At 43.0% G+C, this 72,089-nt stretch overlaps 1 pseudogene; it reads right to left on the bottom strand.

The window, feature by feature from the left end:
• Positions 1–6,640: 6,640 nt before the first annotated feature.
• Positions 6,641–57,790, bottom strand: LOC102270602 (solute carrier family 25 member 16 pseudogene; annotated as a pseudogene).
• Positions 57,791–72,089: the final 14,299 nt, after the last annotated feature.

A 72,089-nucleotide genomic window follows, 5' to 3' on the forward strand; every position in this document is an offset into this window, starting at 1 on the left:
AAGGAATCTAGAAAAATGATACTGATGAACCTATTTACAGGGAAGGACTGGAGATGCAGACATAGGAAACAGACTTGTGGGCACAGTCCACAAACATACATATGCATTCATCTTCAGTCGTGTCCAACTCTTTGTGACAGTGTAGACTGTAGCCCGCCAAGCTTCTCTTTCCATGGGGTTTTCCAGGCAAGAACACTGGAGGAGGCTGCTATTTCCTCCTCCAGGGGATCTTTCCCAACCCAGGGATTGAACTTGTGTTTCCTGCATTGGCAGATGGATTCTTTACACTGAGCCATCAGGAAAACCCAGGGGAAGGGGAGAGGGTGGGACAAATTGAGAGAATAGCACTGGCATACATACATTGTGGTGGTTTGGTGGTTTAGTCGCTAAGTCATGTCCAACTCTTGCGACCCTGTAGGTTACAGCCTGCCAGGCTCCTCTGTCCATGGGATTCTCCAGGCAAGAATACTGGAGTGGGTTGTCATGCCTTTCTCCAGGGGATCTTTCCTACCCAGGAATTGAACCCAGGTCTCCTGCATTGCAGGCAGATTCTTTACTGACTGAGCTACAAGGGAAGATATATATACACGACCATGTCTAAAATAGATAACTAGTGGGAAGCTGCTATATATCATAGGGAGCCCAACCTGGTGCTCTGTGATGACCAGGTTGGGTGGGGTGCGGGAGAGGTTGGAGGGAGGCTCAAGAGGCAGGGGATATATATATTATGATTGATTCAAGTTGTTGTATGGCAGAAACCAACACTCATGGTAAAGAAATTATCTTCCAGTTAAAGAGATCCATGCAGAATCAAAATATTGAAGAAAACTTCACTAAACGATATGGAATGAGTACTGACCATCAGTACTTCAAGTGCTCAGTTTCTAACATGACCAATGAATTTCCTTAATTTACTGAATCTATGTTGGATTGACAGCAACACTACTCACAAGGGATAATGTAACTAAACTACATTTTAATAACTCATAATAGGAAGACTAGTCTCTTATAGGCATGTTGATCAGAATGGAGGATTTTAAAACCATCACAGCAGGCCTGGGATGTTTAATTTGGCCAAAATAATCAAGAAATGTACTAAATACATCTTCAGTCCTTCATCACTAGCCAATTACAAACATATCCTTTAAAGTGATGGTTATCTTCAGGATAAATTGATTCCAGATCTGAATTTGCCTGCATGGATCTCTTGATAAAAAGCCCTGGGTAAAAAATACACAATACAGAAAAATTTAGACTTCCATATGCCAGAACGGATTTATCTAAGCATTGGTTAATTAAAGACTGAATATTTAAGATTCTTTTAAAAAAGAAAATTAACATTTTAGTAAGGTATACTTTATGACATCTTACACTTTCATAATGTTTAATACTCATAGGTATATGGAATGTTTGATCTTAACAAAAACCAAATGGCTGTACATTAATTTGGGGGCAGAAGTAAAGCTAAAACATTCTGAACTTCTCTTCCCTTGATTTATCTTCTTGTCAACTTTAAGGTTTAATTTACTACTATGGAAACTATAATTTTGGAGTCTGAAGTGGCTGAGAGAGGACTAAAATATATGGAATGGACTTTTTAAAACTGGAGAACTGAAGTTGCTGAGATTTCACTATGGAAAGATTTCAAAGTGGCTAAATCCTAGAGATGGCTACACTCTGGATGCCAGGTCTCCAAAGTTCCTTAAGTGATTATGCCAAAGATTGGCTTGAAGAATCCTGCCACCCCACTCCCATGATACCCCGCCCTCTGGTCATTGCTTAATATGGTTCTATGTACACTTGGTTTCAAGCCATGAGTGCACTTCCATGCAGACCAGACTACCACTACCTAAACCCATCCTACATAGGAATTCTTGAGATGCTGCTTTTCCAGAGGAATAGTCTGAGCCGTGCTGGGAGATGACATAACCTAGTGAGGAGAAAAGACTTGGCACCCTGGGCTGAGCTGGAATTCCAGGTTTTCCATCTTCTGCCTGTGTAACTTATTGGCAGATCAGTTATCCTCCCCAAGCCTCAGTTGTCTGGTTAGAAATAGATGCTAGAGTTGTCAGGATTAGTATATAGAGGTTACTTTGCAGAGGATGACCAACATTGCTCATTTCAGAAGGTGAGGAAGTTTTTGGCCTGTGACAGGACTTAATGTCTTACAGCTATAGCTGTCTAAGATAAGGTTTTTTAATAGCAAAGGGGAGAGGACAGAATGGCTAAAATCCAGAGCCTACACAGGAGATATTTATAACATGCTACTCAAAAAACCGAGTCCCATAGAATATTTCTAGTACCACACTTTCCAAACATTTGCCATTAAGGCCCACATGGACCTTTTACCGAACCAGGTTGATCTTGCAAGATTTGCAGGCAGTAAGCCAAAACGTTGAATTCTCTAGGCCAGAATACTGGAGTGGGTAGCCTTCCCCTTCTCCAGGGGATCTTCCCAACTCAGGGATCAAACCCAGGTCTCCTGCATTACAGGCAGATTTTTTACCAGCTGAGCCACAAGGGAAGTCCTGAAAAGAGAGTTCTCACAATCCTTCACTTTCTCAAATCTCACATTCCTTCCTGAAGGCAAGGGCTCAGGGTATTGATGGGATAAAGAATGAAGAAGCAGGACCATCTGAGGCTTGGAGCTTAATGAGTGTTGGGGGAGGTGCTTGGGGAAAGGCGTGGTAATTGTAGTTCTGAGCAGGAGTAATTGAGCTACAAGCCTCTGCATGAGGCCACTAGAATGGCCTGAGGGTTGAGTTTTTGGTTCCCTGACATCAAAAATTTAGGAATTGGACACTTGCGCATGCCCAGTTGGAAGGTTGTCGGTCCCATCCAATCTTAGCCGCTTGCACTAGACACAGCTGACTCTAAATTCCTGGAGAAAAAAACTCAGGCAAACATCTCATTTAGGCCTTTTCTGACTTGGAACACATGCAAGTCTTTTTTTTGTGGCAACAGTTAAAACAAACTTGATGGGTGAAGGCAGGTTCCAGGTGCAATGGATCTATCTACTGATTCCGTTCACTTGTAGCACCCCACTGGAGGGGATTGGAAAGGAGATGAAGCTGCTCATGGCTGAAGGCCCAGTGCTCTTGAGGAATGAGAGAGCTGTATAGTGTACCTAGGAACATTACCTGCTATCCTGTGGCTAACTAGGTAGGAAGCACTGCCCAAGGTGCTCTACTGATTGGAGAAGATCTCTATGAACATGGAGAGAACTTGCTAGAAAAGTTCATACTACGTTCTGCGTGCTAGAGAAATTTGGAGGTCAGTCATTCTTAAACATGCTTACTGCTAGTGGTTGGAGATGGGGCGTTGGCAGGAAAGATGACCTGCTTGGCTTTGTTTCCTCAGCATCTTCACAGATAAAAGCTTCTTAGCTCTAACTCGGGATCTAGTGTTAGAGCAATTTTTTTTCTGGTGTAACAGGCCAGTAATGGTCACTTAGCTTTAAGTGAGATTTGTTATTTGTCTTCTGCTGAATGCTGTCAAATTTTAGTGATGGATCCTCTCATTTCTGCCATTTTCAGGAAGTTCTTTTGGCTGCCTTGGGTCTTCATTGCTGTTTGCAGGCTTTCTAATTGCAGTGAGCAGGCTTCTGACTGCAGTGGCTTCACTGTGAGTGATGTCAGCGTTGCTTTCCCAGGACCCACTGAGATGTGCACCCAGAGTACCTTAAAGCGGTCCCATGAACTGGCCAGTGGGGTTGGGCATGTGAGTTGGGAGACTGGGAGAAAATGTGGCTCACAGGGTGGCTTTGCTGTCCCTGTGAAGTAGAATTCCTTTTCTCTTTGAAATATGGGGGAGTTCTTGCTTAGTTGCTCACCTCCGTGTCTCCTCTGTCTGATCCAAGGGAAGAAGAGAAACTGGGTTAATGAGATGGAGAACAACTCACAGGACATATGTAGCTGTTTGGTTTTCAGCTTTGGTTTTCAGAGTAGTGCCCTCTCCAGTTTGTGTGGGATAAGCTCACCAACTCCAGCTGATGGCAGAAGCTTCCCTCAGCCTGGTTCAGGGGTACCACTTCTCCCAAGCTTGGTTCTGATTCAGGTCACCAAGGTAGTCTGACTCATGGTCCAGTTTTCAGTTGTTTCAGAACCAACTGGCAGAAGGGAGACAAAGGGCACACCAAACTCTGAGCTGGCATCTGAATTGCTGTTGTGTCATGACCTGTCAGCCTACTAGGATCTGACTCAAATCCCCTTGGAGAACAGACTTAATTGCCAAGTCTGGTCTGTTCAGAAGGTCTTAGGGTGTTGAACAGCTTCCTGTGCCAGTGTGTGGGTTGAAGATGGTGTTCACAGTTCAACTGCCCATGCTATATTCAGTTTTCAACTCTCCTGTCAGAATAAATCCATAAGAGAAGAGTCTATCTGAGGGGTTGTTTCAAGGAAACACTCTTGCTAAGGTCTTACAGACTTGGGTTTCTGCTGTAAGGGAGAAAGTAAGATTGGTGGGTTAAATTGAGGACAGTAATGCTATGGTTTTTCCAGTAGTCATGTATGGATGTGAGAGTTGGACTGTGAAGACAGCTGAGCGCCGAAGAATTGATGCTTTTGAACTGTGGTGTTGGAGAAGACTCTTGAGAGTCCCTTGGACTGCAAGGAGATCCAACCAGTCCATTCTAAAGGAGATCAGCCCTGGGTGTTCTTTGGAAGGAATGATGCTAAAGCTGAAACTCCAATACTTTGGCCACCTCATGCGAAGAGTTGACTCACTGGAAAAGCCTCTGATGGTGGGAGGGATTGGGGGCAGGAGGAGAAGGGGACGACAGAGGATGAGATGGCTGGATGGCATCACTGACTCGATGGATGTAAGTCTGAGTGAACTCTGGGAGATGGTAATGGACAGAGAGGCCTGGTGTGCTGCGATTCAAGGGGTTGCAAAGAGTCAGACACGACTGAGCGACTGAACTGAATGAAGTACTTGGAAGAATACTTTTGCTGTGGCCAAGTCTAGGCAGGAGGGATCACAGTGGCAAGATATCTGAAATACTCTTGGAAAGACTGCCCTGTTGTGGAAGAAGCAGGAAGGGCTGAGGGTCAAGAGGGACTTCCAAAATTTCTTCACATCTTGTATAATCAGGCGTTTTGTCTCCTCCTATTCACCCATTTTCTGATCTCACCCAAAGGTGCTTTGTCTTCAGGTCCAATTAGTCACAGTTATAGTCTGAATGTGCCCGGGAAGCCCCATGGCAGCTCCAACAGGGAGCTTGGTGCAGATTCAACATGCCAATACAATTTGTACCAATGTGTAGTAGATGTGTACCCAATCTACAATCACTTTGGTCATGACACATCTGACCAGACATGACATACCTGACCAGACAATGCCCAAGAATTCGATGGACAATCCAGGCCCTTGGATTTTTGTGGCATTCACAGCTCACCCACATGATTCCAAATGCTTTATAGGCTCTGGTGCCCACTGTTCTAAATCCATAAGAGGGTCAGAGGTTAGTAGCACATCATCAATATAATGGAGCAGTTTCACTGAAATTGGCTGCTTCCATTTTATTAAGTCTTCTGCAACCAGCCTGTGACATACAGTTGGGCTATGCAAGTACCCTTGGGGGAAGTATCTGGACCATCCATTGGTGTCCCTCCCAAGTGAATGCAAATGGATCTTCGCTCTCATCAGCTTTAGCTATAGAGAAAAAGACATTAGCTAAGTCTACCATGTAGTGATAAGTGCTCAATGCTGTGGTCAATAGGTCCATCAGGTCGTGAATCAATGGCACAGCAGCATGCATAGATGACACCACCTTATTCAGTTCTCTATAGTCTACAGTCGTTTACCACGAAACATCAGGCTTCCCAACAGGTCACACAGCAGGGTTAAGCGAACTATAAGTGGGTCGTACAATGCCCACTTTCACCAGCTCAGCAATGATGGCACCTATTTCTTCAGGGCCACTTGTAAATGATACTGACCCTCTGAGTGCCAGCAGTAACTGTGGTGGATGCTTGGCATATTTCCTCACAATGGCCTTCACCACACGCAGAGACAAAATTCCCCCACAGTGGTTTGCAACATTAGGCCTTGTAAAACATCTATTCCCCACAGTACGTTCTGGGATCGGGGACACAAACACAGCATACAACCACACAGGGAGTCATCCAATTTCCAAAGGCCAGGTCATAGCCTTTACCTTAACTGTGTGGTTACCATAGCCATCACTTCGTGCAGTAGGACTGGGAAACTCTTCTGGCTTGCCATAAATAAGGCTGCATATGGCAACAGTGTCAATGAGAGCCATTACTCTTTGTACATTAGCCGATGACCAGTGACTTGCAAGCTGTACGTGGGGCCTCTGGTCACTGCTCTGGCTCTTTGGGCAGGTACCTTTGCCTGAGCCCTACTCAGAGTGGAAAAGGGCATCTGGAGGAACATTCTTGGGTGCCATGTAATCTTCTGACTGAACCGCCTGTGTCTCTTGTGTGGGTGCTTCCCACTTTGGTACGTTGCTGTTCCTGTTTCTAGGAGCATAGCATTGGGCTGTTTATCAATTTTATTTGTCAACTCTGATGCCAGCAAACAGGCCCACATTTGCATTTGCATGGACCCAGATGGGGCCATTACCAGCTTGGCCCCTATTCGGGGTCTTCACACTTCTAATGCCCTTTGTCTGCCACTATCCTTCTACTTCTCCCAAGCTTGCAACGATCAAGGTCACCTCGTAGATGGTGTGGCCCACATAGGGCATAAGAATATGGTAAGGACCTGAAAAATGTGGATGGGCATTGTTGAAAATGGCGTCTCAATGCTGCCTGTAAAACGCTCGTCATTTGGGCCTTGAGTATTTAGGTTAACCATAGACTGTTTCATGCCCAGATCTCTCACAACTTGGGTTAACTTGGAAAAGTTATGCCACTTACTCAGTGTCTGGGAGTTCTCCTGCATTCGACCACAGAGTGCAGATGGCAGTGTAATCCATTCCACCAAGGTATGTGTGTGGTTAGGTGGCCCCTGCATGAATTGCCTAAGGTTCTGTAATCTTTGTCTCAGTGAGGGGTGAGTGATTACAAATGCCAACTGTTCTATCTCATCTCTGGAACAAACAATACCATCTACTCTTCTGTCCTAGAGTCACAATAGGCAAATTGCTAGGGGTCCTCCTTGCTTCTGCCAAAATTTATTACCCAAGTTGACTTGGGTAATCCTGGGTACTTGGTCAATATATTGTGTACTCAGTCACATTGGAGGCCCCTTGGGGCTGCCCACCCTGGGTCAAAGGCTGTTCATGTTTCACCTGCTGCTGCATGATTGTCTTTGCAAACAAGCAGGAACCCACAGTCTCATAACATTCATTGTTACCACCCCTTATTACCTCATTGTCTGAGGCACTGGTTTCATCCAGGTCACACATCTCTTGCTTCAGAGTATGTATACAATATTCTAGTTCTTCCTCCTGTCTCTGTAATTCACACACTTGCACAACATCACGGAGGACACTATCCGTATTAGCCTCCAGGGCAGACAGGGAAATCCACCCCATTGTGCCAGCAGCAGTATATATGCCAGTTTGTCTGGCAAATGGGAACTCACTGCATGTAATGCCTTTTCAAGGCTATCTGGTGACCCATCCACCACCTCCCAGTCTTCCACTGGGGCCACCGGGTACCACATATAATGTGGTGGGCACTGGCTTCCTCCATCCAATCATTGGAGCCTTAGGCTCCTCTATCTGCTGGGAATCTTGTCAGTTACACAAACTGTCTTGCTGATTGCTGAACTCAGGGTAGGCAAGGTTCAAGTGGGGAAGCTGAAAGGAAATACAAGGATTCATAGAAACTGCAGACATGCTTTATTCTTTAGTGGCTGATGTAGCTGCCAGGGATGTTTCAGGTGGTGCTTATATTGGTATACATGACCAAAAGTAGCAATTTGCCAAGCCATTACATCATGATGTGTATGTGCATTGCTATAGAAGGTCTCAGCTGTTACATAACCATGTTAAGTCATTGTTTACTGTGAGGCATGAACGAGATAACATGGGGCGAGAGAGCCTGACCATTGCCATCTGAGCCAACCATTATTTTTCTACAGAGGAGCAGGCTGAGAACACCTTCACATTTCATTATAACACCGGAGAAAGAAGAAGGACAAGGTGTGAGACAGCAGCATGGCTCTGCAGTAGAGTCTCAGCCATTCTAAGAGGGAGATGGGTGCAGGGATAGCCAGGAGAGGAAACTTGGGTTGGGTAGAAATGGTGACGCCCCAGTACTGCCCTGTGTTCAGTCTTTGGTTAATTGCTCCCCAGAAAGAATAACTCAGGCTTGATTTGCTACAGCAGATCCTGAAACATTGCAGCTGATTCCAATGTTCAAAGCAGGTTCTGCATTGAGGGGGGAGTTGAGTGGCATGTTCTCTTAACTGTAGAAGTTCATCCTTTGTTCTGTACACATACACTTCTCCATACTTATCTGGGAAGAAATTCCACAGTGTGTGGGCCCCTCTTCCTGAGAGGAGTGTGACAGGTGGGGTGATGAGCGGGCAGAACTCATCACAGCATAACAGCTTTATTGTTGGAACTACTCTCTAGGGTAACTGATACTTACCTCCTCCTCCACTGGCCATTCTCATTCCTCCCCCTCTGTTATCACCCCTACAGGTCATGGTGGTAAAGACTGAATCCCTCATGCCTGGAGGATCTGTTGTAATAGAAACCATTCTCTTTTCAGGCCAGGGTTTCCATAATTACCTACTTGGTTACAACTGGGCCTAGGGTATACAGAGAAATGTCCAATTAGATCACCTAAGTTAAATAGACATTATTCTTTGTCATCACTGTAATAGCAGCCTTACATCCTTATGATCAAAGTTGATGGCTCTTGTTGCCAAAATGGTGACTCTTTGTAGGCTGGCTCCTGGGAACAAAAGTACTCAGATTGCAGGTTATAGCTTGTATTTCAATGAATCCCATCCTGGGTCTCTTGGTAAGACTACATACCTTTTGTGATCAGTGATCTATAACCCTGCAGTTCTAGGAGTTGGAGGGATGAGAATTGAAGTCCCTCTGTGGGTCACTGGGAGTGATGGTAGGTCAGGTACTCCCTGGTTCTAGGACCCACTTAGTTGTCTTCTTGGAGACAAAGCACCATCTAGGCCTCTGATTTAGTGTCTGCACTGCTTCCTGGAGGAAGCACACACATCTATGTCACATCTATAGCACCACATCTATGCAGAGATGTGCTTTCGAGGTGGTAGACTTTGCTTTTTGTGCTTTATTCCAGTAGGATGTATTAACACTGAGGCCAGCAGCCTCTAAATGGTTCAATATGTGAAGTGACCAGTGGATCTCAGGAACTATCCCATGCTGTCTTTGCTTTGAATTGGGTCCTCTGGTTGTTAGCTGTGACATGTGCAGTTCTTTGATTCCATAAACACCAAGATGGGGTGCTGATGGAGCCTTCCTGGCTGAAAGGCAACCTCTTGCCTGGAACAGATGTTTATTACTGTGAGAGGCAACTTCTGGCCCTCTCTACATTGAAAGGTACTCAATGAAGTTGACTTGCCGCAGAGTGGCATTTTGGTACTCAAGGGATTAAGGAATGCTGACAATCTAGGGTTTCAGTATTGATGTCTATTGCTGGCAGGTTGGACGACCATAGGCAGTAGCGAGCCTGGCTCTAGTAAGAGAAGTGTGTAAACATATTCAGAGTGTGTCTCTGCTACTGTGACCACTTAATTCAAGCATGTGGTTCAACTCAAAGGCTGGCCAATGTCAGGTAGTAGCTACTGTACATTTTTGGCTATTTAGGACCTGTGGAACTTTTCTGGTGTTATTAACATGAGATAAAAGTATCTTCATTCTGCATGCTCTCTCCCACATGAATCCATATTCCTCTACCAATACCTGCTTGTCTCTGATCCTTCAGTTTTCCTTCTAAACTGGTAACCAGGCTGGTAGGCTATTGCCCATGTGTTATGTACATTCTCACCTCAGCCCCTTCATATGAAATAGGCCAAATGCACTGCTGGAAACCTTACCATTTGGGAGCCAGGACTAATACTTAACTGAACTTGTTGAAGTTGTCTAGTCATTCTCCAGTATTGATTTAGTTTATTCATGGGCCAGAGGGTAGAAGCGAACTGAGATATAAAGGCCACCAACACTTTTGCTTGATCCCTAAGCATAGCACTAATTTTGGCCATTTGTTGTTTAATCGCCAAGTCATGTCTGATTCTTTGTGACTTCATGGACTGTAGCATGACAAGCTCCCCTGTCCATCACCAACTCCCGGAGTTTGCTCAAACTCATGTCCATCGAGTCAGTGATGCCATCCAACCATCTCATCCTCTGTCACCTTCTTCTTCTGCCTTCAATCTTTCCCAGCATCAGGGTCTTTTCCAGTGAGTCGGCTGTTTGCATCGAGTGGCCCAAGTATTGTAGCTTCAACATCAGTCCTTCCAATGAATATTCAGGGTTGAGTTTCTTTAGGATTGACTGGTATGATTTCCTTGATGTCCAAAAGAGTCTCAAGAGTCTTCAGCACCACAGTTTGAAAACATCAGTTCTTTGGTAGTCTGCCTTCTTTATCGTCCACATATGGTCACATCCATACATGACTACTGGAAAGACTATATGGACCTTTGTTGGTAAAGTGATGTCTTTGCTTTCTAAAATGCTTAGTTTTGCATAGCTTTCTTGCCAAGAAGCAAGTATCTTCTAATTTCATGGCTGCAGTCACCATCTGCAGTGATTTAGAGCCCAAGAAGAGGAAATCTGTTACTGCTTCCACCTTTTTCCCATCTATTTGCCACGAAGTGATGGGACTGGATGCCATGATCTTAGTTTTTTTTTTTTGAAAATTGAGTTTTAAGCCAGATTTTTCACTCTCTTCTTTCACCTTCATCAAGAGGCTCTTTAATTTCTCTTTGCTTTCTGCTGTTAGAGTAGTAGTATCTGCATATCTGAGGTTGTTTATTTATCCCAGCAATCTTGATTCCAGCTGGTGATTCATCCAGATTAGCATTTTGAAAGATGTACTCTGCATATAAGTTAAATAAGCAGGGTGACAATAAACAGTCTTGTCATACTCCTTTCCCAATTTGGAACCAGTCAGTTGTCCCACGTACGGTTCTAACTGTTGCTTCTTGACCCGCATACAGGTTTCTCAGAAGACAAGTAAGGTGGTCTGGTATTCCCATATCTTTAAGAATTTTCCAGTTTGTTGTTATCCACAGAGTCAAAGGAAGTACCAGGAAGTGATATGCCAGGTAATCATAGAGCTGGTCATATTCACTGTTTTCAGACCCCAGCCTTCATAGATCTGGCAGTGTTAGGTTCAGATGTTTGTCCATTTAAATGTGATGTGACCTCATTCATTCTGGGAAGAGGGTGCAGCTGATGGACTCACTTAGCAACTTCAACACATTTTCAGTTCTCAATATATTCACAACTTTCTTCTGCCAGGTATCAAAGAAAATGGCTCATGCTTTCTACTGCAACATCATTGTGCACAAAACAGAAGCCCATAGAGGGTGCTGAGATGCAAAGGGACCAGGTGGTTGGCAGCACCATCTGCTTAGATGGAACTGCTGTGGAATATGTGGAAGCTTGTGAGAGGCAGGTGCTGTGTGTGTAAAACTTAGAGAAAGTACTGGCCAAAGTTAGGAGTGTGCGTTAGTTTGGGTTTTCTAGAAGCAGACCCTAGAGGGAGAATTCATGAAGGTTCAGGACACATAATGAGGCAAAACCCCATAAAGTGGTGAAGTAGAATGGGCAAGAGGAGGGAAAACGTGCTGTGATATCAAGCAGAGTCCCATAGATGGCAAACAGGCATATAGCAGAGGACCTCTGGAGACAGTACTGGTCATACCTCAGTTATTCCAATCAAGGGAAAGAACAAAGTATTGATACTGTCTCACTTGTACCTTTTGAACTAAAGCTTGTCACCAGGGTGACAGAAATCCCCAGGCCCTTGGGTTGTCTTTAGACAACCCATCTCTCCCATCCCCTCACAACAAAGACACAAGTCCTGGCTGCTGGCAGTCAAATCATCAGGCACTGTTAGGCCTGAATTTGGGATGAGGTATGGAAGGGAGGTATGGGCTGAGTGTTGACAGCTTCTGAAAGCATTTCTCTGAAGCCCGAAGCTAGAAAGGGAAACTCCTAGTCTGTTCATTCTCTAAATGACTAAATAAAGAAGTAGAGCTCCCAAACTAGAAGTGCCATGAGTGTTATGAATTTTAAATGAGATGAAATGTCATTTAGTTTGGACTCCTCAGAAAAAGATCTTGAAAGATTTGCACAGAAGTAATTATGGAAGTATTCCCAGGAGAAATCATCGAAGGAACAGGAGGCAAGGTAGGGGTTGGAATGTAAGCCAAGGACAGCTGATCTCAGGCAAAATCCTGTTCTCTGTGTTATCCACCTGGATCCCACGGGGGAGCGCTAGACTACAAGCTACATCAGTTGTGAGTTGGACCTTCAAAGTCATATTTCTGACAGTGATTAGTTTATATGCCCTTTATTTGGAGACTGGAAAGTGTAAATCCTCAGGGAGAGCTGGATCTTAGGGTGTATAGGCCAGGCAGGTGCAATAATCTAAGGCCAGTGTTCAGGAAGAAACATGGGCGCTGGCCTTGAAAGTCACATAAAAAGCAGAGCTGAGGGGATACAGAGAAATGATAGACAGGAACTTAGAGAGGTGTGGCCTTAACATGGTTCCCTTATAAGCCCGTGGTTAGAGGAGAAAAAAGACTAATAAGTGGGAGGTAAGATTCCTTGCCTCTGCTCCTTCACACAATGCCTTCCTACATGCCTGTCTTAGAAACCTGACCCCTCATGGTGCAGAGGCTTGCCTTTAGGTTTAATCATAAGCAATGCTTTCCAGGTAAACTCCTGAAGTCCCTTGCTCTGGTCTGAAGAGAACTAATTCACCATCTTCTTGAATGCTCTGAAATTTCAATCAGTTGCAGGCTGAGAATTTTCCAGAGAATCTCGTGTCAGGGCCACTGACACTAGAAAGTGGAAGCTGAGGCAGGTCATCATGGGAGAGAGGGAGACAACAGGCCAATATGGAAGCACTTCCTGTTGTTCAGTGCCCATCCTGGCACTGCTCCCTGGAGGGGACCAGAGTCTCAATACTGGCCTCTCACCTGTCGCTTCTGTTCTGAGGAGTCTAAGGAAGGCTTGTTAAAGCAGCATTCTAAACCTTGTGTTTTTTTTGGCCATACCAAGCAGCCTAGGGGATCTTAGTTCCCTGACCAAAGATCAATCCCACACCCTGTGTGGTGAAAGCACCCTGTCTTAGTCACCGGACTGCCAGGGAAGTCCCTAAGCCTTGCATGTTAATGATAGTTTGTGGACTTATTTGTGGAAGTCAGTTCTTTGTTCTACAAAACCTTTGGGTAATACTTTCTTTAAATTTCTGTACTATCTTCTGGCTTAGTGTTCCTGTTGAAGTGAAGTGACTTGGCTTTGTTGCTGAAGCGCCCAGAGGATTTTGTTCTACTTTGAAATGCACTACTCCCATGCGTTGCCATTATGAGTAAGTTTTCTTGAGATTTTTTTTTTTTTCCAACTGAGGGTAGGTGTCATGATGGTTTTGTCTAAGTGGTTGAAGTCATACCAAGCGGGGGAATAAAATGGGAGACCATGTAAAAATTTGTGCTTTTTCTTCTGATTTAACTTTTGTATGCCTTGCAGTGATAGACTGATATGCCAGATTAAAGGAATTACCGTACGACTTTGGTAATGTGGTAGTGAGGTGAGGAGAAGTGGTTCAGAGTCACATGACTAGGTATCAGGGTTTTGATAAATCCGTGTCTTGGGACTATGCTCTTCACAAGTGTGTCAGTGGTTTTTCTCCCCTGTAGGTGGGACATGATGGCTTGAGTGGGTTGGAGTTGGGTATTTTCCTTTTGGGTCAGTAAGTAAGGCTCTGATGTACTTGTTTCCATGAGGGCAGGCCTTGTTAAGAACAGTGTGCTCTGGCATGTTTTAAATGAATCTTCTGCCTCTCCCCCTGCCAGAAACAGGAAGGGGCGTGTCTTAGTTCCTAACTGTGGGGACCGCGTTGATCTCTGGGTAGTAAACCTCATGATACTGCAGGGCTTCCTACAGCTAGGTCCCCCTGTTTTTAACTCTCAGACTGGGTGCATTAAACTTCCAGAAACTGTCAACACCAGTGTAGATTATCCTCCCCACTGTGGTTTCCCCTTAACTCTCCTCTTACAACCTAGGATTCCCTGATTACCTGTTGTCTCCTCAGTCTAGGGGGCTGCAGTTTTCTCTGTCTTCCCTTCTCATGTGAATCCCAGAAGAACAAGGTGTTCTTTTGTTTGTTTTGATCTCCAACTTGTTAGGATAGAGTTGTGATGACCAAGCAAATATCTTTAGAAGTGGGAAGCGGAATCTCTTCTACCATTTCGAATACCACCTGGTTGCCCTTTACAACCAAAACAGTCAGATCTGCATCCACTGAAGAAGTTAAACCTTGGTATAGAAGGAATGTAAGAATGAAAAATGCTGTCTATTAAAACATCCGATTTTAAAAGTCAGAAGCTAATCTGGGCAGAACACTGTCTCTTATGAGGACTAAATGTTCTCTAGGACTAAATGTTCCTGTTCTCTCTGTTTGGGGACCTGAGAAGACTAGATCTGGGGAGCTCTGCTTTGAAGGCGTGTCCACACTGCGTGTAAAATTTGTGGCAGTACTGGTGAGATGAAGCATGTTAGAGCACTTTGTATCACAGCATGGTGGTGCAGGTTTTTGATTGCCTAGTGGTCAGGGAGAAGTTCTTCCCTAGTGGACAACAGGGCCCAAGGCCTTTGTGCAACTCTAGGCTCTGCCTTGACCAAGTACAGAGATTCCCTGGTACTAACACAGGGAGTGAGGGGCTGGAGTTGTCCTTGGCTATGAGCAGGATCTGTGTTATGGTTCTCTTCACTTGTGCCTGAGCTGTTTCCACTTACCAGCCCTTGAATGTAGTCCACACATTTATTTCTACTACTAGGACTCTTGGTATGGACATGGATCCACAGACACTAGAGCAGAACATGAAATGCATTTGTTGGCCTCTCCATAACTTTGATCTCATCTTCTCAATGCTTTAGAATCACCCCCATCATCTATGTATTTCTTTATCTCCAGATGTGAGCTACTGGAATAGGTCAGCATGGGTTGTATTTGGTATAAGTCAGAGACTTAGTGAGAATTTAGGACCACAGTCTCTGTCAGAGCCAGGTACCTAAAGCTGTAGGTTTGAGGGATGTATAAGGGACTTGTTTCTAGGGTCTTGAGCTAAGGTTAGGGGAAAACTGGAGATATCCTAGAAGTAAAATCCTAGGAGAAAATGGATGGGCAAAACCTCAGTGAAGGAAACTCCTATGAAGGAAGAAAGGAGCCTCAGAAGGCAGTAGAGCTCTCATCATGCAAGGAAGGAGGGAAGCTAGGTGGAGATAAAGCCTCAGACTTAATAAAGTTGTACAACAGGTTTGGGTAGGCTGATAGGGAATCTTTCAAAGTTGCCTGAGACTGGGGTCCTGTGTCTTGTAGAGATGGGCTTGCCTTAGTTTCCCTACCACAGGGCATGGACTGGACCCATCAATTACCCTGCCCATTGTAGGAGATCTGAGCGGTCTCCAGAGTTTTCTGTGGTCTCCAGAGCTGTTCCCTGTTTCTACCATGGAGGCCCTTTCAGTGTGGACATGAATCTAGGCAATGGAGCATGACATGAAGTGCAAGAAGCCTAGAAAATGGGCTGGCGATATTTGGGTCCCCAAAAGAGGGTATAAAAACCACTTATGTCTGAGGAAGGGTATGTATGAATCCTGAAGTTGCTATCTCTAGATTCCATGGATGAATGTAATCAGCTGGTTCAACAGTTCTTGGTCCCCGCTGCACTTGGACTTGACAAACGTTACTAATGGCCTATATGCCTGAGTTCAATGTGTCATAGATTTCAACTCACAAGTCTTTAGAATCTTGCCAAATGGAAACTTACTAAACATATGATACAATTGCTGTTTTGCCCTGGAGGTATTACTGCAGAATCAGTTGGTGGTCATTTAGCAGGGTTGGTGTCAAGTAGGAGAGCACCTCCAGTAACTATTGGAATACATTAATACTCACAATTTCCTTAGCTGTCTAGGAAGTTGTCTTCAGTATAATAGCTTCATCCCAAATCATTTCAGAAATAGTTCATAAAGCTGGACATCATGTTTCTGAGTAGGCATATGAACACCAAATGGCTAGCTAGCATTTTGTTGTTGTTGTTCCCTTGCCCTTAATCAGGGAGGTAAACTGGACAGTTCTTAAGGAATAATAACTAATGTCAGACCTGGAATTCTCAGAGTAAGAACTCAAGAAAAAGGAGTCATGACCTTGGAGGGCTAGTTATCCTATTCTGGATTTGAGTCTTAAAGGAAACTTGTCAGATCCTTCCTCAACATCTATTTCCACCTTTTCAGACATGCATACCCGTGATTTTCTTTTAGGAAATGATTTCCCCAGTTTCCCTCTAACCTTAGTCATTCTCAGGCATAGGTCTGTCTTCAGCTTATTCCATTTTCCTACCCATATACCCATGATTATAGTGACTAGTTCAGAAATGGGTATGCTATCTATTCACTAGTTATAAACCCAAGGAAATACTGCTGACGATGAACAACTCACTTTCAAGAGGAGCATTTGGAAAAAATACATCAATGATAACAAGGTAGAATACTTGTTATCATCAAGGAGGAAATTCAAACCTCCCAGAAGTTGGAGCCACTTGAACCAGTCATATGTGGAGACAACTCTAAATTTAGACTTTTCAATTCATGCCAATGTATTCCTATCTTAAGATAATTAGTTTGGGTTTTCTGGCACTAGCTACCAAAAATATCCCAACAGTTAGAGTCCAGTAGAATATCCCTGAGATGTGGGTATCAGAATAAGCCAATTTTTCATCACTTGCAATGTCAAAGCCAACTTGCTTATTAATATATTTGGGTAGTTAGGCAGTAGCATAATACAAAAAACTTTCAGACTATGTATTAGTAGTTCTAAATGGGGTGGGGAGGAGAAGAGAAGAGAGGATTCCCTAGAGGGAGCTGGAAAGGCTATGCCAAGGCCAACAAAAAGGAAATGATCCTATAGCCAAAGGACTGTCCTTTTTAATTATCGTCTTGACCAGTGTATTTGCCACTTTTTATAAAGGTTGGCTCAATAAAGGACAGAAATGGTATGGAAGCAGAAGATATTAAGAAGAGATGGCAAGAATACACAGAAGAACTGTACAAAAAAGATCTTCACGACCCAGATAATCATGATGGTGTGATCACTGACCTAGAGCCAGACATCCTGGAATGTGAAGTCAAGTGGGCCTCAGAAAGCATCACTACGAACAAAGCTGGTGGAGGTGATAGAATTCCAGTTGAGCTATTTCAAATCCTGAAAGATGATGCTGTGAAAGTGCTGCACTCAATATGCCAGCAAATTTGGAAAACTCAGCAGTGGCCACAGGACTGGAAAAGGTCAGTTTTCATTCCAATCCCCCAAAAAGGCAATGCCAAAGATTGCTCAAACTACCACACAATTGCACTCATCTCACACGCTAGTAAAGTAATGCTCAAAATTCTCCAAGCCAGGCTTCAGCAATATGTGAACCGTGAACTTCCAGATGTTCAAGCTGGTTTTAGAAAAGGCAGAGGAACCAGAGATCAAATTGCCAACATCCTCTGGATCATGGAAAAAGCAAGAGAGTTCCAGAAAAACATCTATTTCTGCTTTATTGACTATGCCAAAGCCTTTGACTGTGTGGATCACAATAAACTGTGGAAAATTCTGAAAGAGATGGGAATACCAGACCACCTGATCTGCCTCTTGAGAAACCTGTATGCAGGTCAGGAAGCAACAGTTAGAACTGGACATGGAACAACAGACTGGTTCCAAATAGGAAAGGAGTACGTCAAGGTTGTATATTGTCACCCTGCTTATTTAACTTCTATGCAGAGTACATCATGAGAAACGCTGGGCTGGAAGAAACACAAGCTGGAATCAAGATTGCTGGGAGAAATATCAATAACCTCAGATATGCAGATGACACCACCCTTATGGCAGAAAGTGAAGAGGAACTAAAAAGCCTCTTGATGAAAGTGAAAGAGGAGAGTGAAAAAGTTGGCTTAAAGCTCAACATTCAGAAAACAAAGATCATGGCATCTGGTCCCATCACTTCATGGCAAATAGATGGGGAAACAGTGTCAGACTTTATTTTTCTGGGCTCCAAAATCACTGCAGACGGTAACTGCAGCCATTAAATTAAAAGACGCTTACTCCTTGGAAGAAAAGTTATGACCAACCTAGATAGCATGTTCAAAAGCAGAGACATTACTTTGCCAACAAAGGTTCGTCTAATCAAGGCTATGGTTTTTCCTGTAGTCAGGTATTGATGTGAGAGCTGGACTGTGAAGAAAGCTGAGTGCCGAAGAATTGATGCTTTTGAAGTGTGGTGTTGGAGAAGACTCTTGAGAGTCCCTTGGACTGCAAGGAAATCCAACCAGTCCATTCTGAAGGAGATCAGCCCTGGGATTTCTTTGGAAGGAATGATGCTGAAGCTGAAACTCCAATACTTTGGCCACCTCAGGCGAAGAGTTGACTCATTGGAAAAGACTCTGATGCTGGGAGGGACTGGGGGCAGGAGGAGAAGGGGACGACAGAGGATGAGATGGCTGGATGGCATCACTGACTCGATGGACGTGAGTCTGGGTGAACTCCGGGAGTTGGTGATGGACAGGGAGGCCTGGCGTGCTGCGATTCATGGGGTCGCAAAGAGTCGGACACGACTGAGCAACTGATCTGATCTGATAAAGATGATGCTTTCAAAGAGTGCCATGAGGGATATGATTCAAAAGTTAGGAGGTTACCACCGCTTCTGGTGGTATTTCTGTCCAGAAGTTTTCAAGGAAGGAAAAAGCTTGAAATGGAAACATCCAACAAAAATGAAGGATTAACTGAGTGACATCATGGCTAATAATACTGGTCCTTGTGCTTGCATTGAAGGTATACAGTTGCCTAGGGCCCCATCAGCCTGGATCCAGTAAGCTTCCAACCTGAGTGTGTAGATCTGAGTCCTGGCTTCCCTGGTCAGTCTGAGTTCCTCTAGCCCCTTTTTTGGATACTTAGTGATTAGCTTCTTGTAGCTGGATGTAGACACTGAGGGGGATGGCCACAAGTAGATAATTGCACCCAGGAAAGGCATGAGTTGATCAGGTCAATGGCAGAGAGAAATGGCAGATGATAGAATGAGCAGACTAGAACAGAAGAATCCAGGATAATTGGTCATGTGCAAATGTGAAGTGGTAATGTGGCCAATAGCACAATATTAGGATTGGAAGGGGTAGAGAATAACTTTTACAAAGGAGGACCCACATACCTCAAATAACACAGCAGTATGGGGTAAAGTTAATAGCCGTAGTGTCAAGGTAACTTGGGAACTGTGCCTGGCCTCCTCTTCTGCCTTAGATAGATGATCTTCTTCACTCTGAATGAAATAGCCTTCTAAACAACTACAGGGACACAGAAACTTGTCGTCACAGCTGAACATGTTGAACAGATTTAGTCTTTCATTGAGATCCCAAAATTGTATACTGTTTTTGTTATCTGAGGAGCAGGTGTCAAAATGAGATTCATTAAGGAAAATTTTCAGAAAAGAATAAAGGAAACTGAGGAGAAGGAGTTGGAGGACTCTAGTAGAGATGTTAGAACAATGCAGGTATGACTTTATGAAGGAAAGAAGGGAGAAACGGTGGAGAGTGCCTTGGCAGCTAAGAGACCAGACATGACCCCTCAGGAGATCCAGGTCTCCCAAGGATGGGCCTTCCCCAGGCCCCTGCTACACTTAGTCATTGGTTGGAAACAGGCGTGGTCTTTAATGGCCACCTTGGTGTTCACAGATCTACCTCTCTATCAGGTCCACAGAACAGCCCATTATGGTTCCCAAGGCCTCCCTTGCAGAGGATGAAATACAGTTCCCCTTGGGGGGTTTGTTCTTGAGTCCCAACTGATATTTGTCTTCTTCCTTCTCCAGCCTAAACTCTTGTCACTCCTGGCTATCACCTCATCTAAAGTCTGGTGTGACCAGAATCAGCATCATAAGGGGCCTGAATCCTTGCTATTCACACCCTTTCAAGTCCGGGCTACTGAGCGTGTCAAGTATGATGGGGCAAGAAGTGTAAGGACATACCCAAGTGGATCACAGCTTTAGTATCTCATTGAGATCCCAAACTTGTGTGTTTCCACACACATTCTTCCCTATTCCTATCATGTAAAAGAAGCCCAGCCTCCTGCTGCTCAGAATTGGTTATTCCAAATTTCCTGAGAGATGAGGTTTCTAAGGCTGGGTAGATTTCTATAAGAGGTATAAGCAGACTTGTGTGGTCTTGGAAGAAATACAACATACCTGCCTATCTAGTCTCTTGAATTAGTGTGCTATAAACCATCTTGAGAACTTCTAGGTCCCTGGAAGAATCCTAGATCACAGGTATGCCTATGAGTCTAGTTGGAGGAGCCTGGGCTCATTCATTTACAATGGACGCTTGGATATACATGGGGGTGCTGCCATTAAGCCACTTTTGTCCAATGATGGCATGGCAAATTCCTGATGTTACTGATGCGGTGCAAAAAATTTTTTTTAAAGTCCTTTGTACCTACATTTCAAACTGAACTTATATGTAGTGGGCTGTTAAAGACTCAGCCTTGGTTAAGATAGATACCTGGTAGAAGATCCTCTGATCCTAGGTAGTAATGAAATGCTGCCTTTCATTGTCTTTGGAGGAAGCAGAAGTCACCTATGCAGTCAGATCCATAAGAGATGCTCTGTATTTGTATCAGATTTTACATCAAAGTATCTGTTTTCCATATGTTATCATTCAGGAATCAACTTTACCTTCAAAGGACCGTGAATGTAGCTTGTACTCTAGGTGAAGGAAAAAGTGTCAGTTGCTTAGTTGTATCCAACTGTTTGGGACCCCATGGACGATACCCTACCAGAGTCCTCTGTCCATGGGATTCTCTAGGCAAGAATACTTGAATGGATAGTTATTCCTCATTCCAGGGGATCTTCCTGACCCAGAGATTGAACCTGGTTTTCCAGCATTATAGGTAGATTCTTTACCATCTGAGCCACCAGGGAAGTCCCTGTTAGCAAGGCCACACCTCAAAGCCAGAGAGCACTTCTCTTGACCCCTTCACTTGGCTCCTCTGACCAGGGGATCAATATATAACGCTCATCTTCCTCAGTGAGGGAAATGACTTAAGAATAAAAAAAAAAATGAGGTTTCTGGGTTCAAGCTGCTATTAATTTACTGTAAGATGTTCTATGCCTCATGGGATGTGGGTGGACCTGAGTTCCTCTCCCCTGCTAGCTGGCAGAGCAGACTGGGGAATCCCGGGAAGCCCAAAGGTCAAGTGTGGAATTAACATCCTAGGACTGAGTTCAGTGTTTTGGCCAGGAGATGGCAGCACTGGATCACACAGCAGAGCTGTGTTCCTTGAGCAGCTGAGTTGAAAGTCTCAGCTGGGCCCCTTTCTGGAGGTTTTCCGGGGTGTGGTTGACTATGATGGCCTAAGGCAGTGGTCCCTGACCTTTTTGACACCAGGGCCCAGTTTCATGAAAGACAATTTTTCCATTAATGGAGGGAAAGGCAGGGGGTGGTTTCGGGGTGATTCAAGCACACTGTATTTATTTATTTATTTTAAAGCACATTGTATTTATTGGGCACTTTATTTCTATTATTACACCAGCTCCACCTCAGATCATCAGGCATTAGATCCCAGAGGCTGGGAATCCTCAACCCTAAAGGATATCCTGGTTATACAACCATGGATGGAGGTGGTTTTGGAGGGGAAAAAAATGAAGCATAAGCTAAAAGGAAACTGACTCTCAGGGTACTAATGCAAAGCTGAAGTTCTTTAACAGAAAGAACACTTCAGTGTGGGCATAGCCTCTGAAGCCTAGAGCAGAGCCAAGGATTTGAGGAGGAGGAGCGAGCTCTTAGGTAACAATGGGATGCACCTAGACGAGTGGCTATAGTGTCACCGTAGCAGAGGATGTCACATTTTCGAAAGCACCCATGCTTGAGAAGTCTGATTCCTTTTCAAAAAACCAACTCTTTCACCTTTTCAAAAATTTTTTATTTATTTTAATTGGAGGCTAATTACTTTACAATATTGTAGTGGCTTTTGCCATACATCGACATGAATCAGCCACAGGTGTACACATGTCCCCCATCCTGAACCCCCTTCCCACCTCCTTCCCCATCCCATCCCTCAGGGTTGTCCCAGTGCACCGGCTCTGAGCGCCCTGCCTCATGCATTGAACCTAGACTGGTGATCTGTTTCACATACGGTAATATACATGTTTCAATGCTATTCTCTCAAATCATCCCACCCTCACCGTCTCCCACAGAGTCCAACGCTCTTTCATCACTCAACTTTTCCTCTTAAACATAGAAAAAAATGTGGCATCAGAAGGAATTCAGTGTGTGGCTAAATGTCTTTTATACATCTACCTTTCAGATATTTACTAAATATAACACTTCCACAGACATGGGAGTTTTCTTATCCTCTAGAGCTCATTCGGAGAAGGCAGTGGCACCCCACTCCAGTACTCTTGCCTGGAAAATCCCATGGACGGAGGAGCCTGGTGGGCTGCAGTCCGTGGGGTCGCTGAGGTCGGACATGACTGAGCGACTTCACTGTCACTTTTCACTTTCATGCATTGGAGAAGGAAATGGCAACCCAATCCAGTGTTCTTGCCTGGAGAATCCCAGGGATGGGGGAGCCTGGTGGGCTGCTGTCTATGGGGTTGCACAGAGTCGGACATGACTAAAGCGACTTAGCAGCAGCAGCAGCAGCAGAGCTCATTCAATTCTCTCACGTGGGGAAAATTGTGGATAAAGTACAGCAAATTAAGCCACGGGAGCATGAGGTGGGGCCCGTGATGGGAAACAGAAGACTGCAGCTCAGCGCCACCCAGTGCTGGGAAACTGAACTCAGGGTCCCTGCATCCCAGGCTCCTGCTCCACGCCACCCAGTGCTGTGCTGTGTACAGCTGAACTCACTGGGGCCCACCCCCGCATCCCAGGCTCCTGCTCCACGCCACCCAGTGCTGTGCTGTGTACAGCTGAACTCACTGGGACCCACCCCCGCATCCCAGGCTCCTGCTCCACGCCACCCAGTGCTGTGCTGTGTACAGCTGAACTCACGGGTCCCACCCCCACATCCCAGGCTCCTCCAGGTGCATTTTGTTTGCACAGTGACTCTTCATTAGAATGGTATGCTAATCATTAAAACAAAACATGCATGGTGAATTCAGATTGTTAGCAGTATCTCTGTGGAAGAGATGTCTCTATTGATTCAGAATAAATTTTTTAGCTCTTCCCAAGAGGGTGGAAAATTAAGAATGCTAGTACAGTGCTCTATATGAGTTAGAGTAGTTTTTATACTGTAAAATCCTCGTGGTTTTTTTTTTTTTTTTTTTTTTGACAGCCTAGGAGGTTAGAATCTAAATGTTACTAAGTCTGGAAGTGAGAGGTAAATATCTTAAGTTAATTGAGCTCGGGTGTTGGTCTAAGTGTACAGCCCAGTTCTGACTTGTTGAGAGTGGTTTTATAGACACCATGAAGTTTACATGGGCAGAAAGCGCATCTACATTATTTCAGGTCTCATGGAAGAGAGAGGTATAGAGTTTCCATTACTGAATATTCTAGTTGTAGGAATGTGGTGATCTGGACACTCAACTCCCGCTACTCACACTGGCTGTGTTGGTCCTCACTGACACTGGACCCAGAGGGGCATCAACATGTATATGACCCATTAGAGTTGCCCCACAGTGGCCTGAAATGGCTGTCATTTGGGCTCTGCAGTCAGGGATTGGATGTGGGCTGTCAGGGGGACGGCACATCCTTGGGGTGAAGCAAACCCTGAGGGAGATGAGAACTGGAGGCAGCTGCCATCCAGCTCAGCAGCTGGAAGACCCCTTCTTTGAAGAAGAACTGGGGGTGCATTTCCAAGTCCTCCATATCTAGCGACTCTGTGAACAGGAGCATTCTCCATAGTCTCTGGCCTGCTCTTCACAGGGGTGTGCTCAGCTCAGGTGTCTTCCCCAGAGCCCCTGCCTTTCCTACAGAGCCCCCACTATGGAATCGGAGCGCTCATTACTGGATGCTGGCAGGGCAGAAAGGAGCTACGTGGGAACTAGAGTCAATCCTATTCCCAGTAGGACTTGGAGACTCGCAGGGGAGCAGGTTGCAACTGCCATGTACTTAACCCACTTCATGTTAGGGAATCAAGAAACTATTGCAGAAGAACTACATCTGTAGGATTCCAATTTGGGGGACCATTTTAGAGAACACTTCAACAGTGGTATGCGTTCCTCTCAAATGTCACTTCTGGAGCTTGTACAGAATGACTAAGATCAATATGTTCTTCTTAGAGCCAGGAAGTCGGGACTAACATGGAAGATGTTTTTTCTCTGCCTTTGGCCAAAAGTAGGTCCAGGCTCTATTATAGAACCATCTGCCTTAAGCTCTCTTATATTCTTTACAGAGTGCTATGACCTCCTTTAGTTGGTTCCACTTCTCCTATCCCTGCCAGACACAAGAGCTGATTTTTTTTTTGCAGGCAGTTGCTGTGGGAACTTAGTGTCCTGCAAGGAAACCTCATGAGATTGTGGGGCTCCCTGCAGCTGGGTATTTCAGTGCCTGGGGTTCTCCCTGTGGCTTCTCAGTACAAGGGCAGTGCCTGCACGTGTCTGCTCAGTCGCTTCAGTCACATCCAACTCTTTACAACTGCATGGACTATAGCCCGCCAGGCTCCCCTGTCCATGGGATTCTCCAGACAAGAATACTGGAGTGGGTGGCCATGCCCTCCTCCAGGGGATCTTCCCCATCCAGAGACTGAACCCGCATCTCTTACATCTACTGCATTGACCGGTGGGTTCTTAACCATGATCACCACCTAGAAAGCCCAAGTGTAGCAACTCCCAATATTCACCTGGGTGTCTCTCCAACCTAGGGGTCAGCAGTCTGCCCTGGACCTTCCCCTCTTGTGAGCATCCAGGAAGGACTGTCTTTTTCTTTTCCTTCTCAGTATCTTACTGGTTGTTAGGACTGAGTGGCCACCTCTAGTCTCCATGCATGTGGCCCTGGAATGTGGGAATCTCTTTTTCCACCATCTTCAATATACTAACTGCTTGTGTTCCATGATCAAAAGTCTTGAGATCCGTGTTCCTCAGCAAAAAATAAACCTTGAAATAAAAGAAATGTGAAGAACAAAAGAAGGAATAGTTGGCCAATAGTTTGCCTGCAACAGGGACTCATGAAATGCCCCTTTGTGTCATTTGGAGTGATGGGTAGTAGACAGGTCAAAGAGATGACTTTCTTTGAAAATATTTGTGCATATCAGCAGGGTTCCTCCCAGAATAGCTTCTGTTACAGCCTGGTGGCACTGTGTGCTCTCGTTCTCTCTGGGCAGGGACTGAGACAAAGACCAGCTTTTGTGGGAGACGCAAAGGTGCCCTGCTCTGAAGGTACAGCCGTGTCGGGTGTAACATGTGATGACCTTACAGGACATGAGGCAGCTCATTCCCTGAAGGAGCTTAGGGAAACTTGGACAGCATCCCCATGTGATGGGTACATGTGGGACATGACCCTGCCTCGTGGTTAGGGAGAAGTCCTTGTTCCTATTCATGGTGGACAAGAGGGTCTGAGGCCTGAGTGCAAGTTGAGGCTCTGCCCTCAGGGGTGCGGAGGAGATTCTTTGGGACCAGTGCAGGTTGGGAGTACAGAGGAAGCAACTTTGGCTGTGAGCTGTATCTGTTTCAAGTTATCTTTACTACTGTCTGAGATATTCTATACGCCAGGCCTTGTCTGGGCCCTTATGCCTGTTACTGGGATCCTCTTGAGCTGGACTTGGATCTGCAGACTTTGGAACTGGGCATGGAACTTAAGTCTCCTAGACCACCACTGAGTTCCCAAAAGACAGTTGAAAGCCTTAGTTCTGAGGGAGGGTTTGAAACTTCACATGGCCTCCATCCCATGGGGTCAAGCTGTTTTAATGGTTCTAGCTGTAGTTGGAACTGAGAAATTTTATGTTACCTTTATGCCTGAGTTCCTTGTCTCATAGGTTTCAACTCAAGTCTTTTCTGAAATTGGTCAAGCGGCTGAATGTCACTGTTCTGCCTTAGATGTATTGCAGATTTCATTACTGGGTCATCTTTGGGGCTGTATGAATGAGCAAACCGACAGTAACTACTGTAGTTTATCTACAATTTCCTTAGGAGGTATTGCTGCAGTATGATAACCCCATCCAAAATCATCTTAGACATTGATCACAAAATGGAACCTCATGGCTTTGAGTAGGTAAACCAACACCGAAAGGTAGTTAAGATTTTTTGTGTCCTTGTCCTTGATCATGAAGGTTAACAGGTCTCAAAGGATGATAGTTAATGTCAAAGCTAGACCTGGGATTTTCAGAGGGGAATCTCCTCAGGGAGATAGCAGGTGTGAATTCAGAAGGCTAGCTATCCTATTGTGAGCTAGTTTTAGAGAGGAGACATGCTAGATCCTTCTTCCACATTATTGCCACATTATGTCACACACCCCCGACTTTGTTTTAGGAAACCATCTGTTCCCTGGTTTCCTTCCAGTCCCAGTGAGTCTCAGTCATGGGTCTGACTGGCTTCAACTCTTAGAGTGTCCCATTTCCCTCCTACAGATGATGTCCTCAGTGACTAACTCAGGGAGGGATATGCTGTCTAATCAGCCCCTACAACCCAGAGAGATTGCTGGAAAGGTGCACTTTGTTTTCTGAGAAGGTCTTTTGGAAAATATATTTGAATGAAAATGAAAAAGAGCATTTGCTGTTAGGAAGGGAGAGGCTTCCCAGAAGGTGGGAGCTGGAGCCTTGTATGGGTCCCCCATGTTGACACTGAGGAGTAAATATGAAAAACCACTGAGAGCTGAGAAGTGATGAGGAAAGAAAGTTGTCTGGTTCTTGGAAAAACTGATGTCTTGATCCAGCCTCAGTGGACAAAACACCTAGACTCTTCATTTTGTGAGCCAGTATGTTCCTGACTCAAAGAAACTATAGTTGGGGTTTTCTATCACTTGCAAACAAAATAATCCTAAGTGACAGAGTTCAGTGGACCATCACAAAGATGTTGGTATTAGAATAAACTGGATTATTCCATTGTTTACAATATGAAAGCCGACTTGCAACTTAAGAAACTTGGGATATGTAGTAGAAATGTATGTTAAAGGCTTTTCAGAGTAAGTTCACAGTGGGGCAGGGGGAAAATGAAAAGGCCCTCAAGTGGAGGCTGGCAAGTCTTGTCCAAGACCAGTGTTAAAAAGCCTATATCCATAGGGCTATCCTACTTATAACTGAGTTTACAAATAATGGTGCTATTTTTATAAAGACAGCGTGTCTTGAATAATACAAGTCTAGCAAACTTGGGAAGTCATCCCTGATTCTGGGACTTCTGTCTAGAAATTATGAAACTTGAGGCAAGGAAGAAAAAAATCTTAAAATAGAAAGTGAGTTGCCGTGTCCTCCTCCAGAGGATCTTCCCGACCAATCCAGGGATCGAACTCACATGTCTCAAGTCTCTCAAATTGGCAGGAGGGTTCTTTACCACTAGACCACCTGGGAAGCCCCCAAATAGAAACAACAGATGCCTAATAGAGGATGAGCTGAGTGATGTCATGGTTACTAACACCAGGGTTTGTGCTAGCTGTGGTCTTATAGAGTTGCCTAGCTATCAGTCAGTCTGGATCCAGTGAGCCTCCATCTAAAGGAACAGCTCTGATCCAGTCTCCCTGGTCAGGCTGGGTCCCTCTAGCCACTTAAATTTCAGATGTCCACGGTCTGCCTCTTTTTGAGGCACAATGAGGATGTTGATGGCTGTCACGTGTTGACAGCTACATCTGGGGTGGTTGCGAGTTAACGTGGGTCAATAGGAAAATGAAGTGGCACCTGGTGAAAACTGAAGACAAGCACAGAATAACCCAAAAGGACTGGACCCAAGCACAGTGAGGTGGAAACTTGGCCAATTGTTCCCCTGTCTCCTAATCCTTATCCTCGAGGAACTTTGGGAAAGGAGTATCCTTATCTCAGGCATCCCATCAATACGGGATAAATGAATATCCACAGTGATGAGGTCATTCAGGAGTTACACCTGCACCCCCCTGCTCTGGGTGGTCACTGTCCCAGTGACTGGGTATCTTCAGGTACAATATATTCAGATATAGCTTTGTCCTGTATATGCTGCTTAAGATTTTGGTGAGGTTTGAAGAATTCTACTGTGGGTTTGCATTCTCTGAGAGGCAAATGCCAAGATGGGATGAGAAATTTTTTTGTGTTGAGGGACAGGTTTGCAGTGGGAATTTAAAGGGAACTGGAATATTAGTAGACCAGCATAACCTTAATGCTGGTCTAATGCTGTGAAGGTAAGAAGGAAGGGATGTTGGATAGGAAGTCAGCTAGACTGTGCTGCAATACTGAGTGCCTTGGCATCATCGATGGCAACTGGGAGATCAGAAATGAGCCCTCAGGAGACCCTGGTCTCCACGGGATGGACCTTCCCCAGGTCCCTGTTGCACTCGGTCATTGGTTGGAAACAGCCCATGGGGTGTGGCTCCAATGGTCACCAGAGGCCCCCTTGTGCTCACCCTTCTCTACCAGGGCCGCAGAGCAGCCCATCATGGTTCCCAAGGCCTCCCTTTCAGAGGGTATGAGTGGGGTGAAATACAGCTCCCCCTGGGGACTTGGTCTTGGGTCACGACTGATAGGCCTCTTCTCCCTTTTCTCCTCAAAACTCTCTGCTGAAGAGAGTTCTGGCTCTCACCTCATCTGAAGATTGGTGTGGTGTGGCCCTAAGTATCATCTGTAGGGCATGAATCCTCACTGCTAAGCTGCTAAGTCACTTCAGTCGTGGCTGACTCTGTGTGACCCCATCCCTGGGACTCTCCAGGCAAGAACACTGGAGTGGTTGCCATTTCCTCCTCCAATACATGAAAGTGAAAAGTGAAAGTGAAGTCGCTCAGTCGTGTCCGACAGTTAGTGACCCCATGGACTGCAGCCCACCAAGCTCCTCCGTCCATGGAATTTTCCAGCAAGAGTACTGGAGTGGGGTGCCATTGCCTTCTCCAGAATCCTCACTAGTAGACCCTTTTCAAGCCTGAACAGCTGACTGCATCTGAGCTACAGTGACACAAGGAAAGGAAGTCTGATCACTTGAAAAGTGGATCACTCTTGTTCAATACACATTACTCACTGCTCCCATCATGTAAATGTAACCCAGCCTCTTGATCAGTCAGTTTTGCCAACAACAATGACTCATGAAATGCCCCTTCATGTCATTTGAAGTGAGGGGTAGTAGACAGGTCAAGGTTTTACCTCCTGATTACTGGACCCTAAAGGCCTTTCTAGTAGGGATACAAGAGCACATAAATGCTCTTTACTGTAAAGGCTGCTTCCTAAAGGACAATCCTAAACTTACAACTTAGGTTACCTAAGTTAGTGCATCTACCAAGCTTTCTGAAGTTTTTTCAACTTTCTACTTAAAGGGTAGTCTCTTCCGAGTGCTCTTTTGTGATAGGGCCATGAACTCCATGATCAGGGGCCCATTCTGTACTTTCTTTTTTCTGAACTGATAACTGGTAAGGTGTGTTCTTTAATAGGGTATGTGCCTGTGGCTGGAGCATTGCAGAAGCCCCCAGAGACTGGTACTGCTTGAGGCTCTACAGGTAGGAAATACTAACCCACATCAAGATTAGGAATCCATTCGTGGGTGGCTTCATATATGGCTTTTCTCTAATGGAAAGGCCTCCATGTAGTTGAAGTAGTTAGCTTGCTACCAAGTTACAGGCTGGCAGTCTTTACAAATCCTGCCACGTTGAGAGCTCAAACATTGCCTGACCAGTTTGACTTTCAGAGGGAATGGCAGAATGTTCTAGAGAAAGTCTAGCTCTGTTGTTTAGTGCTAAAGTACCCCCATGTCTGCAATCATGACCACTGCATTCATTTGCCCATTGAAGGCTTGCTGATGTCAACAGGCAGAGACATTTTCTCTGTCTGGTCATAGTATGCCTCTTCTGTGATGGTACTTTGTAGTGGATATGAAAATCTGCATACTTTGAATGTCCACATGCCCTTCCCTGCATCTTGTTTAATCTTCCGTCCTTCTCCACCCAGATCCTGATTAGATGGCTGGGCCTTTGCCCACCGCCCAGAAATCAGTATATATTCACCGTATCTTTTACATGAAGCTGGTTTATAGAGCGGCAGCTGGAGCTATGGCTCAACTACTCTCCCTTAAGTAGGAAGACCCAGAGATGCATTGTCAAGGCTGCTGCACGTGTAGTGTGGATCAAAGATGCTTTGGTATTAGAGTTAGTATTCACCTACCAAGTGTAACATAACTCTCTTCACCAAACCACTACTAGTGATGCTAACAGAGGTTTCTCTTTTTTCAGTTAAAAAAAAAAAAAGGAACTTACCTTTCAACTTTTGCCAACAGAAAACCATGATTTGGTCCTTAGATATTGTACTTCAGTTCAGTTCATTTTTTTTTTTTTTTTCAGTTCAGTTCAGTCGCTCAGTCGTGTCTGACTCTGTGACCCCATGAATCGCAGCACGCCAGGCCTCCCTGTCTATCAACAACTCCCGGAGTTCACTCAGACTCATGCCCATCAAATCAGTGATGCCATCCAGCCATCTCATCCTCTGTTGTCCCCTTCTCCTCTGCCCCCAATCCCTCCCAGCATCAGAGTCTTTTCCAGAGTCAACTCTTCACATGAGGTGGCCAAAGTGCTGGAGTTTCAGCTTCAGCATCATTCCTTCCAAAGAAATCCCAGGGCTAATCTCCTTCAGAATGGACTGGTTGGATCTCCTTGCAGTCCAAGGGACTGTCAAGAGTCTTCTCCAACATCACAGTTCAAAAGCATCAATTCTTTGGTGCTCAGCCTTCTTCACAGTCCAACTCTCACATCCGTACATGACCACAGGAAAAACCATAGCCTTGACTATACGGACCTTTGTTGGCAAAGTAATGTCTCTGCTTTTGAACATGCTATCTAGGTTGGTCATAACTTTCCTTCCAAGGAGTAAGCGTCTTTTAATTTCATGGCTGAAGTCAACATCTGCAGTGATTTTGGAGCCCAGAAAAATAAAGTCTGACACTGTTTCCCCATCTATTTGCCATGAAGTGATGGGACCGGATGCCATGATCTTCGTTTTCTGAATGTTGAGCTTTAAGCCAACTTTTTCACTCTCCACTTTCACTTTCATCAAGAGGCTTTTGAGTTCCTCTTCACTTTCTGCCATAAGGGTGGTGTCATCTGCATATCTGAGGTTATTGATATTTCTCCCGGCAATCTTTTTTTTTTAAACTTTACAATATTGTATTGGTTTTGCCAAATATCGAAATGAATCCGCCACAGGTATACATGTGTTCCCCATCCTGAACTCTCCTCCCTCCTCCCTCCCCATACCATCCCTCTGGGTTGTCCCAGTGCACCAGCCCCAAGCATCCAGTATCGTGCATCAAACCTGGACTGGCGACTCGTTTCATACATGATAGTATACATGTTTCAATGCCATTCTCCCAAATCTTCCCACCCTCTCCCTCTCCCACAGAGTCCATAAGACTGTTCTATACATCAGTGTCTCTTTTGCTGTCTCGTATACAGGGTTATTGTTACCATCTTTCTAAATTCCATATATATGTGTTATTATACTGTATTGATGGTTTTCTTTCTGGCTTACTTCACTCTGTATAATAGGCTCCAGTTTCATCCATCTCATTAGAACTGATTCAAATGAATTCTTTTTAATGGCTGAGTAATACCCCGCAATCTTGATTCTAGCTTGTGCTTCATCCAGCCCAGCGTTTCTCATGATGTACTCTGCATATATGTTAGATAAGCATGGTGACAATATACAGCCTTGACATACTCCTTGTCCTATTTGGAACCAGTCTGTTGTTCCATGTCCAGTTCTAACTATTGCTTCCTGACCTGCATACAGTGAAAGTGAAAAGTGAAAGTGAAGTTGCTCAGTCGTGTCAGACTCTTTGCAACCCCATGGACTTTAGCCTATCAGGCTCCTCTGTCCATGGGATTTTCCAGGCAAGAGTGCTAGAGTGGATTGCCATTTCCTTCTCCAGGGGATCTTCCTGACCCAGGAATCGAACTCAGGTCTCCTGCATTGCAGGCAGACGCTTTACTGTCTGAGCCACCAGGGAAGCCCTAATACAGGAAAACCTGCATACAGTATGAAATGGCAAAAAGATAGGACACTGAAAGAAGAACTCCCCAGGTCAGTTGGTGCCCAATATACTACTAGAGATCAGTGGAGAAATAATTACAGAAAGAATGAAGAGACTGAGCCAAAGCAAAAACAACACCCAGTTGTGGATGTGACTGGTGATGGAAGTAAAGTCTGATGCTGTGAAGAACAATTTGCATAGGAACCTGGAATGTTAGGTCCATGAATCAAGGCAAATTGGAAATTGTCAAACAGGAGATGGCAAGAGTGAACATCAACGTTTTAGGAATCAGTGAACTAAAATGAACTGGAATGGGTGAATTTAACTTAGATGACCATTATATCTACTACTGTGGGCAAGAATCCCTTAGAAGAAATGGAGTAGCCCTTATAGTCAACAAAAGAGTCCAAAGTGCTGTACTTGGGTGGAATCTCAAAAACGACAGAATGATCTCTGTTAGTTTCCAAGGCAAACCATTCAATATCATAGTAATCTGAGTCTGTGTCCCAGCTAGTAATGCCAAAGAAGCTGAAATTGAATGGTTTTATGAAGACCTACAAGACCTTCCAGAACTAACACCCAAAAAAGAAGTCCTTTTCATTATAGGGGACTGGAATGCTAAAGTAGGAAGTCAAGAAGAGATGCCAGAATAACTGGTAAGTTGGGCCTTGGAGTACAAAATGAAGCAGGGCAAAGGCTAACACAAGTTTGTCTAGAGAACAAACACCATTTCCCAACAACCAAAGAGATGACTCTACACATGAACATCACCAGATGGTCAATACCAACATCAGATTGATTATATTCTTTGCCACCAAAGATGGAAAAGCTCTATACAATCAGTATAAGTAAGACCTGGAGCTGACTGTGACTCAGATCATGTGCTTCTTATTACAAAATTCAGGCTTAATCTGAAGAAAGTAGGGAAAACCACTAAACCATTCAGGTATGACCTAAATGAAATTCCTCATGATTATACAATGGAGGTGACAAATAGATTCAAGGGACTGGAGCTGGTAGAGTGCCTGAAAAACTATGGATAGAAACTCATAATACTGTACAGGAGGCAGTGACCAAAACCATCTCAAAGAAAAAGAAATGCAAGAAAGCAAAGTGGTTGTCTGAAGAAACTTTACAAACAGCTAAGGAAAGAAGAGAAGCAAAAGACAAAGGAGAAAAGGGACGATATACCCGATTGAATGCAGAGTTCCAGAGAATAGCAAGGAGGGATAAGAAGGCTTTCTTAAATGAAGAATGCAAAAAAAAAAAAAAATAGAGGAAAACAGTAGGGGAAAGACTAGAGATCTCTTCAAGAAAATTGGAGATATCAAGGGAACACTTCATGCAAGAATGGGCATGATAAAGGACAGAAACAGTAAGGACCTAACAAGCAGAAAAGATTAAGAAGAGATGCAGTGCCCACATAGGGACCACAGCAGAACATTAGCAGCACCCGCAGAAGTGATGGCCCACTGAGTAGGAGGTGTAATCAGCAGAATTTGGTCGTGGGTGTAGCCACTGTGGGAAAACTCATTGATTGAACTCCTGGGTTTCCTAGCAGGGAATATTGGGGAGTGATGGTTTTCTCTACCAAGGGAAGATATGGAGAGGAGATCTGATCTCTGTGCAGAGACAACTATTTTCAAAAGTAGAAGCACTTGATGGAGACTCCTATAGGGAGAATGATCCACTGTGCAGTGAATGAGCTGTAAACTGCACTGCTCTTGGTTACTTAGCCATTTCTAGATTCTTATCCTCAGGGAAGCCACTCCGACTCCTCAAGAACACTAGGTCCTCATCTTTGCTGGAAGTGTTCTCTGAGAAAGCTGTTTTACTACCATAGCAGTGTAGTGTCTGGTATGATTGTGGAAACTTTGAGTGTCCTTGTGTTTTTCTCTGAGAGACTGTACCTGATCTCTAGTATATCTGGGTGAGTATTTGAAGGAATTTGAGTGGAATGTTGAAAATGTAGGTGCACTTTCCAATTCTTTAGTAACTTCTCATGCATTCCTATTACCAGGGCATTTAAGAATTCCTGAAAGCAAGTCAGTACTCTGCATCATTCTCTAATCTTTTCTGTCCTTCAATTTGAAATGAGACTATTCTGCTACAAGGAAATTGAGTGCTTTTAAAGTGCTTAATAGGTACTTAAAAATGACCTATGCCAGGCCTTTGACATTTTACGTTAAACATTTTATTTGTAATATTTTTTTATATTAGGACTACTAGACATGAGTGTATCACATTTCTCTCAATTCACTTGCTTTGGTCTATTTAGCTGCCTACCTTCTTGTATTTTTTTCACTTATCCTGTGTGGGATGGAAACCATGTAGTTTTCCCCTATTCTTTCTGCAGACAAACCAATTCTCTCATCTAGAAGAAACCCTCTTTCTTTCCTTCTAGATGTTCTGTGCGTACACTTCAATTTCCACAAAGTAGAACCAAACTACAAAGAGTATTTTGTGTGTAAGTCTGAGGAGAGTTTCACTTTGCTAAAACGAATAAGTAGGCAGGGCTGCATTCTTTTGGGAGGTTTTAGATGGGAGATTAATCCATTTTCTTCATTTGTCCAGCTACAGTGGCTTTGAGTTCCTTGGCTCCTGGCCGCATCTGTTTTTAACACCAGTGATGGCTGGTCTAGATTCTTAATTCTAGGTCTATTTAGCTGCCTACCTTCTTGTATTTTTTTCACTTATCCTGTGTGGGATTCATACTCATACTTAATTCCATTACTCTGATTCATCTGCCTCCCTCTTCTAGTTTTAGGACTCTGTACCTTCCAGCTGGGATAATGTGGGATAATCTTCCTGTTCTGTGCTCTGCTGATGAACAACCTTAATTCCAACTGCAGCCTTAATTCTCTCTTTCCATGTCTCCTAATCTGTTCATGGCTTTGGGGAGTTAGGATGTAAACCTCTTGGGGGGCCATTCTTCTACCATAGAAGGGAATGGGAAGCAGTCTCTACCTGGAAAGAACAGGTGCTCATGAAGGAGTCACTGAGGTCCACTAGCTATGCAGACACTTCCTGTGGGATACATGCCAGGCACTCCCGTTGCAGTAGAGATCAAATCCAAAGCTTGGTTCCTATGGATACTGAAAGGACAGATCTGTGTACCAGAGTCTGTGGCTACTCTTGGAAGAAGGACATGATCCTTCTTTGATCTTCCTTTCCTTTGTCCTATGAGCTTTTCTTGAGATTTCCTTATATTTCCTACCTCTTCAAATGTCTGGCTGTAATTTGAGGTGCTATTAGATCTATTACTTTTCATTCTTGTATCTGCATACAGAACATTCGGACTTAAGGACAGGTGCTGAAATTCTTCCTCTGTAGCCTGACCATCTTCTTAGCTTTGTATAACCAAGCATTCATGTTTTTCTGGTTTCTGTGTGATTTTTCTGCTTACATAGGTTTGATCTCTTTGATCTTCAGGGTTCCAATTGCCCTTGTCTCCTAAATGAACATCAGTTCAGTTCAGTCGTTCAGTTGTGTCCGACTCTTTGCGACCCCATGAATTGCAGCACGCCAGGCCTCCCTGTCCATCACCAACTCCCGGAGTTCACCCAGACTCATGTCCATTGAGTCAGTGATGCCATCCAGCCATCTCATCCTCTGTTGTCCCCTTCTCCTCCTGCCCTCAATCCCTCCCAGCATCAGAGTCTTTTCCAATGAGTCAACTCTTCCTATGAGGTGGCCAAAGTATTGGAGTTTCAGCTTTAGCATCAGTCCTTCCAATGAACACCCAGGATTGATCTCCTTTAGAATGGACTGGTTGGATCTCCTTGCAGTCCAAGGGACTCTCAAGAGTCTTCTCCAACACCACAGATCAAAAGCATCAATTCTTCGGCATTCAGCTTTCCTGACAGTCCAACTCTCACATCCATACATGATCACTGGGAAAACCATAGCCTTGACTAGACGGACTTTTGTTGGCAAAGTAATGTCTTTGCTTTTCAATATGCTACCTAGGTTGGTCATAACTTTCCTTCCAAGGAGTAAGCGTCTTTTAATTTCATGGCTGCAATCACCATCTGCAGTGATTTTGGAGCCCCCCAAAAATAAAGTCTGACACTGTTTCCACTGTTTCCCCATCTATTTGCCACGAAGTAATGGGACTAGATGCTATGATCTTTGTTTTCTGAATGTTGAGCTTTAAGCCAACTTTTTCACTCTCCTCTTTCACTTTCATCAAGAGGCTTTTTAGTTCCTCTTCACTTTCTGCCATAAGTGTGGTGTCATCTGCATATCCAAGTAATCAGTCTCATGTGAGTCTCATATGAGACTGATTACTTGGATGTGACAGGCAAGAAGCAGACAGGCCAGGCCTAGCATGCTTATGATTCTTCTACTAGGCTAGGAAAAATACAGCATCCTTGATTTCTAAATGGCCAAATGACCTCTACCTTTGAAATGACCTCTACCTTTGAGTCCCAGATAAATATATCAATTATTTGAGTCACATTTGGGTTAAAACCTGATTTAATTACCATCAATCAATTCAGATTCGCTTCTGCTTAGTTAGGTTTCCTAAAAAGCAACCAGGAGAGACGAGTATTTGGGTGCAAGTCAATTCCTGGAAGGTGATGCCAGGAAACACAGAGTTACGAAAGCAAATCAGGGAAGGCAGGTCAACCACTACACACACGAGTGGAATGACCACTGGGGGTCACTTGGGCCACCTCTGCTGGAACAATTCTGAGGAATGATCTAGCAGACTCTGAAAGGGAAGGCCACCTACTTCTCCTCACTGATTGAGGGTTCTTGCTGGGCCACTTGCTCCAGGACTCTTGGCCTGCCCTGCACAGCATTGACCTGTGGCAGAACAGACACACAGGGAACACTGGCATGTGGACGTGTCTGTAGGCTTCCTCTGGGTGGGCTGAGCAATTCAGCAGGAGGAGCGAGTGTCTGCTCAGTCTACTTGGTTCACTTTTGGAACCACTATTCTATTTGGAACCACTTGTGCCCCATGTTGAGTGCACTTCTCTTCTCTTGACTTGAGGAACCAGCCTGTACAAGGAAATTGACAACAAGGTGATTAGTGTGAGAAGTCCCTATTCCCACAGCTGCCATGATGAGTTCCTAGACTGCAGTCGATACTCATCTCCCTCTTTAACTACACATTTTATATCCCTCTTGATCCTCTGCCAGTCCCTCTGTTTGTTCATATGAGGACACATATATTACATATCCACAGAGCATCCAAGCACTTGGCTACTTTGTCTAATCACATGATGGTTCCTGCATAAGTGTACTTGTCACCAGTCTCACTAACAGAGCCACTTAATCCCAACGAGTCTATACACAGTCCCCCTTTGTGTAGCAGAAGCTGGTTTATTCATGATGTTCAGGGTCAGTGACCTCTGCTTTATTTACCATTCCTTTGGTCTACTTGCCTCCTGGCATGAGGTCCGTAGCCTGACCAATTATGGCTTTAGGTCTCTGGATCCCATTCTGTACCTCCTGGTGGAAGTCTTCCTCTTTGGGGGTTCCGAACCACTAATCCTGCAGGGCCTGAAGTTGTGGGGACAGAAAGCACCTCCCCTCCTAGCGGATCAAAGGGTAAAATGGTGAGAAAAGCTGCTCTTCTGTCTTTTGTTCCAGAGCTACAGTACTATATTCATAACCAAAATACCAAATAATAGAATATAATTTGGTTATGGTCTTGCAGATATTGAAATGTTGATTTGAAACCAGCTGCATCATATACCCAGTGGACATGAGGCTAAACCGCTAAGATCTTGGACAACAGTCAGACGAAGACAGGAAATACAGTGTTGAACTGTGCTGAGTCTACGTGACCCTGTTCAACTTGAGGTTGAGTATCTCTGAAAGGCCTCTCCCAGCTAGTCTGGGGCTTGTCTTATCTGCACTGTCTGCTTAGGAAGCCACTCCTCTTAAGGCTTTGTATCTTCAGAAAGTGGTTCTCCATGTCATCACAGGGATGGGCATATATCTGTGGTGTGGGTATGTAGATTCAACAGGGTCAGGTTCAGATGTTTATGTAAATGAACTGTGACCTCATCCATTCTGTGGAGATGGTACAGTTAATTGACTGACTCAGCAACTACAGGATATCTTCATTACTTTCTTCTTCCAGGGACTAGGGAAAGTGGTTCATTCTGTGGTTTCCACTGAACACATGTGTAACTGTAGTATTAATGAGTTGGAGACCATCTGTTGTCTAAATATGGGCATCTCAGAGTCATTTTGGTTGCTCTGAAGATTGTTCTGTAGAATATTCCAAAGGAAGGGCTTGTTGGAGCAGGATTCTGCGTATATGTTATAGCTTTTGAACTTATTCTTGAAAGTCATTTTCATTTTTCTTGTAATAATGAAGTCATTTTCAATTTAAGATTTCAACACTGTCTCATATCTTAGTGTTGCTGTAGAATTAAGAATGATTTGGTTTTGTTGCTGAAATTCTCAGGATTTTGTTCTACTTTGAGGTCCAATGTGCCCACATGTTGCCCATTATGAGTAGATTTTTCTCTGGAAAGCTTGTTCTGAGGAATACCCATGTGGTGGAAACCATGCCTTGCAGGGGATTGACAGAAGAAAAGGGGGGTATAATAGATAGAAGAAAAAACACATTATCTTTTATATTATATCATTTTGTCTTTTGCTATACCTTGCGGTTTTTGTGTGTGTGATAGCAAGATATGATGTATGGGGTAAAAATACTCTGAGTAGAACTTTGATTAGTTGGGTAACAATGGGAGAAGTATTCCCTTATCATAGGATGAGGTCTAAGGGTTTCAGTTTCTGTGCTTTGGAACTATGACCTTCACAAGAGTTACCCAGTAGTTTTTCTCCCTCTGAGGGTGGACCAAGCTGCTTAAGTGAGTTGGAGTTGGGTATTTCCCTCTGGGTCACATAAGTTCTCATGTGAAGGTGAGAATCTGGTATACTAGTTCCCTGAGCATATGTGGCTGACTGCAGAGTGTTACGCCTTCAACACAGAACACGGGGGTCACCAACCAATCACTAGGCTGGCTTAGGACATACCTGCTTACGCTGGGGCTTTATCAGAATAATCAGCCATAAAATATCAGACAATGGAATTTTCATTTGGTATATTGTGCATTTTACTTTCTAATTAAAATTATTTGCTTGTCTACTGGTAAAAAAAAAAAAAAAATTAACAGAATGCACTGACCTTTCTAAATGGCTTTTTCTCCTTTCCCTGCCAGACACAAGAGCAGATTGTACTCAGATTTTCGCGGTGGGAACCCAGCTGAGGTCCTGTGGAGAACAGTGAAAGTGAAAATCACTCAGTCATGTCCGACTGTTTGCAACCCCATTGACTTGTCCATGGAAATCTCATGATATTCTGAAGACCTCCTATGGCTGGGTCCCACTGTAGTTTTTAAATCTCAAGTGTGTCTGCACTGAACTTTCAGAAATTGTTCAAGTATAGTTCAGGTTTTCCTCCCTCTGCTGGTTCTCCCTGGGTTTTTCCCTTGAGTCCCTGCTCATGTGAGCAGGAGCTCCGTCTGTTTACCTGTCTCTCCAATCTAGGGGGTCGCAGTTTGCCCTGGACCTCCCTCTCTTGAGACCATCCAGGAAGGATTGTCTATTTTTTTCCTCTTCAGTCTCAGTTATTTACTGGCTGTTAGGACGGAGTGGCCACCGCCGACATCCACGCATGTGGCACTGGAATGTGGCGATCTCATCCAGCACCATTATGAATACTACCTTTTTGTGCACCAAGACCTGAAGTCTGAGATCTGAGGTCCTTAGCAGAAATTAAACCTTGGCAGAGAAGGTGTGTGAGGAATGAAAGAGGCAAGAGTTAGTTGTGTTTTTAAATACTCGATTTAACATATCAGAAGCTATTCTGGGAAACTCACTGTCGGTTATGATGTGATGCGACTAAATGCCTTTTTTTCCTCTCTGGTCTGGAGCTGAAAGGAATATCAGATTTCCTTGGAGAAACCAAGGCCCTCTGAAGGTACAGTCATGTTGGGTGTAACATGTGATGACCTCACAGGACATGAGGCAGTTCATTCCCTGAAGGAGGTCGGGGAACCTTGGGCAGCACCTCCATGTGATGGGTGCTCATGGGACATGACCCTGCCTCGTGGTTAGGGAGAAGTCCTCCTTCCTGTTCCTGGTAGGCAAGAGGGTCAGAGGCCTGAGTGCAAGTGTAGGGTCTGCCCTCAGGGTTCACAGGAGATTCCTTAGGACCCAGTGCAGGGTGGCAGAACAGAGAAAGTGACCTTGGCTGTATCTGTCTCACAGTTCCCTTTACATGTGCCCAAACTATTAATATTTGCCAGCTCTCATCTGGCTCTTATGTCTATTACAGGGGCCCTCTTGGTATGGACATGGATCTGTAGACATTGGAATAGGGCGTGAAGTGTAAGAAGTTTAGAGCTGTGTTGCCAACTGCTGAGTTCCCCCAAAGAGGCTTAGAAACCTGCTTACCTCTGAGGGAAAGTTTGAATCTTCAAGTTTTCCTCGAGCCCAGGGGATCAGGAGTTATCAACTGGTTTAACGGTTCCTGATCCAGCTGTAGTTGAAATTGAGACATTTTCCCTCTTAGTTCTATGTCTCAGTTCCTGGTGTGATAGGTTTAAACTCGGTAAGTCTTCTGTAAAACTGGTCAAGTGGCTGGATGTGTAGTTGGGAAAGTTATTGGAAACACAATGCAAGCTTTGTTCTGAGATGTTTTGCAGATTTTGTTATTGGGTCATCTTTCGGGCCATGTGAATGAGAGAACTCATAGTAACTATTGTAGTTTATCTATAATTTTCTTAGGTGTTGCTGAACTATGTTGCTCCTATCCAGTTAACTTAGAAATAGATCATAAAGCTGAACTTCATGTCTTTGAGTAGGTAAACCAATACCAAATGGTAGTTAAGACTTTGTCTCCTTGCCCTTGATCATGGAGGCTAACCAACAGGTCTCAAAGGATGATGCATGCATGCATCCTAAGTCACTTCAGTCGTGCCTGATTCTTTGAGACCCCAGACTGTAGCTTGCCAGGCTTCTCTGTCCATGGGATTCTCTAGGCAAGAATACTGGAGTGGGTTGCCATGTCCTCCTCTGGGGACTCTTTCTGACCCAGGGATCAAACTTGTGCCTCCTGCATCTCCTGCATTGGCAGGTGGGTTCTTTACCACTAGGGCCACCTGGGAAGCCCTTAGGATGAGAGTTAATGTTAAAGTTAGACCTGGGCTTTTCAGAGTGGGATCACCTCAGGGAGATAGGAGTGGTGAACTCAGAGGCCAGCCATCCTACTGAGCTTGTGTTTTAGAGAAGAGACTTGTCAGATCCTTCCTCCGTGTTTATTCCCACATTTTTAGTCACATATATCCCTGACTTTGTTTTAGGAAATCATCTAAGTTGTGAGTTGGTTTCAATCTAGTCTGTTAGTCTTGGTCATGGGTATGACTAGCTCATTAGAGTATCCACTTTCCCTCCCATAGACGATGTCCACAATGACTAACCCAGGGTGGGGGACATGCTGTCTAATCAGCCCCTATAATCCAAGAAGAGATTGCTGGAAAGGTCCACTTTGGTTTTTGAGAAGGCCTTTTGGAAAATATATTTGAATGATAATGAAGGCTAGAGCATCTGCTGTTAGAAAGGGAGAACTTCCTGGAAGGTGGGAGCTGGGGTCTCATGTGGGTCCCCATGTGGACCCTGAGGAGTGAATGTGAAAAACCACTGAGAGCTGAAGAGAGAGGAGGAAAGAAAGCTGTCTGGTTCTTGGAAAAACTAATGTCTTGATTCAGCTTCAGTGGATCAAACACCTTGAACCTTCATTTTGTAAGCCAGTGTATTCCTGTCTCAAGGAAATTATAATTGGGCTTTTCTGTCACTTGCAAGCAAAACAATCCTAAGTGATAGAGCTTAGTGGACCATCACAAAGATGTGGGTATTTGAGTAAACTGGATTTATCCATTGTTTGCAGTATTAAAACCAATTTGCAACTTAAATTTGGGGATTTAAGTGGTAGAAATGTGTTTTAAAGGCTTTTCAGACTAAGTCACAATGGGTCAGGGGAGAAAGAAAAAAAAAAAACCCAAAAGAGGCTGGAAAATCTATTCTAAGGCCAATATAAAAAGTTCTATGTCCATATGGCTATCCTGCTTACAGTTGAGTTTACCAACATAGGTGCCATTTTTGAGACGAGGTAGTTAGTAGTGCTTTGGAAACAGTCTGTCATGAATAAATGAAGTCAAGAAAATTTAGGAATCCACTACTACTTCTAGGACTTCTGTCTAGAAATGATAAAACTTACAGCAAGGAAGGAGAACGCTTAAAAAAAAGTATGCCAAAGAGAGGATTAGTTGAGTAATCTCATGGATATTAACATCAACCCTTGTGCTAGCACTGATCTATAGAGTTGCCTAGGTAACAGTCAACCTGGATCCAGTGAGCCTCCTATCTACAGAAACAGATCTGAGTCCTGGCTTCCCTGGTCTGAAGGCTGAGTCCTACAGCGACTTAAATTTCAGATGCTCAGTGATCTGCCTCTTTTTGAGGCAGGATGGAGATATTGATGGCTGCCACAAGTTGACAGCTCACAACCATCCCTGATGTAGCTCGTCTGGGTCAATAGAAAAATGAAATTGCATATGGTGGAACATGAGAAGGCAAGAACAGAAGAATCGAAAATAAATGGACCCAAGAAAACATGATGAAACTTGGCAAATTGTTCCCCTATCTCCTAATCCTTATTCTTGATAAACTTTGGGAAAGAAGTATTCTTATCTCAGGCTTATCCCCTCATTATGGGGTGAATGAATATCCACAGTGATGAGGTCATTCAGGAGTATCCCTGCTACCTCCCTCCCCTGGTGGTCATTGTCTCTCTGAATGGAGCAGCTTTGGGGGCATCTGCAGGCATAAGTTATACAGATATAAAGGTGTCTTATATATATTTGTTAGTATTTTAAGTGGGATCTAAATGTTTAAACTGTTCTGTAATCTGTGCTGTGTAGATGCAAAGAGGGGATTGATATTTGGAAACTTTTTATTTTTTTTGTGGTGAGAAACAAGCCTGCAGTGGAAATTCAGAGGGAACTGGAGTATCTGTAGGAGCCATCAATTACAGTGCAGGTCTAACCCTGTGAAGGAAAGGGAATAAATGTTGGATAGGACGTGAGCTAGACCGTGCTGCAATACTGAGTGCCTTGGTGTCATCAATGGCAACTAAGAGACCAGAAATGACCCCACAGGAGACCCAGGTCTCCCAGGGAGGGACCTTTCCCAGGTCCCTGCTGCACTCGGTCACTGGTTGGAAACAGCCCATGGGGTGTGGCTCCGATGGTCATCAGAGGCCCCCTTGTGCTCACAGATCCACTTCTCTACCAGGTCTGCAGAGCAGCCCATCATGGTTCCCAACTCCTCCCTTTCAGAGGGTGTGAGTGAGGTGAAATACAGCTCTCCTTGGGGGGCTTGATCTTGGGTCACAACTGCTACCCCTCTTCTCCCTTCTCCCCTCAAAATTCTCTTCAGTCTTGGCTCTCACCTCATCTGAAGATTGGTGTGGTGTGATCCTAACTATCGTCAGTGTGGTCTGAACCCTCACTAGTGGGTCCTCATCAAGCCCGAGCTGCTGACCGTACCTGAGTTACAGTGAGGCAAGGGAAGGAAGTCTGAAGAGATGGTCAAGAGGATCTCCTGGGCTTAACATATGTTATTCCCTGCTCCCATCATGTAAAAGTAGCCCAGCTTCTTGATGATCAGTCAGGTATGCCTGTAACAATTCTGACTCATGAGATGATATGGTCTGTCTCTTGGCAAGATGGAGAGCAGTACAGCTCAAGCTCCTACCTCTCAATTCTGGGGGCCAAAGGGTCTTCCTACTGTGTTCATCCTGTATGGGACTGTCTGTGCTTCTTGGACGTGGGTGACTCTTTTCTTTCCCTGGTTAGGGAATTTTCAGCTATTACATCTTCAAATATTTTCTCAGGCTCTCTCTTTCCTTCTCCTTCTGGGACCTGTTTCATGCAAACATTAGTCCCCTTGATATTGTCCCTGACGTCTCTTAAACTGTCCTTGTTTCTTTTTGTTCTTTTTCTCTGTCCTGTGGTAGTGATTTCCATGACTCAATCTGTTCTTTTTTTAGTCTACTATTGTTTCCTTCTAGTGTGTATTTCATTCCAGTTATTGTATTCTTAAATTGGTTATTCTTTATATTTTCTGACTCTTTGCTTAAAACGTCTAGCTTCTCACTCTGTGCACTCATTCTCCCAAGTTCTTTGTCTTTATTAATCTGAACTCTTTGGGAGTAGATGCCTATCTTCATATCACTTAGTTATTCTGGGATTTTATCTTGTTTCTTTGTCTGGAACATATTCCTCTGCTGCTTGATATCTCTTTGGCTTAGGGTTCTGGGATCCACAGCATCACTGATGGGTCCTTGACGCACACTGCAGGGACTCTCTGAGGCTGCAGCACTGTCAGAGCTCTAAGGGCACTTCCGTGTCTGGCAGCCAGGGACCAGAGTAGATAGCACTCATTGCAGAGCCAGTGCTTGGTACATTCTCAGTTGCGGGGGCCCGCAGAATGTGCCCATGTAGTGGCAAGGCGCCAGCTGCAGGCCTTTAAACCTCTGTCTTATCACCAACCCATAGTGATGGGGCAGCAAGGCTTGGGACCAGCTCTGGGCTCACTGGCAGCTACAGGGCCCTGGCTGTCAGCCTTGCCCAGGTCACACCTACTGCGGTGGAGGCAGGTGACCTGTGTTGGGCTGGGGATGTGCAGGTGACGGCTGGAGGGGGTCACTACAGGTGGGCGCAGTGGTGCCAGCCAGGTACAGAAGGCCCACAGGCAGCTTCAGGGGGCTTTGGCTCCCATGCACTCACCTGTGGCTCACACGCCCCGAATCAGGGCACGCATGCAGCCGTGGAGGCTTATTACAGGCATCAGGGTGGTGGCATTCAGGAGTACAGCTGGAGGGCTCGCCCTGAGTGTGTGCATGGCAGTGGGGGTCATTATGGGGGGATTCAGGTTGGCTTCTTTCATTTACACACAGCCCACCTGATGCAAATAGCTGGCTCATTGGAAAAGACCCTGATGCTGGGAAAGATTGAGGGCAGGAGGAGAAGGGGATGACAGAGGATGAGATGGTTGGATGGCATCACTGAGTCAGTGGACATGAGTTTGAGCAAACTCCGGAAATAGTGAAGGACAGGGAAGTCTGCCATGCTATAGTCCACGGGGTGGCAAAGAGTGGGACACGACTGAGGGACTTAACAACAGCAAGCCCAAACCAACTGCTGGTCTCTGGTGAGGGCAGGGAGGAACTCAGGCGGCTGGCGTTTTACACTTGTGTGGCTGCAGAGACCTTGGGTGTCTGCTGGTGTGGGTGCCAGCTTCCCCTAGGGCAGCAAGGAGGGGCTTGGGTAGCTGCATCAGCCAACAAAACTTCTTGTGGGGTAGAATCTGCAGGGCTCTGTAAAGGCTGCTGGCTGTCAGCTTCTTCGGTGGTGAAGTCAGCTGGGTCTGTCTGCAGAGCAGGTCCCTGAGAACACCATTGCTCCTGCTGCATGGCTGTTGTTGACAGCACCTGCTGCCTTTGTTCCTAGCTGTCTCTACATCTCAGGTCTGCCAGTCTCTGGGCGGGGTGGGATGGAGCGGGACATTCGTACAGTGCCCCAAAGGCTGCAGAAACTGATGGTTCACCCTGCTTTCATTTCCCAGCAAGGGAAACTCTAGTTGAGGACTTAGCACTTCGTGCTGGGCAACACCAGCTTGGGGGATGGATTGATCGAAGCATCTTTCTTTTTGTGTAGTTACCATTGAAGTTTCTGTTCTACTGTATTACTAAAGCTGCTAAGTGGGCCCCAGAGCTCTCCCAGAGCTGTGTGTTCATGGATAGCTGCCTAATGGTTGACCTCTGTTGGGGGACAGAGTGGAGTTTCCTACATTGTCATTTTTGGTGATGTCACTCAAGATTTAGTATGGTTTAAAGTGATGTACAGCTGACCCTTTGAGCAACACGGGTTTGAACTGTGCAGGTCCACATACGCAGATTTCTTTCACTAAATACATACTACAGTACTGAATACATGCATACAGTACTACAGGATCACCAGTTAGTTGCATCTGCAGATGCAGAACTGCAGTGAGGAGGGCCGATTGTAAAGTTATATGTGCATTTTTGAATGGGCGGAGCGTGGCTGCTCCTAACCCCTACATTGCTCAAGGGTCAGCTGTATTGTGCCGAATTGACAAGGGGTAGACTATGCTGGTCTTCCGATGTGTCAGCTTGGCCAGGCTACAGTCCCCAGTTGTTCAGTTAAACATTAGATGTTTTTGTGCAGCTTTTTATAGAGTAGGGCTTCCTAGGAAGCACTAGTGGTAAAGAATCTGTCTGCCAATGCAGGAGACGCAGGAGACAAGGGTTCAATCCCTGGGTCTAGAGGATCCCCTGGAGAAGGGAATGGCCACCCATTCCAGTATTCTAACTTGGGAAACCCCCATGGACAAAGGAGCCTGGCAGCTACTGTCTATGGGGTCGCAAAGAGTCGGACATCACTGAACATGAGCAAAAACAAGCAAGTGATTTATGGAGTAATTAAAGTTCCACAGTCAGTTGTCTGTAGGTCAGGTAGATTGTTTTAGGTAATCTTATGAGCCCGACTCAACCAGATTAAATGATCTGAGAGCTGAGACATTTCTCAAGATGTCTGTGGACAGAGTTTGAACAGATTTTGGATCTGCTTTACTACCACTGTATAACTCATTTTCTTGCAATCAGTACCTTAATATATATCTCCTACTGGCTGTTTTTCTGGTTGAACCATAATGAACACATGCTCTTGTTTAAGTACATAACTTCCAAGATTAAATAAGTTTTTTCAATAAGAGTAATTCCAACCACACAGAGAGGAGAGTGAAAAGGATTTCTATAACCTTACAGGTCTGAGCCTTCAGCACTGGCTGTGCTTTCCAGGTGGCGCTAGTGGTAAACAAGCTGCTTGCCAGTGCAGGAGACATAAGAGATGTGGGTTTGATCCCTGGGTCAGGAAGATCCCTTGGAGGAGGGCATGGCAACCCACTCCAGTATTTTTGCCTGGAGAATCCCACGGACAGAGGAAACTGGTGGGCTACAGTCCATGGGGTCACAAAGAGTAGGACTCGACTGAAGCGGCTTAGCATGCACCCGCGTCCCATGATTAATCCTCTTCTGCCATCTTGTGGTGATACTTGAACATTTACAGTGATGACTGCTCAAGGAACACTCCTGAAAATCCTTAAGCAATTCTGCTGAGTTACCATCTCATAGGGAATGATGCCAGGGTTACAATCAGGTGATATACATTTCTCTATTTTGCCAGTGATGGGAGTTGAGTACCTAAACACACAGTGTGTTAAGTTCCTATCTGAAAACAGCATACTTTAGAATGTGAACATCTGTGGCAACAGTCAGAATGAATATTTTTATATCAAAAGTTTAGAATTAGAAAAGCAACACCTTCTTTGTAGAAAAGCTTAATGAATTTCTCTCTTGAGGTTCAAAGTCCCTCCTTTCTCACTATCTACCTCACCATCCCTCTCAACAGGTGTTCAGTTGTCAAAAGGTCACCTAAGGTCATGGTTCAGGCGACTGAGCAAATGCAAAATGAACATAAAGGATTTGAGAAACATAAGAATTAACTTGCAAAAGTTTAATTACAATGTACTTTTAAAAATGTAATTTCGTTTTATACTCAATATATCATGATCATTCTTCAATGAAGATGTGGCTTATTCCTTAAGTGTTGTGTATGAACTACATACTACTCAGTACTGTGTTGTATGAATGAACCATCATTTCATCTTCTCCTTGATAGACGACCAGCTCAGAAGGTCTTGATGTCATTCTTAAACCTGAGCCATGATGATTGTTGCCCAGACTTTATGAATTTTGCTGCAGAAAGTTGTTGGTCAGAAGGTGATAACATTAAGACGGTAAAAGGGAAATCTAATGGGAAGAGGGTAGAGGATGACAAATCACCACCAGACTCCTTCGAGGAACCTCGATTCTCAGGAGCTGCTATATGCATTGATTTCAAGGCAGATAATTGAACCGGGAGGGCAAGATTTTCTCAGTGGTGCCTCTGTGACTGGTGTTTCGAACCACATCTCAACACTGCTGGTGATCTTGGTTGTGGTTATTTAGTCGCTAAGTTGTGTCCGACCCTTTTGATCCTATGGATGGTAGCCTGCCAGGCTCCTCGGTCCATGGGATTTTTCAAGCAAGAATACTGGAGTGGGTTGCCATTTCCTTCTTTAAGGGATCTTCCTGACCCAGGAATTGAACCCTGGTCTCCTGCATTGCAGGCAGATGATTTACCAACTGAGCTGTAACAGCCTTCATTTCAGTGTACTAGTTCACTACCCTGAACTAAGGAGATTCAACTCAAATTCTTTGCAATAGAAGGGCCATGTAAATAAATGCCATAAGATGGATATGCTATAAAAGCCAAATAAGAAATGGCTAAACCTTTCAGATGTATACCATTTACCATGTACATAAACATAACTAATCTTCATGCTGACCCGATAAATTAGGTGCTATCATCTCATTCTGAAAAAGGCAAGCATCACCCCCTCTAGGAAACTTCTCAATGTTGACCTTGCCCTTCTTGGTACGTACATACTCCTTTGAGGCACAAATGGGCTATGAAATTGGCCAAATTGTTTGCCGATGGTTAATAAGGTCATGAGAGAGGGAGAAAGTGGGAACCTTTCGTTCTACTAAAAGGTAGGTTGCCAGATAAGATCCTTCTCTAGGGGAACTTCCCAACCCAGGGATCAAACCTCCTGTACTGCTGGCAGATTTTTTACTGACTGAGCCACCAGAGAAACCCCACATAATACAGGATGCCCTGATAAACCTGTATTTCATGTTAACAATGCATAACTTCATAAGTGTATATACTAAATCGATACATGTATAAATATGGGTATATTTACACAGAGTTTCCTCTCTTTCTGTGGGCCCATGCTGAACAGCAATCACTGGATAAGGGCCAACACAAGGGATGCAAACTTGCCGACATGTCCAGGACCAGAGTCCAGTGACAGGCCTCGGAAGAGATGAGTGTGGACACCAGGAAAACAGTGCATACTGAGACTGGGAGAGACAGAGATGCTAAACAAGTGTTCGACTGAATCTGGGTGGGATGCCCATAGCATCTTCTAGATAGAGTCCAAGAACCATCCTGAAAATGTGACAGGTAAGGATAAACTTAAAGTGGGACTCAAACAGATGTGAGAAGTGTACAAGGTGGTCACAATTTGGGGGGAAACCTGTAACAGGGTCAGTAGACTAGCTCTAACTCTCACTGCTGCACGTGGTCCCAAGGTCATACATAATTTTCATCATTTTCCTTCCATTACTACACACTCTAGATTACCTGCCCCTTTGGCTAGTATTTTTGCTGGATTAGACCACTTGTCCGGTGGCCTAGACATTTACCCCGAGTTTCTGATTACCAGAAGGGGCTATTTCCCTATGCATAGATATGATCCCAGCCATGTCACTACTTCTACTATCAGCTCTGACTTTCAAACAAAGTCACATATTGCAGGAGAAGGAAGTTCTGAGCGATGCTGGTTTCCCATGTACCCACACATTCCTGATGGCCTTAGTGACACAGTGCTCAAGTGTGAAGTGCTAGTTCTTACTAGGGAAGAGTGGGCCACCTCTGTGTACTTAAGAGTTCAGGGGGTCTGCAGAACCAACCCCCTCAAGGGACTCTGGATGGGGAAATGTGGATAATATTTTTCCAAACAGGACCCTGACTTGAGCATAGCAGACCTGCCTTAAGTGAAAGTCGCTCAGTCGTGTCTGACTCTTTGCAACCCCATGGTCTATACAGTCCATGTAATTCTCTAGGCTAGAATACTGGAGTGGGTAGTCTTTCCCTTCTCCAGGGGATCTTCCCAATCTAGGAATCAAACCGGGATCTCCTGTATTATAGGTAAAGACCAACTGAGGTATCAGGGAGCCAGTATTCTGGCCTGGAGAATGCCATGGATTGTATAGTCCATGGGGTCGCAAGGAGACCTGCTTTAGCTGAGCATTAAAATGTTGTTCATTGAATAAGAAGTTAGCTATGGATTTGTCACATACGGCCTTTATTATGTTGTGGTATGTTCCTTATATGCTCAAGTTTTGAGTGTTTTTTTAATGTTGAAAGGATGTTAAACTCTGAAATGCTTTTCCTGAATATATTGAGATGAATTTATGATTTTTGTCTCTCACTTATTAATGTGCTGTATTACATTTATTGATTTATTTGTGTTGAACCATCCTTGCATCCCAGGGGTAAATCCTACTTGGTTATGGTGAACAATCTGCTTAATGTGCTCTTGAATTCGGTCTGAAAATATTTTCTTTAGAATTTTTGCATCTGTATTCATCAGAGATATTGGTCCGTGGTTTTCTTGTATGCCTTTATGTGGCTTTGGTATCAGGGTAATGCTAGGCTCTTAAAATGAGTTTTCATTTTTAGAAATTTTTTTTTTCCCAAAAAGTTTGGAAGGATTGGCATTAATTCTTTAAATGTTTTGTAGAAATCATCTGTGAAGCCATCAGTCCTGGGCTTTCCTGTGTTTATTATTGATTCAGTCTCCTTTTTATTGGTTTGTTCATATTTTCTATTTCTTATGTAGTTTTGGTTGGTTGTTTAAGTGTGTTAAGAACTTATCCAGCTTTTCTAGGTTCAGTTCAGTTGCTCAGTCGTGTCTGGCTCTTTGTGACCCCATGGACTGCAGCACACCAGGCTTCCCTGTCCTTGACCAACTCCTGGAGCTTGCTCAAACTCATGTTCATCCAGTTGGTGATGCCATCCAACCATCTTATCCTCTGTTGTCCCCTTCTTCTCTTGCCTTCAATCTTTCCCAGCATCAGGGTCTTTTCCAATGAGTCAGTTCTTCACATCAAAACATCCAAAGTATTGGAGTTTCAGCTTCAGCATCAGTCCTTCCAATGAATAATCAGGACTGATTTCCTTAAGGATTGACTGGTTTGATCTCCTTGCAGTCCGCGGGACTCAGGTCCCTTAATTTTCTAGGTTTCCACAGTTTTTTGGGCACATTTTTGCTTAGAGTAGTCGCTCATGACCTTCTATATTTCTGTAGTATTGGTTGTAATATCTCCCATTTCTGGTCATATTTGAACCTTCCTTTTTCTCTTAGACTAGGTAAAGGTTTGTTTTGTTTCGTTTTGAAATACCAGTTCTTATTTCATTGATAATTTCTATTTTGGTCTCTATTTACTCTCCTCCTGATCTTTATTTTCTTCTCAATTTGGGCTTTGATTGTTTCTTCAGTTCATTGAGTAATAAATTGAGACTTTTTTCTTAATGTAAGCATTTTTCAATATATACTCCCCTCCTTGAACATGTATCCATTTTCATACATTTCAAGATTTTCTTAACTTCTTGCTTTTTTGACACATTGGCTGTTCAGGGCTGTTTTAATTTTTACATATTTGAATTTTCCAGTTTCCCTGTTGATTTCTAGTCATGCCATTGTGAACAGGAAAGATAGCTGGTATAATTTCAATGTTTTAAAATTTTCTGGGACTTGTTTTGTGACTTACCACGTGTTGAAAGTGAGGTAATGAAGTCCCTTACTATTATTGTATGTTGTCTATTTCTCCCTCCATATCTGTTGTTCAGTCGCTAAGTCGTGTCTGACTCTTTGTGATCCCATGGGCTGCAGCATGCCAGGATTCTCTATCCTCTACTCTATTGTGGAGTTTGCTCAAATTTATGTCCATTGAGTCAGTGATGCTATCTAATCATCTCATCTTCTGCTGCCCTCTTCCCCTTTTGCCCTCAATCTTTCCCAGCATCAAGGTCTTTTCCAGTGAGTTGGCTCTTTGCATCAGGTGGCCAAAGTATTGGAGCTTCAGCTTCAGTATCTATTAGTGTGTGCTTAATGTATTTACGTTCTCTGATGTTGAGTACGTATATATTTATGGTTCTTACAGCCTCCTGATGGGTTGACCCTTTTATCATTACACAATGACCTTCTTTGTTACAGTTTGGACTTAAAGTCTGTTTTGTTGGATATAAGGATAACCCTCCTTTTTCAGTTTCTACTTGCATGAAATCACTTTGAGCCTACATATGTCCTTGAAGCTGAAGAGTCTCTTGTAGGCAGCTTATGTTTGGGTCTAGTTTTTTTTTTTTTAATTATTAATTCATCCAGTTACCTTGTGCCTTTTGATTGGAGAATAATCTATTACATCTAATGTAACTATTGGTGGTAGGTCAGGACTTACTGTTGCCATCTTGTTAACTGTTCTCTGTGCTTTAGTTTTTTGTTTGTTCCTTTCTTGGTCTCTTGCTATCTTCCTTTTGAACCGATAATCTGCCATAGTGGTATGCTTTGATACTCTTCTCTTTATGTTGTGTATGTATTCTATAGTTTTGTGTTTATCTACTACAGGTTTTTTTTTTTTTGTGGTTACTCCGTGGCTTCCTCGAAATATTTTATAGATATAATAGTCTATTTTATGCTGATAGCAACTTAACTTTGATCGCATATGAAAACTCTACCCTTTTACTTCCCCCAAACACATTCCGTTTTTAATTTCACAAATTACATCTTTTTTATATTGCATATTTTTTATTAAGACTTACGTAGCTATAGCTATTCATATATTTGTCCTTTGACCTTTTTGAGTAAAATTTATTTTTAATATACTATGTATTCTGTAACAGACACAGAATGTAAAATTTTATTTTAAAAATTTGCAGTCCTTTAATTGGTAACCTGAGATACTTATTTTATACATTTAAATTATCTAAGGATTTGATAACAGTATTTAGATACATTGTAACCCAGAAATGAAAATATACAAAATAGTTCTAGGAATGCATGTATTTTTATGTATAGATCCACTTATAAATCATACAAAGGTACATATTTATTTTAAAATTAAGAGTTTGCAAATGAAACCAGTTTATCTAGTTTCTTACCAAGGTATGACAAAAATATTTTATGCAAAAAATAAAAACTGAAGCAGAAATAAGACTTTCAACTTACGATTTTTAACATTCAGTTCAGTCAGTCAGTTCAGTTGCTCGGTCGTGTCCGACTCTTTGCGACCCCATGAATTGCAGCACGCCAGGCCTCCCTGTCCATCACCAACTCCCGGAGTTCACCCAGACTCGCATCCATCAAGTCAGTGATGCCATCCAGCCATCTCATCCTCTGTCATCCCCTTCTCCTCCTGCCCTCAATCCCTCCCAGCATCAGAGTCTTTTCCAATGAGTCAACTCTTCGCATGAGGTGGCCAAAGTATTGGAATTTCAGCTTTAGCATCAGTCCCTGTATTGAACACCCAGGACTGATGTCCTTTAGGATGGACTGGTTGGGTCTCCTTGCAGTCCAAGGGACTCTCAAGAGTCTTCTCCAACACCACAGTTCAAAAGCATCAGTTCTTCGTCATTCAGCTTTCTTCACAGTCCAACTCTCACATCCATACATGACCACAGGAAAAACCATAGCCTTGACTAGACAGACCTTTGTTGGCAAAGTAATGTCTCTGCTTTTGAATATGCTATCTAGTTTGGTCATAACTTTCCTTCCAAGGAGTAAACATCTTTTAATTTCATGGCTGCAATCACCATCTGCAGTGATTTTGGAGCCCCCAAAAATGAAGTCTGTCACTGTTTCCACTGTTTCCCCATCTATTTCCCATGAAGTGATGGGACCAGATGCCATGATCTTCGTTTTCTGAATGTTGAGCTTTATTTTTAACATTAGCAAACTATAAATTGCTATTTCTGAAGCCTAAACCATAACTGTTCTCCCTTGCATTTTTGTCATGCTTATAATAAAACTTAAAAATAACTCAACACAATAAGTGGAATTCTCACATTTTAAACCATTTTAATACAAAGGATAGCAATTCAAATCATGTTTTACATTTCCGTGTGTGTGTGTCACTCAGTCGTGTCTGGCTCTTTGCTACTCCATGGACTGTAGCCTGCCAGGCTTCTCTGTGCATAGGATTCTCCAGGCAAGAATACTGGAGTGGGTTGCATTTCTACTTAAGTTTATATTGCACTAAAATTATTTCACAAGGAAGAACTATTTGATGTATCATGACATAATGCCTTAGAAACATTATTTGATATTCGTATCTATATTAGTAGGTATTTTACAGTGGACTTAGATGATCTGGTATATACCAAAATATTTAATGAAAACAAATCTATAACTAATCTATTTCAAGAGAAAAGATACTCAATATTTTTATTGCCTTTGGGAAATACACTGACTTTTAAAAAACACCTTTAAATCACTCATAGAAACTGGAAGTAACATTTGCACAATACCTGAAAATTCTTATTGTTGAGTCTGTGTGGGTTAGCTGTTCAGTCATGTCCAAATCTTTGTGACCCCATGGACTGTAGCCTGCCAGGTTCCTCTGTCCATGGAATTTTCCAGGCAAGAATACTGGAGTAGGTAGACATTTCCTTCTTCAGGGGGTCGTCCCAACCCAGGGATCAAACCTGGATCTCCTGCACTGCAGACAAATACTTTACCATCTGAGCTACCATGTTAAGTCTCTCTACACAGCTACTTTTTCAATACAACTTTTATTAAGGAAATTAAGAGAAAATGTCCTTTTATTGAGTACAGCAGAATTACATAAGAGCAATATTAAGAATAATAGTTCAATGTTGGCTTTAAGCTATGTTTTATATACCTTAAATTTCCAATTCTCTTCATTCTGCTGCAATATAACCAAGCCTGTCTATGATAAGAACCAATGTCAGTCTTTGAACATCATGATTACAATTAAAAGCTTGGAATAGCATGATAAAGAAAAAGGTAACACTTTTTAAAAAAAAAATCTAGTTGATTTACAATATTGTACTAGTTTTGGTGTATAGCAAAATGATTCAGATATATGGAAAAACTGAATATATATATAAAGACTTTATATATTTCACATTACTTTTCATTTTAGCTTATTACAAGACATTGAATACAGTTCAGTATGTTATACAGTAAATCCTTGTTGCTTATGTATTTTATATGAACTGGTTTGTATCTGATAATTTATCCTTTCCTCCTCCCCTTTCCCCTTTGGTAACCATAATTTCCTTTCTGTCTGAGTCTGTTTCTGTATTGTATATGGACTCATTTGTATCATTTTTAGATTCCACATTTAAGTGATACAATATTTGTCTTTCTCTGACTTACTTCACTTAGCATGATAATCTGTCCATGTTGCTCCAAATGGCAATATTTCATTCTTTCTTATGGCTAAGTAATAATTCCATTGTATGCATGTATATATTTAATATGTGTGTGTGCTCAGTCATGTTCAACTCTTTGTGACCCCTTGAACTGTGGCCCGCCAGGCTCTTCTGTCCGTGGAATTTTCCAGGCAAGAATACTGGAGTGAGTTGCCATGTTGTCCTCCAGGGAATCTTCTAACCCAGGGATGGAATTCGCATCTCTTACATCTCCTGCATTGGCAGGCAAATTCTTTACCATTGCGCCACTTGAGAAATCCATACTAATTCCATTGTATGTATATACACACATACATATGTGTAGGTGTATATGTACACAACATATCTTAAGCCAATCATTTGTTGATGGGCACTTGGTGTATTCCATGTCTTGGCTGTTGTAAACAGTGCTGAACATTGGGGTTCATGTATCTTTTAGCTGTCTTTTCTGGGTATATACCCAGGTGTGAGATTGCTGGATCATATAATAGTAGCTCTGTTTTCATATTTTAAGTAACCTTAATGGCAACCTCTTAAATCCCGTTTTAAATTAACCTTATTTCCAAATAATACTTTTAAATTATTTCAATTAACCTATTGATTAGCCAGCATCAGCTTATAAATTCCCCCCCCCCCCCAATATTCCAAGGTATAACTTTCAGCATCAGAAAGCATAGTAAGCACTTTTGATTATGATGAACAAAAAAATCAAGTGCTAAAATACCAGTGGTTTTCAGTGACAGGGTAAATGTCTCCCTCCAAGTATGTTCTTCCCACAAATTAAGATTTCATTTTTCTCTCAAAGAGTTTAAGGAAATCATAACTTTTTTTAGTTGAGGTGAAAAAACTGCTTCATAAGTTCATGTATTGTAAAAGCCACTGTGTGAGGAAGAACACAGTGGGTATAATTAAGAGAGAAACCACGATCCCTTTGAATTCCATGGTGTCCATAGACATACTTTATAGTCACCTTCCTGGTAAGGCACTTTTCAAATTCTGAAGGAGCAGTTCCTAACTACAATTACCAAAGAATACAACAAATGAGTAGGATACAACGACTCTGTGTTTTTGTTCCAGTAACACCACTGCAATGTAAGTTTGTGAGTTTTCAAAACAAAGACATTAGGATACAGCAAGTCCCCTACAAATGAATGAGTTCCATTCTGAGTGCACATTGGTAAGTCCAGTTTGTTCGTTAAGTCCAACAAAGTAGGCCTCGGTACCCAACTAATATATTTGGCTATATAGTAGTACGGTATTATGATAGGTTTATAAAACTTTGCAAACAAATACACTTAAAAACACAAAAATAAAATATTTTTAATCTTACAGTACAGTACTTACCAGCTGTATCAGTAGTACCAGCTATATCACTGCTGCTTTTATGCTTGCTTCTAGACATCCTGGGCTTGAACTAAAGATACTGTGCTACTGTACTCTCTACAGTGCTACACAGTGATGTACAGGTGATCACAACCACTTGTAGAAGATGCACACATGTGACAATGCACGCCAGACACAGGAACTAACATGATTGGACATGTGAACACACACTCACATCTTTGAAAGTTTGCAAATGGAAGGTTTGTATGTAGGGGACTTACTGTTATCAGAAATTCTGCCAAGAATGTAAGGAGCACAGGAAAGGTACCAGAAGGAAAAAAGCAACCAACCAACCAAATACATGCCTATAGAAAGAACCATTCCCAATACAGCAGGTATCAGGCCTCTGTAAAATACAAGGTAATCACTTTCCTTTGCTCAAACAATTTTGAAAGCATGACTAATTCCTGTATAAGTATGTTCCTCTTTCACTTGGAGTGTTCGGTGTACTCTAACCATGTGTAGAGGGTAAGTACTGATAACTGCCGTTAAACCTGCCACAGATCCAGCCATTAATCTGTGTACAGACCAGAAACTCAGCTTTGTAGTAGTAAATGTTCCATCATGCTCAAATGTGATAAACTGGATTGCACCATAGGGAAATATTCAGATCATCATTGCAATAATCCCTTTATATTAATACAATCCAAGGTATCCATCCTTTGGGAAATAGCAGGCAATGCAGAAAATACTTCTGAATGTTTTTAGCATTGACTGTGAGCTTGTAATAAAACTTTTACTTGATCCACAGGGGCAAATGTTTTGGCATAGCATCTTGCAACACCTCTAGCCAGGAAGAAGCAAAACCAGAAGTCCTGGACTGCAGTGGGCCCTCCAAGTTCCAGCTGCTGAGATGGGTTAGCCAAAACCAGGGCTGCCTTGGGAGCTTTGGTCAAATTACAACCCAAGGGCATTAGCCATGGCCAGAATGGGCAGTGACAGGGCACTGACTGACTGGCAGGTAGGGCAGTGAGTGAAAGTCACTCACGTCTGACTGTTTGTGATCCCATGGACTATGCAGTCCAGGGAATTCTGCAGGCCAGAATACTGGAGTGGGTAGTCTTTCCCTTCTCCAGGGGATCTTCCCAACCCAGGGATAGAAAGAACCCAGGTCTCCCACATTGCAGACAGGTTCTGAGCCACAAGGGTCCTTTAACTGCCATACTAGAGTTACGTGGTTATAGTATTGAAAGTATTCTGAATTTGACTATATACTTAGTGTTACCAGTGTGATGCATGTGTGTGTATTTATTTTTGTACTGGGCCTTCGTTGCACTAGACCTACTGTATTAGATCTTTGTTGCTTTTCTCTAGTTGTGATGAATGGGGGCTATTCTCTAGCTGTGGACCACGGGCTTTAGGGTGCATAGACTCCGTAGTCGCAGCTCCTGGACTCTAGGGTGTGCGGGCTCAATAGTTGTGGTGAATGGGCTTAGTTGCTCCATGGCACGTGGGATTTTCCCAGATCAGGGATGGAGTCCATGCCTCCTGCACTGGCAGGTGGATTCTTTACCACTGAGCATCCAGGGAAGCCTCTACACGTGTGACGAATACTTTCATAAGCTTACATTAGAAGTTAGCATCCTTTCATATTAATATGAAAAACATCTTTCAGCATTTCTTGTAAGGCAGGTATAGTGGTGATGGATTCCCTCAGCTTTTGGTTGTTATGAAAAGCTTTATCTACCCTTCATTTCTGAAGGATAACTTTGCTGGGTAAACTTTTCTTGGTTGGCAGTTGCTATGTGACCATGCTGGTGCTTTAGGTTTTGGAACTGTGAAAAATATCCATTTATAAGCCATGCAATTTGTGGTATTTTGCTATGGCATCTTGAATGGACTATATCAATTAAAACAGAATTGTTTATTGAAATTATTTTTCTCTGGTAGTGCTTTCTTCCTCCTTCATGTATTACACACTTTGGTCTTGATGATTGTATCCCTAAGCACTTTACATATACATGTACCTCTATATACAGATATTTTTCAAGATGATCAATAAGATTGTAATTGCATATGTTCAATATTTTTCCTATGAAAGAACACATGGACAGGTTTCTAAGTCAGTACATTCAGTTATACTTCAGTATTCTTTAAATGCTATATAAAACTGGATAGTATGGACAATGTGATTAAAAAAACAACACTTCTCCATGTAATGAAAATCTTGGTTGTGCCCAATTCATTGCTCTTGTAAGCCTGTTCACTGGAAAAGTTACAAAACTAAGGATATGTGTGTGTGTGTGTGTGTGTGTATGTATGAAAGATTGCTAGCAGTGCAATACAATCCTTTCAGTTCAAGGAACTGAGAGATACAGAGGGCAAGAAATTTATCTAAGGCCAGATTTAAACCATGTCTGACGCCAGTGATCATAAAATTTCCATGAAACGCTGCCAGCCTTTCAGCTTATATACTTAATAAGGAAGAATGGACTCTTATTAATGTGATTGATAGATGTCTTGAGTAATTTTTGAAATCCAAGGCAGTAACTGTCATGTATTTTCATCTTGTCACTCTTTTGCTAAGTATGGTTCTTAAACGTCAGGGATGTTTTTGTTGGGAGGATGAACATTACAAGTTTTTTTTGGAATAGAGAATTGAGGCCCTGGGTCTTCAGATTCTTTTCTTCTCTCCTCTCTTCCTTTTTCCCTTTTCTTTTCTTGGTTATTTATCCAAGGCTGCCCATAGGCATAATCTGAGTACTCTAGTACATTAGCCTATGTAATGGGGATACAAAAGAACTCTGAACAATGGGAGCGACAACAAGGAAGTTAATACTCTACAGTAGGGATAGGGTTAAATGGATAGCTTGGCCATAAGAGAAGGTGAAGAGTCTTTTCTGCTTGGAGATGGACATTGCTGGTAATGCTTGAGTTGAAAATTGAAGGATGAGTAGACATTTTTCAAGTAGGGAAGGCATGCTAATCATAGGGAACAGCATGTAAGCGCTTGGTGTTCTGAAAATAATTGGTACAATCAGACAAATGTCTATTTTCTATCCTGGGATTGGCAGGAGTTGCAGTGGGAAGTAAGAAAAACCAAATCACAGAAGGCCTGTCCCCTGAAAAAACTCGGTCTCTCTTGCCTCCAATCTTGTCTCATGTTGCAGTAATCATCTAGCTGAAAGATGAGGGCCTAAACTGTGGGATGAGACAGGATAGATGTGAGAGATTTAAAGATTGAATCAATGCCAGCTGAAACTTAGCCAGGGTCCTAGTTCTGTTGAGCCTCAAACTAATTGGGAAACAAAGTTAGCCAAGAGATGGGAAAATTGGTAGTTAGCCAATTTCTTGTCTGATTCAAGATTTCCTGAGTTACTTGATATATCCGTGTCCAAGGCACTTTCTCAGGGACAATAAAAGGCATTTCAGTGTATGGGATTCTAAATTGCTTTTCAGGAAAGTGTGAGAGTAGTTAAAATTTACAAAACAATCCTGAAGTAATGGGTTAAAGATAGAGTTCAAAGGTTGAATCCTGGTCAATCCTAGTGTAAAAGGTTGCTAGGACTTGAGTCTTGGTACAGTGTATTTCCATTGCAAAGGCCAACAATAAATGATGTCTCTCTTGCTTTGTACTGTATCATAGTAATTGAGATGTTTGTTTCAAAGGAAAATAACATAGAGGAACATTAATACTATCCCCATTCCTAAAATTCTCTCCTACCTTCTTTTTCTAACTTCACCAGTGTGATAGTTTGGACTGTCCACACCAGCAAATTCCTGACTAATCAACTTCAGAAATCTAAATGAATGATGTTCCATTTAAAAGCAAAAAGGCCCACTGGCCCTTGTAAACAGAAAATAAACTTAATTCCATGAGCTACTTAATACCTTCTTATTTCCAGGAGCAGAAGCATCAGGCTGAGAAAATGTGTAAATAGGGGCAGAGCTGAAAGCTCCCCACAGGAGTCAACTGAAGATAAATGCATTAGTGCTAGGACCTCATGTGGGTGGCAATTCCGCGATCAGTATATCTGGAACAAACACCACCAAGAAATAAGGCACTGGAGAATTTTGACACTTACATTAGTGGATGTAGCAAAGCAGGGCCCAGTCATGTGCCCATGCCTGGTTGCCAAGAAGACAAGGAAAAATTGAGTACTTCTAGATTTGCAGCAGGATGTAAGTAATGTTAGATACCAAGGCTCACTTAGGACCCAATAAGAATGCGTTCGTGCTGGGTATAATCTGTTGCCACACTAATGCTGTATTAAAAACTACCACAGACTTAGTGGCTTAAAACAGCCATTTATTATGATCACAAGAGAATGGGTCCACTGGGTAGTTCTGCTGGGTTTAACTTGGCAGTTCACTTGGTCCTGGCTAGGCTTAGTCTGGTGACTGGCTTGTGCTGGCTAGTCAAGAATGATCTCAGCTGGGGTTATTGGCTCTATTCTATGTATTTCATCTTCCAACCAGATTCCCTGAGCAAGTTCTCATGGAAATTGCATGGGTCTAATACCCAGGCTTGGCACACTGTCAGTTCTACCACACTCAACTGGCCAAGGTCCAGATTCAAGGGATGGGGAAATTATAGTTCCTCCCATGAAGAGGTAGAATCTAAGACTAATTCTAAAACAGCCGCAATTCTCCACCTCTCCTATATCTGATTTTTTTTTTTAATTTTAGCCACCTAGCCACCAGCTTCTTTTCTATTCTGATATTATCAGTAATTATAGGTAAATATGCATGCATGGGTCCTTTTTCACACAAATGGTTATATTTTCACACAACTTTGTACTTGATTATTTGCATTTTATGCAACTTGAAGTATATCCCATATTCATAGATGTATACATCTGTAGCATTAATTCCTAAAAGTAGAATTACTGAGTCAAAGTGTATATGCATTTTAAAAATTTGATAGTGACGAACTGCCCTCCATAAGAAATAGTACTTTTATGTACTTTCCCACCTAGAAATCTATGCAGTTGTTTTTCCAATTCCTTGCCAAAATGTCAATCATCAAACCATTTTATACTACAAATATGATTTTTAAAAAGGTATTTCAGTAAATTTTAAAATTTCAAATGTACAGAAAAGTTGCAAAGACAGTAAAGTACTGCCATATCCCTTTCATCAAGATTTCCCAATTATGCATGTATTTGCTGTGTAAGCAACTTTATATGAATATCTATTGCCATTACTTGTTTTCTGAGCCACTTGAAAGCAAGTTGCTAACATGATGCACCTTCACTTCTAAATCTAGAATACAAAGACTCTCTCCTACTTATGAATGGTTGCATTGTGGCTTTATATTAGGATGTCAACACTGATAGAAAATACTATTCAGAAGTGATGGTGTGCTCTTCTCAGTTTATCACATCAGGAGGCACATGACATTGACCCACCCACTACTGTCTATGTTAACTCTGATCACCTGCTCGAGTTGGTGTCTGGTGAATTTACACAGGGAGAAGCCTGCCATTTCCTCCTTAGCAATTGAGAAGTATTTTGAGTGAAGATTTATATTAAAAAAAATTTTTTTTAACGTGAACCAGTTTCAAAATCTTTATTGAATTTGTTAAAATATTGCTTCTGTTTTATGTTTTGACTTTTGGCTGAGAAGCATGTGGGATCTTAGCTCCCAAACCAGGGATCAAACCTACACCCTCTGCATTGAAGGGCAAAGTCTTAACCATTGAGCCACCAGGAAAGTCCTTTGTGGTACGTTTTCTAATAAGAAATGGGGTCCTGGCCCAATTTCAAATATCTACCCACCAGCCCTAGCATCTATTGACAATTCCTACTTGAATCAATCAGCATTATAATGGTTGCCAAATGGTTTGGTATTTTTCACATTTCTTCTACATTTATTAGTTGATATTCAACTGTAACGGAGAAGGCAATGGCATCCCACTCCAGTACTCTTGCCTGGACAATCCCATGGATGGAGGAGCCTGGTAGGCTGCAGTCCATGGGGTTGCTAAGAGTCGGACACGACTGAGCGACTTCACTTTCACTTTTCACTTTCATGCATTGGAGAAGGAAATGGCGACCCACTCCAGTGATCTTGCCTGGAGAATCCCAGGGATGGGGGAGCCTGGTGGGTTGCCATCTATGGGGTCGCACAGAATCGGACATGACTGAAGTGACTTAGCAGCAGCAGCAGCAGCATTCAACTATAAGGGCAGGCATTTTCTTTTCTCTAATGTGTTTATATTAGTATGTGCTTATATAATTCAGTGCATTACAATCTATTACTGTCCTTTATTTTTAAAATTTAATTGAAGTATAGTTGATTTACAATATTGTGTTTCAGGTGTACAGCATAATGATTTAGCACTGCACACTACACGCCATAGTAGGTCATTGCAAGATAATAGGTATAATTCCCCATGCTGTACAGTGTATTCTTGTTGCTTATCTATATATATATATATATATATATATATTAGTTTGTATCTGTTAATCCCATGCACTTAATATTTCCCTCCCCACTTCCTTCTCTTTTTTTGGTAATCACAAGTTTGTTTTCTATATCTGTGAGTCTGTTTTGCACATACATATGAATTTGTAGGTGGGGTTATACAGTTTTTGCCCTTCTGACTGACTTATATCACTAAGCATAACACTGTCTAGGTTCATCCTTGCTACTGCAAGGGGCAGTATTTCAATTTTTATGGCTAAGTAATATTTTATGTCATATATACCACATCTTCTTAATCCAGTCAGATATTGATGGGCACTTGGATTGCTTCTGTGTCTTGGCTATTGTATATAGCACTGCCACAAACATTGGGGTGCATGTATCTTTTCAAATTAGTGTTTGTATTTTTTCCAGATACAGACCCAAGAGTGGAATTGCTGGATCGTATGGCTGTTATAGTTTTAGCTTTTTAAGGAATCTCCATGCTGTTTTTCGTTGTGGCTGCACTAATTCACATTCCCATGAACAGTGCAAGATGGTTCCTTTCTCCACATTCTCACCAGCATTTGTTGTTTCCGGATTTTTTGATGATAGCTGTTCTGACAGTTACGAGGCAATACCTCCTTGTGGTTTTGACTTGCATTTTTCTAATAGTGCTATTGAACATCTTTTCCTGTGCCTGTTAGCCATCTGTATGTCTTCTGAAGAGACATTTCTCAGAAGGTCTCTGTCCATTTTTAAAAATTGCGTGTTTTTTTTTTTTTGTGGTTGTTATTGAGCTGTTTATCTATTATTTCCTTTGTGCAAAAACTTTTAAGTTTAATTAGATCTCGTTTGCATATTTTTGCTTTTATCTCTTTTCCCTTAGGCTGATTCAAGTAAATATTGTTAATGATTTATGTCAGAGTGTTCCATCTATTTTCCTCCAGGAGTTTTATGGCATTTGGTCTTTAAGACCATTTTGAGTGTATCTTTCTTTGTATATGGTGTGAGGAAATGTTCTAATCTCATTGTTTTACATGTGGCTGTCTGGTTTTCCCAGCACCTTTTAAGCGACTGTTTTTCTCCATTGTATAGTCTTGTCTCCTTGGTCATAGGTTGATTGACCATAGGTGTGTGGGTTTATCTCTGGCTCTCTATTCTGTTCCACTGATCTGTATGTCTATTCTGGTGCCAATATCACACCGCTTTTATTACAGTGCAGTATACTCTGAAGTTTGGGAGGATTATACCTTCAACTTTGGACACTTTGCTCAGGATTTCTTTGCCAATTTGGGGTCTTTTGTGGTTCAGTATTTTTCACAGAACTAGGACAAATAAATTTAAAATTTGTTTGGAATACAAAAGACCCCCAAATAGGCAAAAGAATCTTGAAGAAGAACAGAGCTAGAAGTAGCATGCTCCCTAACTTCAGGCTCTATCACCAAGCTCTGGTCATCAAAACAGTATAGTACTGGAAAAAAACAGACACACAGATCAGTGAAACAGAACAGAGAGCCTAGAAATAAATCCACACACTTACGGTCACTTTACCTACAAAAGAATGCAAGAATATACAGTGGGGAAAAGATAGTTTCTTCACTAAGTATTGGGGAGAAAACTAGGCAGCTACATGTAAAAGAATGAAATTAGAACATTTTCTCACAGTGTATACAAAAATATTCCAAACAAGTTAAAGATCTAAATATAAGACTGGAAACCATAAAACTCATGAAGAAAACATAGGTAGGGATTTGTTGTTGTTCAGTCACTTTGTCATGTCCAACTCTTTGTGACCCCCACGGACTGTAGCATTCCAGGCTTCCCTGTTCTTCACCATCTTGTGGAGCTTGCTGAAACTTGTGTCCATTGAGTTGGTGATACCATCTAACCATCTCATCCTCTGTCATCCCCTTCTCCTCCTGCCTTCAGTCTTTCCCAGCATCAGGTTTTTTTCCAATGAGTCAGCTCTTCTCATCAGGTGGCCAAAGTATTGGAAATTCAGCTTCAGTCCTTCCAATGAATATTCAGGACTGATTTCCCTTAGGATTGACTGGTTTGATCTCCTTGCTGTCTAAGGGACTCTGAAGAGTCTTTTCCAACACCACAGTTCAAAAACATCAATTCTTCAGTGCTCAGCCTTCTTTATGATCCAACTCTCACATCCGTACGTGACTACTGGAAAAACCATAGCTTTGACAATATGGACCTTTGTTGGTAAAGTCTCTACTTTTTAATATGCTGTATAGGTTTTAGACATAAATTGTAGTAAGATCTTTTTTGGATCTTTCTCCAAAGAGAAAACAAAAATAAAAAACAAATTTGACCTAATTATACTTAAAAGCTTTTACACAGCAAAGGAAACCATTAACAAAATGAAAAGACAACCAATGGACAAGGAGAAAATATTTTCAAATGATATTACTGATAAGGGGTTAATATCCAAAATATATAAAAAGCTCATATAGTTCAACTTCAAAAAAGTAAACAACACAATTTAAAATGGGCAAAACACCTGAACAGGCATTTTTCCAAAGAAGGCACACAGATGACCAATGGACACACGAAAAGATGCTCAACATTGCTAATTATCAGAGAAATGCAAACCAACACCACATGAGATATTACTTCACATCTGTCAAAATGGCTATCATGAAAAAGACCACAAAAGACAAACATTGGCAAGGATGTGGATAAATGGGATCCCTTGTACACTGTCTAGACAACATATTAAAAAGCAGAGACATTACTTTGCTGACTAAGGTCCACCTAGTAAAAGCTATGGTTTTTCAAGTAGTCATGTGTAGATGTGAGAGTTGGACTATAAAGAAAGCTGAGCACCAACGAATTGATGCTTTCAAACTGTGATGTTGGAGGAGACTTTTGAGAGTCCCTTGGACTGCAAGGAGATCCAACCAGTCCATCCTAAAGGAAATCAGTCTTGAGTATTTATTGGAAGGACTGATGCTGAAGCTGAAACTCCAATACTTTGGCCACCTGATGTGAAGAACTGACTCATTGGGAAAGACCCTGATGCTGGTAAAGATTGAAGGCAGGAGGAGAAGGGAATGACAGAGGATGAGATGGTTGGATGGCATCACCGACTCAAGGGACATGAGTTTGAGTAACTCCGGGAGTTGGTGGTGGACAGGGAGGCCTCACATTCTGCAGTCCATGGAGTCTCAAAGAGTCAGACACGACTGAGCTACTGAACTAAACTGTACACTGTTGGTGGGAATGTAAATTGGTGTAGCCACTGTGGAAAACAGCATGGGGTTTCCTCAAAAATGAAAAAGAGAACTACCATCTGACCCAGTAATTCCACTTCTGGGTATATATCCAAAGAAAATGAAAACACTTATTCAAAAAGATACACACACACACACACACACACACATATATACACATACACAATGGAATACTTCTCATCCAAAAATAAAAAAATAAAAATTTGTAGTTTACAACAACATGGGTGGATCTGGAGGGTATTATGTTTAGTGAAATAAGTCAGACAGAGAAAGACAAATACCACATGTTATCACTTACAGGTAGAATCTTCAACCAACCAACCAAAGACCTGGGTTCATGGAAACAGAGCAAACTGGTGGTTGCCAGAGTGGAGGTGGGGGTGAGTGAAATGGGTGAAAGGGCCAAGAAGTACACATTTCCAGTTCTAGTTAGTAAGTAATGGAGATGTAATTTATAGCCTGATGATTATAGTTGATAATACTATATTGCTTGTTTGAAAGTAGCTAGTAAAGTGGATCAGAGAAGGCAATGATAACCCACTCCAGTACTCTTGCCTGGAAAATCCCATGGGCAGAGGAGCCTGGTGGGCTGCAGTCCATGGCGTCTCGAAGAGTTGGACACGACTGAGTGACTTCACTTTCAGTTTTTACTTTCATGCACTGGAGAAGGAAATGGCAACCCACTCTAGTGTTCTTGCCTGGAGAATCCCAGGGACAGGGGAGCCTGGAGGGCTGCCGTCTATGGGGTCGCACAGAGTCAGACAAGACTGAAGCGACTTAGCAGCAGTAGCAGCAGCAGCAGCAGCAGTAAAGTGGATCTTGAAGGTTCTCATCACAAGAAAAGAATTCTTTGTACCAATGTATAGTGACAGATGTTAGCTGGATTATTGTGTTGATCATTTTGCAATATACACAAACATCGAATCATTGCCTTGTACACCTGAAACTAATTATAATGTTATTTTGATTGTATCTAAAAAGAAAATCTATGGTGTGGCTTTTGGAATCATAGCTGGAAGCTTGCCCTAGAATCTGTGTCAAATGATTTATAGAGCTGATGAGAGAAAACTCTTCAGTCCCTGCCTACTTTTCAAGCTCAAGTAGGCTCAATTGTCTGTGCCTCACTCTGAGTGGATACACATGGTTATTGGACTGAGATGCAACTTTCACTACAGCAACATTTTAGAGTTTCAAAAGTGAAAAGGAAAAGAAAGTGTTTCTTTCATCACTAATACTGATGACCATGTAGGAGTTTGAAGGAGGGACCTATGAATAGAACCACTCTTCTTCACCTGACTTCAGAACAGATTGGGACATAGAAAGGTTGATGTAGAGATTACTTTTTTTTTTTTAATCTTTTTTTTTAAGCTGATAAAGCTGTTGGGAGAAATGCAGTTTAGCTTTTTGGTCAAAAAGACTTGCAAATATTGCACCCAAAGTTACATTTACCCACTCAGCATAGGCTAAGCTGGATTCTGGCAGGTTTCCCTAACAAGGTCCAGCCCCTGAAAAGCTTATGGTATAGAGAAGCAGAACAAATGAGAGCACATACCTTTCTCAGAGACAGACAGACCAGAGAAAGAGGTGCTAAGGCATCTCCCATATCCTTCCCCTAAACTCCTCTATCACCAGTGCGCAATCTCCATCCTCCCAGTTTTCAGGTGGAGCAACTTCCATTTTGGGTGAGTGTTCCCTCCACCTTCCAATGTGTATGTCTCAAAACTTGCCTTCAGTCATCTCATCCATCTAATATTCATTTCTTTTCAAGAGTTCTTAGGTTTTTCCCCCTTCTGGTGTATCTTTCTGGAAATGAAAACAATAGCCTAAAATATTTCAATTTTATAAAAATAAGTTAATTTTTAATCTTGATCAACGATAGGTATAGTGGGTGGAGTCCTATGTCACCCAGAAGTACTTCAGGAGTGAAGTACTTTTCACCCACTACTGAGAATGTTCAGCTGTCAGTCTTGAAGTCTTGCCTGAAGAGAAGCAGTTTCTCTGACAGCACAGTCTCCCTAGAACAGTCCACATTCAATGACCGATTATCCTACTCATTAATGCCTTTGCCTCTTTGATCCAACTCAGAACCACAGCAAGGGATCCTCTCTGTTTCAGAGATTCCCGAGAACACTGGTGAGGCCTTTCGAAACTATGAAAGTGAAAAGTGAAAGTGTTAGTCACTCAGCCGTGTCTGACTCTCTTGTGACCCCAGGGACTGTAGCCCTGCCAGGCTCCTCTGTCCATGGAATTCTCCAGGCAAGAACACTGGAGTGGATAGCCATTCCCTTCTCCAGTGGATCTTCCCCATCCAGGAATCACACCCAGGTCTCCTATATTGCAGACAGAATCTTTACTGTCTGAGACATCAGGGAAGCTATATAACCAAGGGTGGTCCAAATTCCCCTTATGCCAATTCCTTCTTTCTATCCACCCCTTCCCCATGTGTTTAGTTTAAGAGCAACACTTAATAAACTTCCTGTATGCTGTTATTTGTATCATAATAATAGCATATTATGTCCCTGGGGACCCAGCTGTTGCAAGTTGGGTCCCCAGGAATGATCCAAGAAAGTCAGTGCTAAGAAACATTGTCACCAGCCAGCTGGCCATGAGGACCCTGTGGTGAGATGAACACTGTCCCCCAATTCATCTTCATTCAGAACCTCAGGAGGTGATCTTATTTGGAAACAGTACTTGCAGGTATAATTTTAGTTAAGGGTTGAGATGAGATTATGGTAGATTAGGGTGGGCTGTAAATCCAATGACAAAGAGGACACAGAGAAGGCCATATGAAGATAGAATCAGAGAGTGGAGTGATGCTACCACAAGCCAAAAACATCTGGAGCCATCAGAAACTCAGAGGCAAGGAAGGATTCTTCCCAGGAGCCTTCAGAGGGAATATAACCCTGATGACACACTGCTTTTGGACAGATCTAGCCTCCATAATTATGACAAAATAAAATGCTTGTTGTTTTAAGCCGCCCTGTTTGCAGTTACAACAGTTCTAAAAACTAGTACAGACTCCATCACTGGTGATAGGCAGTGTACTGATAACGCCTGGCGCAAGGCTGAATTATTCAAAGGCTGAAATTGTTAAAAAGTTCACTGATGGTGAAATGGAAGGAAATGAACTAGTGGGTGCCCTGGATCAGGCATTTGAGAAATATGGGGAAATACTAACCACATATTGCTAAACACAATTAGTATTTTGGGAAAATAACCAAAAGTTGAGTGTTTAATCCATAATCAGATACTATAAAGAGGACTTCTGGCTTTCACACTTAGCTTTTGAAGAGGCTCTTTTCTCTTTCACCAGCACTGTGTGCTTAGTTGCTCAGTCATGTCCAACTCTTTGTGACCCCATGGACTGTAGCCCACCAGGCTCCTCTGTCCATGGGGATTCTCCAGCAAAAATACTGGAGTGGGCTGCCATGCCCTCCTCTGGGGGATCTTCCCAACTCAGGGATCAAACCCACGTCTCTCATATTGCAGGCAGATTCTTTACCGTCTGAATCACCCCCAGAAGGCAGAGCAAATGGAGGACCAGGCCCTGGACTTAATCATAAAGGTAGCAGAGCTCCAAAGAAGGTTCAGTTCTCAGCTAGGCAAGTATGGAAGACCAAGGTCAAGGTTCTGGTTGGGACAGAATGGGGTCACTTTCAAATTCCTGGATCCCTGGGAACCCATGATCCTGCAGAACATTTCCAGTCTTCCCTGTGCTCCGTTGCCCAGTCGTGTCCGACTCCCTGTGATCTGTGGACCATAGCCTGCCAGGCTCCTCTGTCCATGGGATTCTCCAGACAAGAATACTAGAGTGGGCTGCCATTTCCCTCTCCAGGGGCAGTCTTCCCTATTAAAGATTAATTAATGGGGTTCATGATGGTGCAGAACCCCAACCCCCTGCCAGACCTATACTCAGTCAATTAGATTTCAGTCACAGTATAACCCAGCTGGGGAGTGCTAGGCTGATTAGGGAGAAAGGGAACTCTACCCCAAAGGAAGTTTCTTGGGCCAGAAGGATGCCATGGGGAATTCACATAAGCCTCAATGGGAGAATCATAACCTAGTCTACTAGGGTTCTGGACAAGGTTATTTGCAGCAGAGAATTACTGTTTGAAAAACAGCTTCTGGCTCACTATTGGGCCTCGCTGTAGACAGAGCATCTAACATGGTATATCAAGTGACGATGCAGCCAACATTGCCCTTCATAAACTGGGTTAAACCAGAACCCACAAATTCTTTGGATTGGATGGATGGAATGGTACAACTAGGATTGAGTATGAATGAGGCTGGAGGACAGACAGCAAAATAGACAGCCAGACCTCCAGGTCATTCATTACTATTGCACTTGTGTCGTTCCCTAGGGTCATACCCTAGGTAGCATCAGGGTCCCTTATGACCAGATAAAGATGTCAGTCCTTTGAAGAGTTTCAGCCAGCCTAAACTGCTTCACAGGATGGCATGGTGGAGACACTGTCTACCAAAGCACTGAGTATGAGCTAATGAGGAAGGCATCAGCATCACTAAAAAGTTCGGTGGTGGCTGCCCCAGCCAGAGTTGACAGTAGGAGATGCCACTCTAAGACTGGCGCCACTGGAAGCAAAGAGCAGGATCAGATTTTGAAACAGTAGAGGCAGGCAATAGTGCATAAGCATCAGAAACCTAGGGGACACAATCACTGTCATCAGCAGATGGTCAGAGTGGCAGCCAGAGGGTTACAGTCTGGCTCAAAGGGATCTGAGGTCATGAGGACATGACCCGAGGACACGAAGTGCATGAAGGACACCCTGAAGAATGTGACATAGCCCACTATATATGGATGAAGTCAGACATTAGAGAAAACGCCTATCAGAGAAAATGGAGAGAGAGCTGGATGAAGCTGAGAGAGCCAGTAGGCTACATTGCATGTCTAATCTCCTGTGGAAAGAAGTAAGGTTGCGTGGAAGCTTCTTAAACTGAGTGCAACTCTAAGGAAAGTTTGGCAAGGCTAGTGAAGAGTCCTTGAGCTACTGTACCTCCCTGCTTATCCTGCCAGAACATCCAGTGTGAGGAAGACCAAGGGTTATTTGTCCCAGATAGTGGGGACAAGATGGTAGCTCCATCACTGACTTGGCTTTGAGGGGATTTTAATCCCATGAGTATATATTTCAAGAGGAAACTAACTTGGTTGTGGAATTCATTAGACAGTGGGATTGCTTTTAATCATCAACTGGCATCTCTTTAAATCTAGGGCTTGCTTGGTATTTAATCAGGCAATAACAAAATGTTGATAAGAATCACAACCCACATTGCTTTTTCATATTACACAACTTGAGACATTAAAGTGATTCCAGATAAATTAACTTTGAGCACCACTCTGCTTTTGGATGAACTCTATTAATCAAGTATATTTTATAATTATTGTTCATTTACTCATCAAGCCCTAAGGGTAAGTTAAAGATTTTAATCTTCTGGAAAATGCATGCCAAAGTATGAAATCAAGAAGACTGTGATAAAAGGCAAAGGATATCTAAAATGATGGGGCTACCACAACTGACCAGTTCATAAATAATATCTGTGTAATTTTACAGGCTGGTTGCCAATAATTATGTCAGCTACTCTTGTTAAGGAAGTATCCCA

This window comes from Bos mutus, chromosome 6 (assembly GCF_027580195.1).
Source record: "Bos mutus isolate GX-2022 chromosome 6, NWIPB_WYAK_1.1, whole genome shotgun sequence".
NCBI classification, from domain to species: Eukaryota; Metazoa; Chordata; class Mammalia; order Artiodactyla; family Bovidae; genus Bos; species Bos mutus.